Below are 72,089 nucleotides of genomic sequence, written 5' to 3'. Positions count from 1 at the left end.
ACGTTAAAATAAGAGCGATTCAATATCCGTCCGGTGTGTTTTCCGCGGGATCAAATAGCGTTTTTTAGTCGAAACTTTCCTTGAGATCGTATTAACTACAGATAGATCAACAACGCGTAATAGATCCGGTAGAAAGAGGAAGTAATATGAGTGGAGAAGCGTCAACATAGATATATTTTTGCAAGATTGTCTACTCGACTGCGATATATCGATTATATGTTTAGGTAATAGTGTAATGACTTCGCGAAGACCAAAATACAAAAATATCAGTTCAAATTGATAACATGTATCGTGACCTCGCATGCGCTTTATTTTTGCGGTGATACAGCAGAAAACAGAATAAGTTATTATCCCATAATGACTTACATGGCCGATATAGTGAATTCGGAGACGCGATATTTGTTAGTAATGAACCCGGTAGTCGAACTCAGCGCATCGTTTACCAAAACGAACCCTGCTGCAAACCCTACCCTTTTTCCAACCTCCCAGTGATTCCTCGTGGAAGTGCAGAGTTGTTCTCGGCTTCCAACTCGACTCAGTTTTCAAATCAGTCTCCTTCGAATAACTTGATGAATTCAAGAGTTTTTTGAGCGTTTGGAAACCAATTGAAAAAAATCAAATGTAAAAATTATCTTTATGTAACACAGCCTGTTCATCGGATTTTTAGTTCTATAGTTATAAGGGATAGAATAATGATTAACTTTACTTTTAGCAACTGGGAACGACAACTAGAACAACGCAAAAAAGATCCCAAACGGAAACCGTCACTGGTCAAAGCAATATTTCGCACTTTTCGCCTGGAGTGGATCTGGTTGTCTGTACTGACCGTGTTTGGCGAGATTGTACTGCGAATCGCACAACCTATCTTGCTCGGAAGATTACTGCTGTATTTCAGGTAAGCGCTTAGTTCAATCGAAAAAGACAACCCTTTTCATTTGAAGTAGAAATACCCAAAAACCACCAGGCGACAAGCGGACATCAGTTACGAACAAGCGTTATACTATGCGGTTGGGATGGTCCTAACGAAGGCTGCCAGTATTCTGGTGGAGAACCAATACTCGATCTGTACCTGTTTGAATGGAGTTAGGACCAGAATAGCTGTTTGCAGTTTGATTTATCGGAAATCTTTGCGGCTTTCGAGAAACGCTTTGGGAGACACTTCCCCAGGAAAGGTTGTCAATCTGTTGTCCAACGATGTTAATCGATTCGATATTGTTGCTTATCTGGTATGCTACATGTGGTCGGCACCGTTGTTGACGATTGTGGTCGTGATTCTACTGTGGTATGAAGTTGGCTGGGCTGGACCTCTTGGAATTTTGACAATTTTTGCCATTACACTGTTCCAATGTAAGATTGGCTGAACTGTAGTAAGTTTAGAACCATATTGATCAGGCTGTCTCCGTAGCTTTTTTCGGTAAGCTGACTTCACGGTATCGTCTACGGACGGCGATGCGAGCGGATGACCGTATTCGGTTGATGGATGAAATCGTGGCCGGAATTCATGTGATCAAAATGTACGCTTGGGAGAAACCGTTTGCCGCACTGATTTCACTAGCACGAAAGGCTGAGCTTAAATTTGTCTTGAGAAGTGGATTGATTCGTGGTTTGTACATGACGTTCCAGCTGTTCACTACCAGGGCAGCATTGTTTGCGACGATGATTACCCTGTTCCTGATGCAAGAAGACATAACTGCGGCCAAAGTGTTTGTGATTGCCAGTTATTTAAACATTGTGGCCTACACGATGGCGGGAATGTTTGTACGAGGTGTTGCAGAAATATCGGAAGGTTTAGTGGCAACTAGGAGACTGCAGCGATTTTTGGAGTATGAGGAAATACAACAAGCGGAAGAGCTGCGTAGAACTGTAAGTCTTGAGTTTTGTTGAAAGCGTGTTAACCTTATGGTTCTAATTTCAGATGGAAAAACAAAACGGTAATCAAAATGTGGAACTTTCAAACATCGCCATTTCTATGCGCTCCGTAACGGCTCGTTGGGAGACACCTGGGTCGCATGGCGAACAGTATCCTCTAGCATTCGCGGAACAGCATCCTGCTACACTAGATAGTTTGGACGTTGACTTCCCTAAGGGTAAATTGATTGGAATTGTAGGAGCAATTGGTTCCGGTAAATCGTCCATCTTACAAGCTATTCTGCAAGAGCTGCCACTCGAGAGTGGGAAAATAGTTTGCAATGAAACATTGTCCTATGTCAGCCAGGAGCCGTGGTTATTTGCAGGTAGCATCAAACAGAATATTTTGTTTGGTTCGGAAATGGATAAAAAACGTTATAAATCGGTGGTGAGAGTGTGCGCTTTAGATGCAGACTTGGAGCAATTTCCAAACGGTGATGATACGTTGGTTGGAGAGCGCGGAATTTCGCTTTCCGGTGGGCAGAAAGCGAGAGTTTGGTAAGTTGCTAATAAAGTTATGTAAAGTTCAGCAAGATAAATATTTATTCCATAGTTTGGCTCGAGCAGTCTACAGAAAGTCCGGCGTTTATTTGCTGGATGATCCGTTAAGCGCCGTTGATGCGCACGTTGCACGTCACTTGTTCGATTTATGTATTGGCTCGAAAGGTTTGCTGGGCAGACAAGGCGCTACCAGGATTCTTGTGACACACCAGGTTCACTTCCTGATTGAATCTGATTGGATCATAGTTATGAACGAGGTAAATGCAAACAATATGTACAATTAAATAGGAAAAACGATACATACAAACTTGCAGGGCAAAGTGGAAGCTCAAGGAACTCCGCACGATCTCATGAAACGAGGAATTGATATATTAGACCTTAGCTCTGATGATTCGGAAGACACCTCATTGAATCATTCCCACCTTGGTCGGCAAGTTTCTCAACTATCGGTAGCTTCGACTACATCCAGCAATAGTGCATTGAATGAAAAATTTGATGCGGATAAGGAAGAAGATCTTATTGAACAATCATTTGAAAAATCTTCCGAAGATACGACCAACAGTTCACTATTCATGCATTACGCCTCCGGAACTGGAAGTTGGGTGGTTCTGGTCGGTCTGCTCCTATTGTTTCTTGCCACTCAGCTTATTGTCAGTTTTACGGATTATTGGGTGTCGTACTGGGTATCCCAAGAGGAATTAAGAGCTTTCATTGCGGAGCAGAACGAAACGGTTGTGGCTGCGGGTTCACAGGAAGTTCCGCTAAGTTCCGAGATCTGTATGTACGTGCAATGTTCAGCAGTAGTTGGGATTTTTATAATAGGGCTAGGGAGGTGAGTAGTCTATAATAATAACTTTAAATCCGTAACCAAACCATCTCCTGCACCCCACAGAACAATTGGATTCTACTGCTCCTGTGCCCGAGCATCGCAAGCAATTCACGACTGGTCGTTCAAGGGTTTCATCTCAGCGACCAAGCGTTTCTACGATACTAACCCGTGTGGCAGGATTCTGAATCGCTTCTCCAAAGACCTGGGAGCTATGGACGAACTTCTTCCGAAAGCGATTCTCGATGCAACGCAAGCGGTATTGGCAATCGCTGGCGCTATGCTGGTAATTCTGGTCGTTCAACCCTTCTTCTCGATACCGGTTTTTCTGTTGCTGCTTGTCCTGCTGTACGCTAGAAAGATTTATTTGAAAACTTCCCAGAACACACGTAGGCTAGAAGGAATAAGTAAGCTTTTAATACTATTTTTTACCAGTTCAACAAACTAAAATTTAATTAAAACATTATCTTTCAGCCCGCTCTCCGGTATTTTCCCACATATCGACCACCCTCAATGGTTTGCCAACAATCCGGTCATATTGTGTGCAGAAATTCCTCATTAAAGAGTTCGATTTACACCAAAACATTAACACCGGCGCATATTTTATGTTTCACTGCGGCCAAATAGCCTTCGGGTTGGTGTTGGACTTGATCTTCTTCGTATTTCTCGTTATTGTAACATTCACGTTTCTGCTACTGGATACGGATGCGCTGGGAGACAAGGTAGGTCTTGTTGTTACCCAAATTACGTCCCTAGCTGGAATGCTGCAATTTGGCGTGCGCCAAAGTGTCCAGATGTTGAATCATCTGATTGCAGTGGAACGATTGTTAGAGTACAAAAATTTACCTGCCGAGAAGCAACCACCGGAGGACACCTTGCAAATTAAAACAAAACAATGGCCATCGATGGGAAGGATACGCTTCTCGAATGTTTGCTACAAATATTACAAAGATGCTCCTCTAGTGCTTCGTGATTTAACATTTGAAATTAAACCAAAAGAAAAGATTGGAATTGTTGGTCGAACCGGTGCGGGGAAGTCGTCGATTGTTGGGGCGCTCTTTCGGACAGCAATCGTTGAGGGTAACATCATAATCGATGATGTTGATACGTCTGATATTACATTGGAAACGTTGAGATCGAACATCTCGATCATTCCCCAAGATCCGATCCTGTTTAGCGGAACCTTACGGAAGAATCTTGATCCGTTCGATCGTTATACCGATTTGGAGTTGTGGAAGGCGTTAGAGCTAGTAGAACTAAAGGATTTAGCTAATGGTCCTCTGGGTCTTCAAGCGTACGTTGCATGTGCCGGAACAAACTTCAGCGTCGGTCAGCGACAGTTGTTGTGTCTGGCCAGGGCGATTCTTCGAAACAACAAAATACTTGTTCTTGACGAAGCAACCGCAAACGTAGATCCCGAGTAAGAATACATGTTAATTTTAAGGCTCAAGATAAGCGATTTACTCCGTTATTTTTTTTCTAGAACTGACCGTTTGATACAGTTGACGATCCGGGAACGATTTGTCGACTGTACTGTACTTACAATTGCTCACCGTTTGAACACTATCATGGATTACGACCGGGTGTTGGTAATGAGCGATGGCAAAGCCGTAGAGTTTGGAACTCCCTATGACTTACTACAATTACCCAGTGGAGTGTTCCATGCTATCGTGTTGGCAACCGGAGCAGTTGAGTCGGAGAATCTCATCAATATGGCTAATAAACACAATAATCAGAATGTAGAAAATGTAGACTGTTAAACTGTTGAAAGAAACATAAGTATGTACATATTGTTTTGTACTTAAACTGCCCAACTATGTTAGAATAGTATATATTGTATACGTTTAGATTATACAAATAAAATGTCTTTATAATACAATTCAGTAATGTTCAGATTCTCATGGCCGAAATATAACAAACAGCACAGGTAGCACTTCGGATTGGATGAGATCGTATTTTCGCACTATCTTGTACCAAATCATTTAAGTTTGTGTGATTTTGAAGCTAAGGTTCACATTCCGGAGAGCCTGCAAGGAATTAAGGAATGAACTAAGCATCATAATTAAAACGATTCAAAAATATGTATAAGGAATCGAAAAACATCTCTTTTGAAATTCAAATGGTGAGTTGAAAACCTGGAAGGAGCGTCAAACTTAGCTCCGGTCGTCACAAGTTTCTATCTCACACCTCCACTACTCATACGATCACGATAGATTGCCAACTGAAACATGGATACAACTGGTTGGTGTAGTCTGGGCAATGTTGTCATCCGACAATAGCTAAGTGAGAAGGTGCAACGCGATCGTTGGCGCGTAAACTCGGCGATAGAGAAAATCCTTCGCCAATCCGAGTGTCTGTTCACCAAAATGGTGCTGCTCCAAACAGCGTCTGATCTACATGTTAGGGGCGGCTGATCAGCGTGGTACTCTAAACAGTGCTGTCACGATGGTTCTCTGGCAAGACAGGAAGCGAAAAATGTTAATACGGACCGTAACAACCGGCATAGACCTAGACAGCGAAAACGGACTAACGATTAAAAACTCGGAACATGGAACTGCAAGTTACATTATTTTTTGGAGAGTACCAGCATTTTTTTAGACTTATTGAGGGTCCGCAAGTTCTACATCGCAGCGCTGCAGGAGGTATGCTGGAAGGGATGGTTACACCATTTGTCAAAGCTGCGGTAACCTCGGCGGTAACACACGAGCTGGGCACAGCTTAGATTATTATAGAGAAGTACGTGATTGGGTAGTCGCAAATCGACAACAGAATGTGCAAGTTAATGATCATAGACCGTACACCTAGAGATCACCACAACAGACTAATACACAAATCGACCACGTTTTGATTGACGGAAAGCGCTTCTCGGATGTTGTCGACATCCGAACCTATCGTTATGCAAACGTCGATTCTAACCATTGTCTCCTGATGATCAAAATGCGCCAAAAATTTTTGGTTGTCAACAACATCCGCTACCGTCGCGGCCACGGTATGATCTGGAACGACTTAAATCCCCTGAAATCGCTGCAGAGTACGCGCAAAATCTTGAGGCAGCGTTGTCGGATGAGGGAAAGCTTACCGACGACCATCTGGAGTACTATGAAAGCAGCTTTCAACAACGCAGCGGAAGGGCTGCTGGATTCGTCAAGAGGATTCGACGTAACGGCTGCTTTGACGAGGATTGTCAAACGTTTCTAGATAAGAAGAATGTAGCGCGGGTATTGATGCTGCAGCAAAGAACCCGTCATAACTATAGTCACTGTATACTTTACTAGTCTGGCGGACTGGATTTCGGGAACCAGTGTGAACTGTCAAAACGGAAACCAGTCGATAGTATAGTCACTGTATTTTACTAGTCTGGCGGAGTGGGGAACCATGCAACTGGCAACCCGCTTTTTCTCATTAAAATCCTGACACCACTGGATATAATTCATGTTGCATATGACTTCTTTGAAAGTAAACGTTTGATGTGAAAATGAAGTGCGTTTATAACAAATGTAACAGCAATTGGCGAAGGACAAAGAAACAAACAAGTTTACTCCGGTTTCCAAAGAATGCGGAGATTAGAGGAAAATGGTTAAAATTTTGCGAGTTACCTGATAATTCATTTATACGTTGAAAGAGAAAATTATAAAAAAAATCATTTTGTTTCGATTGAGCATTTCCCGTACAATAGTACAGCGTGAAAAGCGACAGGACAGCAAATCTATGGCAGTATAATGTTATCAATATACAATTAATTATAAAAAGAGCACGTTATTGATGCGACGAAAGAAAATATTCCTTGTGATTATCTCACATGTATAAATTTAACATTATTGTGATGTCATTAATTCATTACAATAACTATTCTCAAAAAAATAGCAATTGTCACAAACAGTCCAATTATTGAGTCTAATTTATTCTGTATCTTTTTACGGCACGATTACAATACTTCAAATGCGAAAATCGAAGCACTATCGACTGGGTCCCGTTTTGACAGTTCACACTGGTTCCCGAAATCCAGTCCGCCAGACAAGTAAAGTATACAGTGACTATAGTCGATAGTGCTTCGATTTTCGCATTTGAAGTATTGTAATCGTGCCGTAAAAAGATACAGAATAAATTAGACTCAATAATTGGACTTTTTGTGACAATTGCTATATTTTTGAGAATAGTTATTGTAATGAATTAATGACATCACAATAATGTTAAATTTATACATGTGAGAAAATCACAAGGAATATTTTCTTTCGTCGCATCAATAACGTGCTCTTTTTATAATTAATTGTTTATTGATAACATTATACTGCCATAGATTTGCTGTCCTGTCGCTTTTTACGCTGTACTATTGTACGGGAAATGCTCAACCGAAACAAAATGATTTCTTTTATAATTTTCTCTTTCAACGAATAAATGAATTATCAGGTAACTCGCAAAACTTTAACCATTTTCCTCTAATCTCCGCATTTATTGGAAACCGGAGTAAACTTGTTTGTTTCTTTGTCCTTCGCCAATTGCTGTTACATTTGTTATAAACGCACTTCATTTTCACATCAAATGTTTACTTTCAAAGAAGTCATATGCAACATGAATTATATCCATTCGTTGTTTTGCTTTCGTCTTGATTAGACGCAAATTGTTTATCTCCGTTTGATTCGCAAAATAACAATACACGAGTTATCGTACGGGCGTTTTTTTTTCGATTAGTTCTTGTGTTGTGCGATAACAATAGCCTGCAGTTTATCGGCAGAAACATCTTCTGCACACTGGTAGGGGCAGGCTACCCCGCCAGTGATCTGATACGCAGCTGATATATCAGCAAGAATAATTCTCCCGCACCGCTGTTACCCCGCTAGCAGCACGGACCTACATACGATCGAGCGAGTGGAAGTCAACTACAAGTGGCATCTACAAGGTCGAGTGTAAGATACAGCCACTGTGTTACAACACGAAGCTGGATCGTCATTGTTTGTTCTGCGGAGACACTCGATTAATTCAACTATCAGCCGTGAGGTCGTGACTTAGACGTTCGGTGAAGTATTCACTTTTGAATTTTTATCATTATTATTAATAGTATTATTATTATTGTTATTATTATAATTATTATTACTATTATTATTATTATTATTTTTTTTTCTTCATCTATAATTTTTTTGACACGGCACAAATACAATTTAATGTTTAACGGCGCCAATTATATCTGGTAGCTTACTTTCTAAAGTATCTTAATAACTAAAAGCAAATTTTTTATCCTCGCTGCCGACTACGAGCTGAAACTAAATCTAACTTAAAGCTAGAATATTTTGCATTAAAAGCACTGATTTGTTGTTTGATGGTTTTCCATCGCCATAGGTAAGCAGCATATTGAATATGTTCCGCTGCTGGGCCAAGATATTACGGACTGGCATATTGGGTTGTCTCCCTCGGGACCTGAGAGTATCGTGCGGGTCTAGTTGCTGTTTCCGGATCCGGGGTCTTAACGTGTTCTTGTCGTTTGGTTGGATGTAGGCGGAAGGGAATAGGATTAAACTGGGGCGTGGATGGATTTCAGGAAAACGTATATAAGGGACATGTAGGATAGGTCACGGCTCGCCAAGACATCACGAACAGGAACAGCCGGCTGCCTACTTTCGGCCTGCAGGGAAGCTATTAATTTAGACCTGGCGTCACGGTGTACAGGGCATGACCAAACCACATGCTCTATGTCGTGATAACCCTCACCACAGGCACAGATACCACTTTCCCCGAGCTCAACACGACGGAGATGCGCGTCAAATCTATAGTGATTGGACATAAGCCGGGACATCACGCAAATGAAATCCCGACCTACATCCAACCCCTTGAACCACGGGTTCGTCGATACTTTGGGGATTATGGAATGTAACCACCTTCCCAATTCCCCTCTGGTCCAAGCATTTTGCCAACTGATGATCGTATTCTGACGTACAAGTGCGAAAAATTCATTAAAAGCAATTGGTCTTTCATAAATATCACCGTTTGTTGCGCCCATCTTAGCCAAAGAGTCCGCTTTCTCATTGCCCGGTATCGAGCAGTGAGAAGGGACCCACGCTAAGGTAATCTGAAACGATTTTTCGGATAAAGCACTCAGATGTTCCCGTATTTTCCCCAGGAAAAACGGAGAGTGCTTAACATCTTTCATCGATCGGAGAGCCTCAATGGAACTGAGACTGTCCGTAAAGATGAAATAATGGTCCGTGGGCATTTTTTCGATAATCCCTAGGGTGTACTTAATTGCAGCCAATTCTGCGACGTAAACAGAAGCAGGATTATCGAGCTTATGGGAGACGGTTAAATTGTTATTGAAAATACCGAAGCCAGTGGACCCATCAATAAGGGATCCGTCAGTGTAGAACATATTGTTGCCGTTGATGTTTCGATATTTATTGGAAAAAATTTTGGGGATCTGCTGCACGCGTAAATGATCCGGGATTCCACGAGTTTCTTCTATCATAGATGTATCGAAAAACACAGTAGAATCAGAAGTATTTGATAAGTCGACACGATTTGGAATATTCGAAGAAGGGTTAATATTTTGGGACATGTGATGGAAATACAATGTCATAAAACGGGTTTGAGAATTAAGTTCGATTAACCTTTCAAAATTTTCAATCACGGGACGGTTCAAGACCTCACATTTGATAAGAATACGAGAAGACAGGCTCCAGAAGCGGTTTTTCAATGGTGGTACTCCAGCTAAGACCTCCAAACTCATCGTATGGGTCGACTGCATGCAACCTAAGGCGATACGCAAACAACGATATTGTATTCGCTCCAGTTTGATCAAATGTGTGTTTGCTGCGGAGCGGAGGCAGAAACACCCGTATTCAATAACAGACAATATCGTTGTTTGGTAAAGCCTTAAAAGGTCTCCTGGATGGGCTCCCCACCATTGTCCGGTTATTGTACGAAGAAAATTCACTCTTTGTTGACATTTTTTCATCAGATACCTCACGTGACAACCCCAGGTGCCTTTAGAGTCGAACCAGATACCAAGATATTTGTGTACCAAAACCTGAGAAATCGTTTTACCCATTAATTGTGTTTGAAGCTGAGCAGGTTCATGCTTCCTAGAAAAAACTACTATCTCAGTCTTCTCCGGAGAGAATTCGATACCTAGCTGTAAAGCCCAAGCAGACAAATTGTCCAAGGTATCTTGCAATGGTCCTTGCAAATCGGCAGCTTTGGCTCCTGTAACAGAGATTACACTGTCGTCTGCAAGTTGTCTTATCGTGCATGAATTTGCCAGACATTCGTCGATGTCATTTACATAAAAGTTGTAAAGAAGGGGGCTTAAACATGAGCCCTGGGGAAGACCCATGTAGCTAATTCGAAAAGTTGCCAAATCGCCGTGCGTAAAATGCATGTGCTTTTCGGACAACAAATGGTGCAAAAAATTGTTTAAAATTGGAGAAAATCCTTGTCGGTGAAGTTTGCCCGAAAGAATGTCAATAGAAACGGAATCAAAAGCCCCCTTAATGTCCAAGAACGCAGACGCCATTTGTTCTTTGCGAGCATATGCCAGCTGAATATCTGTTGAAAGCAACGCAAGACAATCATTCGTCCCTTTGGCACGGCGGAAGCCAAATTGAGTATCCGATAGTAGGTCATTTGATTCGACCCAATGGTCTAAACGACGGAGTATCATTTTTTCCATCAATTTCCGGATACAGGATAGCATTGCAATCGGCCTATAAGAGTTGTGATCAAAAGCTGGTTTCCCTGGTTTTTGGATGGTGATCACCTTCACTTGCCTCCAATCCTGCGGTGCAATGTTTTGCTCCAGGAACTTATTGAACAAGTTCAACAAGTGCCTCTTGGCATTGCCGGGTAGATTCTTCAACAAGTTGAATTTGATTCTATCTAACCCAGGCGCATTATTGTTACAGGACAGAAGGGCAACTGAAAATTCTGCCATCGTAAAAGGTGATTCTATCGCGTCGTGGCCCGGAGACGCATCGCGAACAAAGTTTTGCGCAGGAACAGAGTCCGGACATACTTTCCTGGCAAAATCAAATATCCACCGACTTGAAGACTCCTCGCTTTCGTTGACCGTTACGCGATTCCGCATTCTTCGGGCTGTGTTCCAAAGAGTGCTCATCGATGTCTCCCTCGACGTCTCGTTCACGAACCGACGCCAATATCCGCGTTTCTTTGCTTTAGCCAAGCTTTTAAGCTTGGTATCAAGCTCCGAATACCGTAAATAGTCGCCAGGTATACCTCCCTTCTGGTAGGCCAAAAACGCGTCGGATCTTTGCGTGTAGACATCGGAGCACTCTTGGACCCACCACGGAGTGGGAGGCCGTTCTTTAATCGTTACGCCGGGATATTTCGTCGTTTGGGCTTGCAACGCGGCGTCGAGAATCAAGCCCGGAATACAACCTCCCCACGAGGAGTTTGTATTCTTCAAGTGGTGGATGATGTTGAATCGACTCGACCGCTTTTGAAATCATTTCCTCGTATAACTTCCAATCGACATTCCGTGTGAGGTCATACGGAATGTCAACTGGTCGCATGCGAGTTGACCCGTTATTAATTGAAATAAGAATAGGCAAATGGTCGCCACCGTGAGGATCGAGGATTACCTTCCATGTGCAATCCAACCGTAGCGACGTCGAACATAAGGATAGATCCAAAGCGCTTGGGCGCGCTGGAGGTTTCGGGATACGTGTCATTTCGCCGTTGTTTAAAATAGTCATGTCGACGTCATCGCAAAGGTTATAGATAAAGGGGGGCGGTTATCATTGTAATGGGGAACCCCAAGCCACGCCATGAGAGTTGAAGTCTCCCAAAATCAAACGTGGCGAGGGAAGAAGTTCTATTAAATCAAAGAGCAGCCGTTGCCCAACCTGTGCTCTGGGAGGAATATATATTGAGGCAATACAAAGCTCTTTACCTTGTATTGTCTTTGACATGCGACAACTTCGATGCCTGGAATCGAGGGGAGGTTAATACGATAGAAAGAATAGCACTTTTTAATTCCTAAAAGTACTCCTCCATATGGGGTGTCTCGATCAAGGCGAATAATATTAAAATCATGGAAGTAGAGATTAATATTTGAAGTAAGCCAAGTTTCACAAAGGGAAAATGCATCGCATTTGTTTTTATTTATCAAAACTTTAAACGAACCAATTTTTGGTAAAATACTTCTACAATTCCACTGTAAGACAGAGATAGAATCCTTCATATATGCAGTTGAATTAGGCATCGAAGGATACAATCGCTGCAAGGAGGGGCCATTGGGCAGTCAACTGCTTCAAAAATGATCTAACTGTTGGGAGAAATGCTGTAAGAAAAATTTTAATTGGATCGGGTACATTGAAAGTTTCAAAAATCCAGTCCACAATGTCAGAAAATTTCACTAATCCAGAGTTTGTTTCATCAACTGGATGTGCAAAAGGAACAACTGGGGTTTTAGATGTTCCTGGCAGTGCTGAGAACTCCTTCTGGGACTTTAAATTTGCAAGCCCAGGAGGAGTTTGCTTCGGTTTTTCCGCAGCACTGTTTGGTTTGCTTGTATCTTTCATTTCACTTTGAGAAATCTTAGGACCTTTTCTGGGAAGTTTAGGAGAGGAAATATTTTTCCTCTTTCTAGACTCCCCAGGATTGGCGTAAGATTTTCCCGCTGGTGAATCGTCAGAATCGGTTTCATCAGAGGACAACAGATCATAAGGGTTTGATGTAATGGGAGAAGTGGTAACGGTCTTCTTCAGCATCTCAGCGTAAGAACGCTTCGAACGCTCTTTGAGAGACCTCTTTATTTTATCCCTGCGCTGCATGTACACCGCACATGTCGAGAGCTCATGCTGACTCTCCCCACAGTGAATGCATTTTTCAGCATTTTTACTGCAGGAATCATCCGCATGATTCTCCCCACACTTGCCACAACGTGCCTTATTGCAGCAATAGGCGGCGGTGTGGCCTAACTGCTTACAATTCAGGCAGTTCATGACGCGAGGCACATATAATCGCACAGGGAGACGAACCCGGTGGATCGAGACGTGGCTTGGTAGCGCTAACCCGGCGAACGTAACTCGAAACGAGTCTGACGGGGTGTATACTGTTTTGCCACCGATGATCGATGCTGACCGCAATTGCTTGCAGTCGAGCACCTTTACATCGGGACAGGTTTTGTTTTTTAAAGTACCCTTTGGCACTTTCCAGTATACACTCGACGGACAGACTCGAATCGGTTATGACACTCTTATATAATTTTTACGTCAATGACATCGATAAATGTCTTGCAAATTCATGCACGCTACGGCAACTTGCAGACGATAGCGTTGTATCCATTACTGGAAGCGAGGCTAACGATCTGCAAGGTCCATTGCAAGATACCTTAGACAATTTGTCTGAATGGGCACTTAAGCTGGGTATCGAATTCTCTCCGGAGAAAACTGAGCTGGTCGTTTTTTTTAGGAAGCATAACCCAGCTAAGCTGCAGCTCCTACTAACGGGTAAAACAATCACTCAGGTTTTAGTCGCTAAATATCTCGGGGTCTGGTTCGACTCCAAATGCACCTGGGCTTGCCATATTAGGTATCTGACACGAAAATGCCAACAGAGGATTAATTTTCTTCGTACGATTACCGGAACCTGGTGGGGAGCCCACCCAGGAGACCTTCTAAGGCTTTACCAAACCACGATATTGTCTGTAATTGAGTACGGGTGTTTCTGCTTCCGCTCCGCAGCAAACACACATTTGATCAAACTGGAACGAATACAATATCGTTGTTTGCGTATTGCCTTAGGTTGCATGCAGTCGACCCATACGATGAGTCTTGAAGTGCTAGCGGGTATTCTTCCGTTGAAACATCGTTTTTGGAATCTCTCATACCGGTTGCTAATTCGATGCACTGTTATGAACCCATTAGTAATTAAAAATTTCGAGAGGTTGGTCGACCTTCAATCTCAATCCAGATTTATGACTTTATATTTTGACTATATGGCTCAATATATTAATCCTTCTTCATACGATTCCTCCAATGTCGCACTTTTAGATACTTCTAATAATGCTATATTCTTCGACACCACCATGACACAAGATATTTCTGGTATCCCGGATCAATTGCGACCCCAAGAGATCCCTAAGATTTTTTTCCAATAAGTTTAAACATGTTAGTTATGATAAAAGGTTTTACACTGACGGATCTAATCTAGATGAGTCCACTGGCTTCGGTGTTTTCCACGAAAATTTTACCGCCTCCTACAAACTCGATGCTCCTGCTTCCGTGTACGTCGCAGAACTTGCTGCCATTCAGTACTCTCTTGGGATCATCGAAACCCTGCCCATAGACCACTACTTCATCTTCACAGACAGTCTCAGTGCCATTGAGGCTCTGCGATCGATGAAGACTGTGAAGCACACCCCGTATTTCTTGGGGAAAATACGGCGGTTTTTAAGTGCTTTAACAGATAAAAATTACCGGGTTACCTTAGCGTGGGTCCCTTCTCATTGTTCCATTCCGGGCAATGAAAAGGCTGACGCTTTAGCTAAGGTGGGTGCTATTGATGGCGATATTTATGTAAGACCAACTGCTTATGATGAATTTTATAGCATTTTGCGTCAGAGAACACTCAACAGTTGGCAATCATCATGGAACTCAGATGAAATGGGACGGTGGCTACATTCCATTTTTCCTAAGGTATCGACGAAAGCATGGTTCAAGGGGTTGGATGTAGGTCGGGACTTCATTCGCGTGATGTCCAGACTTATGTCCAATCACTATACGTTAAACACGCATCTCTTTCGTATAGGGCTTGTAGACAGTAATCACTGCGTTTGTGGCGATGGCTACCATGACATCGAGCATGTTGTTTGGTCGTGTACCGAATACTGTGGTGTTAGGTCTGAGCTTATAGATTCCCTTCGGGCCCGAGGAAAACAACCGAACGTACCCGTTAGAGACATTCTGGGCAGCGGTGATCTCCAGTACATGACACAGCTATACGGGTTTATAAAAAATGCTGGCATTAAAATTTGATTTCTTTTATCTATTTGCTAGAATACAATTTCTGTCACAAACTGAAAGAGAATGATACACCCGGCTGGAGACACTCAAACGAAGACTCGGCATCTTTATGTTTACGCAGACACCTCAGACCAAAATTGCTCAAATAGAACATCACTGGTTAGCCACGTCCAAATGAATACATTCTGTATAGTTAAAAACAAAATTGTAACACCCCTCCTCTCACCTTAAATCCCCACTAGCTCGTAGTCGGCCGCGAGAATAAAAAAAGGCCTACCTCTTTTCCCTGCTAGTTTAGAATTTAAAAAAAAATGTACTTGGCTCAGTTAAACATAAATTGTATCGTGCCGTGTCAAATAAACTATTTAAAAACTAAAAAAAAACAATATCGCATCATATAGTTGAAAGAATTTAATGTTATTTGCATGTATATGTGTTAATTTATATTCATATCGTCGGTTTCGTGCAACACTGTCACAACTCAAAAAACATAGTTTCGAGAACAACGCGTTTGAAAATTTGCGTCAAAAATTAATTTTTCGATTTTCAAGAAATCTTTGAAGTTTAAGATTACCAATCCTTATTTAACACCTTTGGGTCTATTACTCACATATTACGTGCCCACACTGTCCAAGTTAAAACCTTATTTTTACTAACTTTATGGAGAAATTTGGATTTGTGCAGCAAAGGCACTTCTACTCATAACTCTGGAATTTTTTGTGATTTTCGAAATGGGATTTCGTGTCATGAAACTCAACAGTATTTGGCATCGTTTGCCATCAAAAACTCAAAAATGCAAGATTTTGAGTTGTGCCAGTGTTGCACGAAGCCGATGATATGTTAAATTTTAAATGTTCGGTATAGTTGTGCTGTTGGCTACCAAAAATTTGTTGTTTAGAATGAATAACAAATCCAGCAGAAATAATCAAGGTGTATTTTTAAGTGTTGGAGTAAATCTATTTTAACAAATTATAAGTTCGAAGGAGAAAGGCTGGGTCTCACCGCTAGGTGGATAAATTTAGGTTTTTTTTATGAAATATCGGATAGATTTTGCTAAGTTAACTATACTCCATTGCTGGTCGATCCCATAAGAGCAGATAGGAATATGTATATTATTTTCCAATGATTTCGTGGAAATTTGGTTTTGATCCGTGCATTCTCCGCGTCTTAATAAGATGAATAATGGAAACTAATATCGTATCGAAAAGAAATCGCATATATTTTATTGTATTTCATATCGTGCACGATATATATAAAATATTTTTTGCTTCTGAGACATCAACTTGGTATAGATTCACTGAAAACAATTTTCGCTCATCTGTATGCTGAAAATATAAATTTTTAGAAATTATAAATCAATGTTAGTAATCATACCAAGAAGTTACTGATGGTTGCATTGCATTAAAAACCCGTATGTCAAGTAATCTTTTATAATATCAAACTATTTAATTAAACAAATGTAATATGCATTTTGATTTAATAAAATACATTTATTGTATTGCATTTGGTAAACTGTGTAAAAAAGAGAGACTAGAAACCAAAAAATAGGTCACAAAACTGTATTTATTTGGACTAGCATGGAACAGGTAACTCGTTATGAAACTATGAACATCAAAAAATATCAAAAAGCACTCTCATTAGAAAACTTCTAAAACGTGGGTTCTAATTTCCTTCATCTTCTTCCCAATACCAGTGCCTGACCTTGCTTTCAAAGTCAAGAGCCTCCTCACCTAAACGTGCACCATCCTCCGAGAACATGAATTTAGCACCTATGGTAGCATTTTGTATGATTTCAAGGACCTGTCCCATCATTCTGCGGTATATCCCCATCCTTCCACAGGAGGTTCTTGCTGAAAGGGTTCTTGAGTAGCTCAGCATCAAGTCAGTCAAATCTGCCCGAAAGATGTATTCCGCGTCTTCTGTAATCAGCCTTACTTGGTATAGCTCGAAAATGAAGCGATTCCAATCTTGAATCATTGCCACTGTCTGCCATACTTGGTAGATCCGGTCATTTACATCCCTCTTAGGCTTGCCGCTTGATGATCCTGAGGCCATTTTCTTCTATTTGGACAATATTAATAGAAAATAAAACAAAGAGCGTGTTGTTACTCTCTTGTGTTGACATCAAGAGCTAACACTGAAAACTTTGCAACATTGAGTTTTCGCTTTGTCATATTAATCGAAAGGGCACAAAACATTGCATGATGACGAAGCAAAAATGGGAACTAAGTGGAATGGACTAAAAACATATGCAGATTAAATTTACCAGTCTTGGAATGTCATGCAGAACAAGTGTAGCAGTGAAATGTGATTGTAACCCAACAACTCACAACTTCCGTGCAGCCAGGATCATGGCAAGCTAGGTGAAGCGATTGAGTCGTTCGAAATCTGTCAATTCAACCAGTAATGCATTTCCTGTTTGTGTCGCAATGTTCATGGTTTGAATCAGATCTGTTTGAAAATAAATTTAAAATTTTAAAAACACTCAAACGAAGACTCGGCATCTTTATGTTTACGCAGACACCTCAGACCAAAATTGCTCAAATAGAACATCACTGGTTAGCCACGTACAAATGAATACATTCTGTATAGTTAAAAACAAAATTGTAACACCCCTCCTCTCACCTTAAATCCCCACTAGCTCGTAGTCGGCCGCGAGAATAAAAAAAGGCCTACCTCTTTTCCCTGCTAGTTTAGAATTTAAAAAAAAATGTACTTGGATCAGTTAAACATAAATTGTATCGTGCCGTGTCAAATAAACTATTTAAAAACTAAAAAAAAAAACAATATCGCATCATATAGTTGAAAGAATTTAATGTTATTTGCATGTATATGTGTTAATTTATATTCATATCGTCGGTTTCGTGCAACACTGTCACAACTCAAAAAACATAGTTTCGAGAACAACGCGTTTGAAAATTTGCGTCAAAAATTTATTTTTCGATTTTCAAGAAATCTTTGAAGTTTAAGATTACCAATCCTTATTTAACACCTTTGGGTCTATTACTCACATATTACGTGCCCACACTGTCCAAGTTAAAACCTTATTTTTACTAACTTTATGGAGAAATTTGGATTTGTGCAGCAAAGGCACTTCTACTCATAACTCTGGAATTTTTTGTGATTTTCGAAATGGGATTTCGTGTCATGAAACTCAACAGTATTTGGCATCGTTTGCCATCAAAAACTCAAAAATGCAAGATTTTGAGTTGTGCCAGTGTTGCACGAAGCCGATGATATGTTAAATTTTAAATGTTCGGTATAGTTGTGCTGTTGGCTACCAAAAATTTGTTGTTTAGAATGAATAACAAATCCAGCAGAAATAATCAAGGTGTATTTTTAAGTGTTGGAGTAAATCTATTTTAACAAATTATAAGTTCGAAGGAGAAAGGCTGGGTCTCACCGCTAGGTGGATTAATTTAGGTTTTTTTTATGAAATATCGGATAGATTTTGCTAAGTTAACTATACTCCATTGCTGGTCGATCCCATAAGAGCAGATAGGAATATGTATATTATTTTCCAATGATTTCGTGGAAATTTGGTTTTGATCCGTGCATTCTCCGCGTCTTAATAAGATGAATAATGGAAACTAATATCGTATCGAAAAGAAATCGCATATATTTTATTGTATTTCATATCGTGCACGATATATATAAAATATTTTTTGCTTCTGAGACATCAACTTGGTATAGATTCACTGAAAACAATTTTCGCTCATCTGTATGCTGAAAATATAAATTTTTGGAAATTATAAATCAATGTTAGTAATCATACCAAGAAGTTACTGATGGTTGCATTGCATTAAAAACCCGTATGTCAAGTAATCTTTTATAATATCAAACTATTTAATTAAACAAATGTAATATGCATTTTGATTTAATAAAATACATTTATTGTATTGCATTTGGTAAACTGTGTAAAAAAGAGAGACTAGAAACCAAAAAATAGGTCACAAAACTGTATTTATTTGGACTAGCATGGAACAGGTAACTCGTTATGAAACTATGAACATCAAAAAATATCAAAAAGCACTCTCATTAGAAAACTTCTAAAACGTGGGTTCTAATTTCCTTCATCTTCTTCCCAATACCAGTGCCTGACCTTGCTTTCAAAGTCAAGAGCCTCCTCACCTAAACGTGCACCATCCTCCGAGAACATGAATTTAGCACCTATGGTAGCATTTTGTATGATTTCAAGGACCTGTCCCATCATTCTGCGGTATATCCCCATCCTTCCACAGGAGGTTCTTGCTGAAAGGGTTCTTGAGTAGCTCAGCATCAAGTCAGTCAAATCTGCCCGAAAGATGTATTCCGCGTCTTCTGTAATCAGCCTTACTTGGTATAGCTCGAAAATGAAGCGATTCCAATCTTGAATCATTGCCACTGTCTGCCATACTTGGTAGATCCGGTCATTTACATCCCTCTTAGGCTTGCCGCTTGATGATCCTGAGGCCATTTTCTTCTATTTGGACAATATTAATAGAAAATAAAACAAAGAGCGTGTTGTTACTCTCTTGTGTTGACATCAAGGGCTAACTCTGAAAACTTTGCAACATTGAGTTTTCGCTTTGTCATATTAATCGAAAGGGCACAAAACATTGCATGATGACGAAGCAAAAATGGGAACTAAGTGGAATGGACTAAAAACATATGCAGATTAAATTTACCAGTCTTGGAATGTCATGCAGAACAAGTGTAGCAGTGAAATGTGATTGTAACCCAACAACTCACAACTTCCGTGCAGCCAGGATCATGGCAAGCTAGGTGAAGCGATTGAGTCGTTCGAAATCTGTCAATTCAACCAGTAATGCATTTCCTGTTTGTGTCGCAATGTTCATGGTTTCAATCAGATCTGTTTGAAAATAAATTTAAAATTTTAAAAACACTCAAACGAAGACTCGGCATCTTTATGTTTACGCAGACACCTCAGACCAAAATTGCTCAAATAGAACATCACTGGTTAGCCACGTACAAATGAATACATTCTGTATAGTTAAAAACAAAATTGTAACACCCCTCCTCTCACCTTAAATCCCCACTAGCTCGTAGTCGGCCGCGAGAATAAAAAAAGGCCTACCTCTTTTCCCTGCTAGTTTAGAATTTAAAAAAAAATGTACTTGGCTCAGTTAAACATAAATTGTATCGTGCCGTGTCAAATAAACTATTTAAAAACTAAAAAAAAAAACAATATCGCATCATATAGTTGAAAGAATTTAATGTTATTTGCATGTATATGTGTTAATTTATATTCATATCGTCGGTTTCGTGCAACACTGTCACAACTCAAAAAACATAGTTTCGAGAACAACGCGTTTGAAAATTTGCGTCAAAAATTAATTTTTCGATTTTCAAGAAATCTTTGAAGTTTAAGATTACCAATCCTTATTTAACACCTTTGGGTCTATTACTCACATATTACGTGCCCACACTGTCCAAGTTAAAACCTTATTTTTACTAACTTTATGGAGAAATTTGGATTTGTGCAGCAAAGGCACTTCTACTCATAACTCTGGAATTTTTTGTGATTTTCGAAATGGGATTTCGTGTCATGAAACTCAACAGTATTTGGCATCGTTTGCCATCAAAAACTCAAAAATGCAAGATTTTGAGTTGTGCCAGTGTTGCACGAAGCCGATGATATGTTAAATTTTAAATGTTCGGTATAGTTGTGCTGTTGGCTACCAAAAATTTGTTGTTTAGAATGAATAACAAATCCAGCAGAAATAATCAAGGTGTATTTTTAAGTGTTGGAGTAAATCTATTTTAACAAATTATAAGTTCGAAGGAGAAAGGCTGGGTCTCACCGCTAGGTGGATTAATTTAGGTTTTTTTTTATGAAATATCGGATAGATTTTGCTAAGTTAACTATACTCCATTGCTGGTCGATCCCATAAGAGCAGATAGGAATATGTATATTATTTTCCAATGATTTCGTGGAAATTTGGTTTTGATCCGTGCATTCTCCGCGTCTTAATAAGATGAATAATGGAAACTAATATCGTATCGAAAAGAAATCGCATATATTTTATCGTATTTCATATCGTGCACGATATATATAAAATATTTTTTGCTTCTGAGACATCAACTTGGTATAGATTCACTGAAAACAATTTTCGCTCATCTGTATGCTGAAAATATAAATTTTTAGAAATTATAAATCAATGTTAGTAATCATACCAAGAAGTTACTGATGGTTGCATTGCATTAAAAACCCGTATGTCAAGTAATCTTTTATAATATCAAACTATTTAATTAAACAAATGTAATATGCATTTTGATTTAATAAAATACATTTATTGTATTGCATTTGGTAAACTGTGTAAAAAAGAGAGACTAGAAACCAAAAAATAGGTCACAAAACTGTATTTATTTGGACTAGCATGGAACAGGTAACTCGTTATGAAACTATGAACATCAAAAAATATCAAAAAGCACTCTCATTAGAAAACTTCTAAAACGTGGGTTCTAATTTCCTCCATCTTCTTCCCAATACCAGTGCCTGACCTTGCTTTCAAAGTCAAGAGCCTCCTCACCTAAACGTGCACCATCCTCCGAGAACATGAATTTAGCACCTATGGTAGCATTTTGTATGATTTCAAGGACCTGTCCCATCATTCTGCGGTATATCCCCATCCTTCCACAGGAGGTTCTTGCTGAAAGGGTTCTTGAGTAGCTCAGCATCAAGTCAGTCAAATCTGCCCGAAAGATGTATTCCGCGTCTTCTGTAATCAGCCTTACTTGGTATAGCTCGAAAATGAAGCGATTCCAATCTTGAATCATTGCCACTGTCTGCCATACTTGGTAGATCCGGTCATTTACATCCCTCTTAGGCTTGCCGCTTGATTATCCTGAGGCCATTTTCTTCTATTTGGACAATATTAATAGAAAATAAAACAAAGAGCGTGTTGTTACTCTCTTGTGTTGACATCAAGAGCTAACACTGAAAACTTTGCAACATTGAGTTTTCGCTTTGTCATATTAATCGAAAGGGCACAAAACATTGCATGATGACGAAGCAAAAATGGGAACTAAGTGGAATGGACTAAAAACATATGCAGATTAAATTTACCAGTCTTGGAATGTCATGCAGAACAAGTGTAGCAGTGAAATGTGATTGTAACCCAACAACTCACAACTTCCGTGCAGCCAGGATCATGGCAAGCTAGGTGAGGCGATTGAGTCGTTCGAAATCTGTCAATTCAACCAGTAATGCATTTCCTGTTTGTGTCGCAATGTTCATGGTTTCAATCAGATCTGTTTGAAAATAAATTTAAAATTTTAAAAACACTCAAACGAAGACTCGGCATCTTTATGTTTACGCAGACACCTCAGACCAAAATTGCTCAAATAGAACATCACTGGTTAGCCACGTACAAATGAATACATTCTGTATAGTTAAAAACAAAATTGTAACACCCCTCCTCTCACCTTAAATCCCCACTAGCTCGTAGTCGGCCGCGAGAATAAAAAAAGGCCTACCTCTTTTCCCTGCTAGTTTAGAATTTAAAAAAAAATGTACTTGGCTCAGTTAAACATAAATTGTATCGTGCCGTGTCAAATAAACTATTTAAAAACTAAAAAAAAAAACAATATCGCATCATATAGTTGAAAGAATTTAATGTTATTTGCATGTATATGTGTTAATTTATATTCATATCGTCGGTTTCGTGCAACACTGTCACAACTCAAAAAACATAGTTCCGAGAACAACGCGTGTGAAAATTTGCGTCAAAAATTTATTTTTCGATTTTCAAGAAATCTTTGAAGTTTAAGATTACCAATCCTTATTTAACACCTTTGGGTCTATTACTCACATATTACGTGCCCACACTGTCCAAGTTAAAACCTTATTTTTACTAACTTTATGGAGAAATTTGGATTTGTGCAGCAAAGGCACTTCTACTCATAACTCTGGAATTTTTTGTGATTTTCGAAATGGGATTTCGTGTCATGAAACTCAACAGTATTTGGCATCGTTTGCCATCAAAAACTCAAAAATGCAAGATTTTGAGTTGTGCCAGTGTTGCACGAAGCCGATGATATGTTAAATTTTAAATGTTCGGTATAGTTGTGCTGTTGGCTACCAAAAATTTGTTGTTTAGAATGAATAACAAATCCAGCAGAAATAATCAAGGTGTATTTTTAAGTGTTGGAGTAAATCTATTTTAACAAATTATAAGTTCGAAGGAGAAAGGCTGGGTCTCACCGCTAGGTGGATTAATTTAGGTTTTTTATATGAAATATCGGATAGATTTTGCTAAGTTAACTATACTCCATTGCTGGTCGATCCCATAAGAGCAGATAGGAATATGTATATTATTTTCCAATGATTTCGTGGAAATTTGGTTTTGATCCGTGCATTCTCCGCGTCTTAATAAGATGAATAATGGAAACTAATATCGTATCGAAAAGAAATCGCATATATTTTATCGTATTTCATATCGTGCACGATATATATAAAATATTTTTTGCTTCTGAGACATCAACTTGGTATAGATTCACTGAAAACAATTTTCGCTCATCTGTATGCTGAAAATATAAATTTTTAGAAATTATAAATCAATGTTAGTAATCATACCAAGAAGTTACTGATGGTTGCATTGCATTAAAAACCCGTATGTCAAGTAATCTTTTATAATATCAAACTATTTAATTAAACAAATGTAATATGCATTTTGATTTAATAAAATACATTTATTGTATTGCATTTGGTAAACTGTGTAAAAAAGAGAGACTAGAAACCAAAAAATAGGTCACAAAACTGTATTTATTTGGACTAGCATGGAACAGGTAACTCGTTATGAAACTATGAACATCAAAAAATATCAAAAAGCACCCTCATTAGAAAACTTCTAAAACGTGGGTTCTAATTTCCTCCATCTTCTTCCCAATACCAGTGCCTGACCTTGCTTTCAAAGTCAAGAGCCTCCTCACCTAAACGTGCACCATCCTCCGAGAACATGAATTTAGCACCTATGGTAGCATTTTGTATGATTTCAAGGACCTGTCCCATCATTCTGCGGTATATCCCCATCCTTCCACAGGAGGTTCTTGCTGAAAGGGTTCTTGAGTAGCTCAGCATCAAGTCAGTCAAATCTGCCCGAAAGATGTATTCCGCGTCTTCTGTAATCAGCCTTACTTGGTATAGCTCGAAAATGAAGCGATTCCAATCTTGAATCATTGCCACTGTCTGCCATACTTGGTAGATCCGGTCATTTACATCCCTCTTAGGCTTGCCGCTTGATGATCCTGAGGCCATTTTCTTCTATTTGGACAATATTAATTGAAAATAAAACAAAGAGCGTGTTGTTACTCTCTTGTGTTGACATCAAGAGCTAACACTGAAAACTTTGCAACATTGAGTTTTCGCTTTGTCATATTAATCGAAAGGGCACAAAACATTGCATGATGACTAAGCAAAAATGGGAACTAAGTGGAATGGACTAAAAACATATGCAGATTAAATTTACCAGTCTTGGAATGTCATGCAGAACAAGTGTAGCAGTGAAATGTGATTGTAACCCAACAACTCACAACTGCCGTGCAGCCAGGATCATGGCAAGCTAGGTGAAGCGATTGAGTCGTTCGAAATCTGTCAATTCAACCAGTAATGCATTTCCTGTTTGTGTCGCAATGTTCATGGTTTCAATCAGATCTGTTTGAAAATAAATTTAAAATTTTAAAAACACTCAAACGAAGACTCGGCATCTTTATGTTTACGCAGACACCTCAGACCAAAATTGCTCAAATAGAACATCACTGGTTAGCCACGTACAAATGAATACATTCTGTATAGTTAAAAACAAAATTGTAACACCCCTCCTCTCACCTTAAATCCCCACTAGCTCGTAGTCGGCCGCGAGAATAAAAAAAGGCCTTCCTCTTTTCCCTGCTAGTTTAGAATTTAAAAAAAAATGTACTTGGCTCAGTTAAACATAAATTGTATCGTGCCGTGTCAAATAAACTATTTAAAAACAAAAAAAAAAAACAATATCGCATCATATAGTTGAAAGAATTTAATGTTATTTGCATGTATATGTGTTAATTTATATTCATATCGTCGGTTTCGTGCAACACTGTCACAACTCAAAAAACATAGTTTCGAGAACAACGCGTTTGAAAATTTGCGTCAAAAATTTATTTTTCGATTTTCAAGAAATCTTTGAAGTTTAAGATTACCAATCCTTATTTAACACCTTTGGGTCTATTACTCACATATTACGTGCCCACACTGTCCAAGTTAAAACCTTATTTTTACTAACTTTATGGAGAAATTTGGATTTGTGCAGCAAAGGCACTTCTACTCATAACTCTGGAATTTTTTGTGATTTTCGAAATGGGATTTCGTGTCATGAAACTCAACAGTATTTGGCATCGTTTGCCATCAAAAACTCAAAAATGCAAGATTTTGAGTTGTGCCAGTGTTGCACGAAGCCGATGATATGTTAAATTTTAAATGTTCGGTATAGTTGTGCTGTTGGCTACCAAAAATTTGTTGTTTAGAATGAATAACAAATCCAGCAGAAATAATCAAGGTGTATTTTTAAGTGTTGGAGTAAATCTATTTTAACAAATTATAAGTTCGCAGGAGAAAGGCTGGGTCTCACCGCTAGGTGGATTAATTTAGGTTTTTTTTATGAAATATCGGATAGATTTTGCTAAGTTAACTATACTCCATTGCTGGTCGATCCCATAAGAGCAGATAGGAATATGTATATTATTTTCCAATGATTTCGTGGAAATTTGGTTTTGATCCGTGCATTCTCCGCGTCTTAATAAGATGAATAATGGAAACTAATGTCGTATCGAAAAGAAATCGCATATATTTTATTGTATTTCATATCGTGCACGATATATATAAAATATTTTTTGCTTCTGAGACATCAACTTGGTATAGATTCACTGAAAACAATTTTCGCTCATCTGTATGCTGAAAATATAAATTTTTAGAAATTATAAATCAATGTTAGTAATCATACCAAGAAGTTACTGATGGTTGCATTGCATTAAAAACCCGTATGTCAAGTAATCTTTTATAATATCAAACTATTTAATTAAACAAATGTAATATGCATTTTGATTTAATAAAATACATTTATTGTATTGCATTTGGTAAACTGTGTAAAAAAGAGAGACTAGAAACCAAAAAATAGGTCACAAAACTGTATTTATTTGGACTAGCATGGAACAGGTAACTCGTTATGAAACTATGAACATCAAAAAATATCAAAAAGCACTCTCATTAGAAAACTTCTAAAACGTGGGTTCTAATTTCCTTCATCTTCTTCCCAATACCAGTGCCTGACCTTGCTTTCAAAGTCAAGAGCCTCCTCACCTAAACGTGCACCATCCTCCGAGAACATGAATTTAGCACCTATGGTAGCATTTTGTATGATTTCAAGGACCTGTCCCATCATTCTGCGGTATATCCCCATCCTTCCACAGGAGGTTCTTGCTGAAAGGGTTCTTGAGTAGCTCAGCATCAAGTCAGTCAAATCTGCCCGAAAGATGTATTCCGCGTCTTCTGTAATCAGCCTTACTTGGTATAGCTCGAAAATGAAGCGATTCCAATCTTGAATCATTGCCACTGTCTGCCATACTTGGTAGATCCGGTCATTTACATCCCTCTTAGGCTTGCCGCTTGATGATCCTGAGGCCATTTTCTTCTATTTGGACAATATTAATTGAAAATAAAACAAAGAGCGTGTTGTTACTCTCTTGTGTTGACATCAAGAGCTAACACTGAAAACTTTGCAACATTGAGTTTTCGCTTTGTCATATTAATCGAAAGGGCACAAAACATTGCATGATGACGAAGCAAAAATGGGAACTAAGTGAAATGGACTAAAAACATATGCAGATTAAATTTACCAGTCTTGGAATGTCATGCAGAACAAGTGTAGCAGTGAAATGTGATTGTAACCCAACAACTCACAACTCCCGTGCAGCCAGGATCATGGCAAGCTAGGTGAAGCGATTGAGTCGTTCGAAATCTGTCAATTCAACCAGTAATGCATTTCCTGTTTGTGTCGCAATGTTCATGGTTTCAATCAGATCTGTTTGAAAATAAATTTAAAATTTTAAAAACACTCAAACGAAGACTCGGCATCTTTATGTTTACGCAGACACCTCAGACCAAAATTGCTCAAATAGAACATCACTGGTTAGCCACGTACAAATGAATACATTCTGTATAGTTAAAAACAAAATTGTAACACCCCTCCTCTCACCTTAAATCCCCACTAGCTCGTAGTCGGCCGCGAGAATAAAAAAAGGCCTACCTCTTTTCCCTGCTAGTTTAGAATTTAAAAAAAATGTACTTGGCTCAGTTAAACATAAATTGTATCGTGCCGTGTCAAATAAACTATTTAAAAACTAAAAAAAAAAAACAATATCGCATCATATAGTTGAAAGAATTTAATGTTATTTGCATGTATATGTGTTAATTTATATTCATATCGTCGGTTTCGTGCAACACTGTCACAACTCAAAAAACATAGTTTCGAGAACAACGCGTTTGAAAATTTGCGTCAAAAATTTATTTTTCGATTTTCAAGAAATCTTTGAAGTTTAAGATTACCAATCCTTATTTAACACCTTTGGGTCTATTACTCACATATTACGTGCCCACACTGTCCAAGTTAAATCCTTATTTTTACTAACTTTATGGAGAAATTTGGATTTGTGCAGCAAAGGCACTTCTACTCATAACTCTGGAATTTTTTGTGATTTTCGAAATGGGATTTCGTGTCATGAAACTCAACAGTATTTGGCATCGTTTGCCATCAAAAACTCAAAAATGCAAGATTTTGAGTTGTGCCAGTGTTGCACGAAGCCGATGATATGTTAAATTTTAAATGTTCGGTATAGTTGTGCTGTTGGCTACCAAAAATTTGTTGTTTAGAATGAATAACAAATCCAGCAGAAATAATCAAGGTGTATTTTTAAGTGTTGGAGTAAATCTATTTTAACAAATTATAAGTTCGAAGGAGAAAGGCTGGGTCTCACCGCTAGGTGGATTAATTTAGGTTTTTTTTTATGAAATATCGGATAGATTTTGCTAAGTTAACTATACTCCATTGCTGGTCGATCCCATAAGAGCAGATAGGAATATGTATATTATTTTCCAATGATTTCGTGGAAATTTGGTTTTGATCCGTGCATTCTCCGCGTCTTAATAAGATGAATAATGGAAACTAATATCGTATCGAAAAGAAATCGCATATATTTTATTGTATTTCATATCGTGCACGATATATATAAAATATTTTTTGCTTCTGAGACATCAACTTGGTATAGATTCACTGAAAACAATTTTCGCTCATCTGTATGCTGAAAATATAAATTTTTAGAAATTATAAATCAATGTTAGTAATCATACCAAGAAGTTACTGATGGTTGCATTGCATTAAAAACCCGTATGTCAAGTAATCTTTTATAATATCAAACTATTTAATTAAACAAATGTAATATGCATTTTGATTTAATAAAATACATTTATTGTATTGCATTTGGTAAACTGTGTAAAAAAGAGAGACTAGAAACCAAAAAATAGGTCACAAAACTGTATTTATTTGGACTAGCATGGAACAGGTAACTCGTTATGAAACTATGAACATCAAAAAATATCAAAAAGCACTCTCATTAGAAAACTTCTAAAACGTGGGTTCTAATTTCCTTCATCTTCTTCCCAATACCAGTGCCTGACCTTGCTTTCAAAGTCAAGAGCCTCCTCACCTAAACGTGCACCATCCTCCGAGAACATGAATTTAGCACCTATGGTAGCATTTTGTATGATTTCAAGGACCTGTCCCATCATTCTGCGGTATATCCCCATCCTTCCACAGGAGGTTCTTGCTGAAAGGGTTCTTGAGTAGCTCAGCATCAAGTCAGTCAAATCTGCCCGAAAGATGTATTCCGCGTCTTCTGTAATCAGCCTTACTTGGTATAGCTCGAAAATGAAGCGATTCCAATCTTGAATCATTGCCACTGTCTGCCATACTTGGTAGATCCGGTCATTTACATCCCTCTTAGGCTTGCCGCTTGATGATCCTGAGGCCATTTTCTTCTATTTGGACAATATTAATTGAAAATAAAACAAAGAGCGTGTTGTTACTCTCTTGTGTTGACATCAAGAGCTAACACTGAAAACTTTGCAACATTGAGTTTTCGCTTTGTCATATCAATCGAAAGGGCACAAAACATTGCATGATGACTAAGCAAAAATGGGAACTACGTGGAATGGACTAAAAACATATGCAGATTAAATTTACCAGTCTTGGAATGTCATGCAGAACAAGTGTAGCAGTGAAATGTGATTGTAACCCAACAACTCACAACTCCCGTGCAGCCAGGATCATGGCAAGCTAGGTGAAGCGATTGAGTCGTTCGAAATCTGTCAATTCAACCAGTAATGCATTTCCTGTTTGTGTCGCAATGTTCATGGTTTCAATCAGATCTGTTTGAAAATAAATTTAAAATTTTAAAAACACTCAAACGAAGACTCGGCATCTTTATGTTTACGCAGACACCTCAGACCAAAATTGCTCAAATAGAACATCACTGGTTAGCCACGTACAAATGAATACATTCTGTATAGTTAAAAACAAAATTGTAACACCCCTCCTCTCACCTTAAATCCCCACTAGCTCGTAGTCGGCCGCGAGAATAAAAAAAGGCCTTCCTCTTTTCCCTGCTAGTTTAGAATTTAAAAAAAAATGTACTTGGCTCAGTTAAACATAAATTGTATCGTGCCGTGTCAAATAAACTATTTAAAAACAAAAAAAAAAACAATATCGCATCATATAGTTGAAAGAATTTAATGTTATTTGCATGTATATGTGTTAATTTATATTCATATAGTCGGTTTCGTGCAACACTGTCACAACTCAAAAAACATAGTTTCGAGAACAACGCGTTTGAAAATTTGCGTCAAAAATTTATTTTTCGATTTTCAAGAAATCTTTGAAGTTTAAGATTACCAATCCTTATTTAACACCTTTGGGTCTATTACTCACATATTACGTGCCCACACTGTCCAAGTTAAAACCTTATTTTTACTAACTTTATGGAGAAATTTGGATTTGTGCAGCAAAGGCACTTCTACTCATAACTCTGGAATTTTTTGTGATTTTCGAAATGGGATTTCGTGTCATGAAACTCAACAGTATTTGGCATCGTTTGCCATCAAAAACTCAAAAATGCAAGATTTTGAGTTGTGCCAGTGTTGCACGAAGCCGATGATATGTTAAATTTTAAATGTTCGGTATAGTTGTGCTGTTGGCTACCAAAAATTTGTTGTTTAGAATGAATAACAAATCCAGCAGAAATAATCAAGGTGTATTTTTAAGTGTTGGAGTAAATCTATTTTAACAAATTATAAGTTCGCAGGAGAAAGGCTGGGTCTCACCGCTAGGTGGATTAATTTAGGTTTTTTTTATGAAATATCGGATAGATTTTGCTAAGTTAACTATACTCCATTGCTGGTCGATCCCATAAGAGCAGATAGGAATATGTATATTATTTTCCAATGATTTCGTGGAAATTTGGTTTTGATCCGTGCATTCTCCGCGTCTTAATAAGATGAATAATGGAAACTAATGTCGTATCGAAAAGAAATCGCATATATTTTATTGTATTTCATATCGTGCACGATATATATAAAATATTTTTTGCTTCTGAGACATCAACTTGGTATAGATTCACTGAAAACAATTTTCGCTCATCTGTATGCTGAAAATATAAATTTTTAGAAATTATAAATCAATGTTAGTAATCATACCAAGAAGTTACTGATGGTTGCATTGCATTAAAAACCCGTATGTCAAGTAATCTTTTAAAATATCAAACTATTTAATTAAACAAATGTAATATGCATTTTGATTTAATAAAATACATTTATTGTATTGCATTTGGTAAACTGTGTAAAAAAGAGAGACTAGAAACCAAAAAATAGGTCACAAAACTGTATTTATTTGGACTAGCATGGAACAGGTAACTCGTTATGAAACTATGAACATCAAAAAATATCAAAAAGCACTCTCATTAGAAAACTTCTAAAACGTGGGTTCTAATTTCCTTCATCTTCTTCCCAATACCAGTGCCTGACCTTGCTTTCAAAGTCAAGAGCCTCCTCACCTAAACGTGCACCATCCTCCGAGAACATGAATTTAGCACCTATGGTAGCATTTTGTATGATTTCAAGGACCTGTCCCATCATTCTGCGGTATATCCCCATCCTTCCACAGGAGGTTCTTGCTGAAAGGGTTCTTGAGTAGCTCAGCATCAAGTCAGTCAAATCTGCCCGAAAGATGTATTCCGCGTCTTCTGTAATCAGCCTTACTTGGTATAGCTCGAAAATGAAGCGATTCCAATCTTGAATCATTGCCACTGTCTGCCATACTTGGTAGATCCGGTCATTTACATCCCTCTTAGGCTTGCCGCTTGATGATCCTGAGGCCATTTTCTTCTATTTGGACAATATTAATTGAAAATAAAACAAAGAGCGTGTTGTTACTCTCTTGTGTTGACATCAAGAGCCAACACTGAAAACTTTGCAACATTGAGTTTTCGCTTTGTCATATTAATCGAAAGGGCACAAAACATTGCATGATGACTAAGCAAAAATGGGAACTAAGTGGAATGGACTAAAAACATATGCAGATTAAATTTACCAGTCTTGGAATGTCATGCAGAACAAGTGTAGCAGTGAAATGTGATTGTAACCCAACAACTCACAACTCCCGTGCAGCCAGGATCATGGCAAGCTAGGTGAAGCGATTGAGTCGTTCGAAATCTGTCAATTCAACCAGTAATGCATTTCCTGTTTGTGTCGCAATGTTCATGGTTTCAATCAGATCTGTTTGAAAATAAATTTAAAATTTTAAAAACACTCAAACGAAGACTCGGCATCTTTATGTTTACGCAGACACCTCAGACCAAAATTGCTCAAATAGAACATCACTGGTTAGCCACGTACAAATGAATACATTCTGTATAGTTAAAAACAAAATTGTAACACCCCTCCTCTCACCTTAAATCCCCACTAGCTCGTAGTCGGCCGCGAGAATAAAAAAAGGCCTACCTCTTTTCCCTGCTAGTTTAGAATTTAAAAAAAAATTTACTTGGCTCAGTTAAACATAAATTGTATCGTGCCGTGTCAAATAAACTATTTAAAAACTAAAAAAAAAAAAAACAATATCGCATCATATAGTTGAAAGAATTTAATGTTATTTGCATGTATATGTGTTAATTTATATTCATATCGTCGGTTTCGTGCAACACTGTCACAACTCAAAAAACATAGTTTCGAGAACAACGCGTTTGAAAATTTGCGTCAAAAATTTATTTTTCGATTTTCAAGAAATCTTTGAAGTTTAAGATTACCAATCCTTATTTAACACCTTTGGGTCTATTACTCACATATTACGTGCCCACACTGTCCAAGTTAAAACCTTATTTTTACTAACTTTATGGAGAAATTTGGATTTGTGCAGCAAAGGCACTTCTACTCATAACTCTGGAATTTTTTGTGATTTTCGAAATGGGATTTCGTGTCATGAAACTCAACAGTATTTGGCATCGTTTGCCATCAAAAACTCAAAAATGCAAGATTTTGAGTTGTGCCAGTGTTGCACGAAGCCGATGATATGTTAAATTTTAAATGTTCGGTATAGTTGTGCTGTTGGCTACCAAAAATTTGTTGTTTAGAATGAATAACAAATCCAGCAGAAATAATCAAGGTGTATTTTTAAGTGTTGGAGTAAATCTATTTTAACAAATTATAAGTTCGAAGGAGAAAGGCTGGGTCTCACCGCTAGGTGGATTAATTTAGGTTTTTTTTATGAAATATCGGATAGATTTTGCTAAGTTAACTATACTCCATTGCTGGTCGATCCCATAAGAGCAGATAGGAATATGTATATTATTTTCCAATGATTTCGTGGAAATTTGGTTTTGATCCGTGCATTCTCCGCGTCTTAATAAGATGAATAATGGAAACTAATATCGTATCGAAAAGAAATCGCATATATTTTATTGTATTTCATATCGTGCACGATATATATAAAATATTTTTTGCTTCTGAGACATCAACTTGGTATAGATTCACTGAAAACAATTTTCGCTCATCTGTATGCTGAAAATATAAATTTTTCGAAATTATAAATCAATGTTAGTAATCATACCAAGAAGTTACTGATGGTTGCATTGCATTAAAAACCCGTATGTCAAGTAATCTTTTATAATATCAAACTATTTAATTAAACAAATGTAATATGCATTTTGATTTAATAAAATACATTTATTGTATTGCATTTGGTAAACTGTGTAAAAAAGAGAGACTAGAAACCAAAAAATAGGTCACAAAACTGTATTTATTTGGACTAGCATGGAACAGGTAACTCGTTATGAAACTATGAACATCAAAAAATATCAAAAAGCACTCTCATTAGAAAACTTCTAAAACGTGGGTTCTAATTTCCTTCATCTTCTTCCCAATACCAGTGCCTGACCTTGCTTTCAAAGTCAAGAGCCTCCTCACCTAAACGTGCACCATCCTCCGAGAACATGAATTTAGCACCTATGGTAGCATTTTGTATGATTTCAAGGACCTGTCCCATCATTCTGCGGTATATCCCCATCCTTCCACAGGAGGTTCTTGCTGAAAGGGTTCTTGAGTAGCTCAGCATCAAGTCAGTCAAATCTGCCCGAAAGATGTATTCCGCGTCTTCTGTAATCAGCCTTACTTGGTATAGCTCGAAAATGAAGCGATTCCAATCTTGAATCATTGCCACTGTCTGCCATACTTGGTAGATCCGGTCATTTACATCCCTCTTAGGCTTGCCGCTTGATGATCCTGAGGCCATTTTCTTCTATTTGGACAATATTAATAGAAAATAAAACAAAGAGCGTGTTGTTACTCTCTTGTGTTGACATCAAGAGCTAACACTGAAAACTTTGCAACATTGAGTTTTCGCTTTGTCATATTAATCGAAAGGGCACAAAACATTGCATGATGACGAAGCAAAAATGGGAACTAAGTGGAATGGACTAAAAACATATGCAGATTAAATTTACCAGTCTTGGAATGTCATGCAGAACAAGTGTAGCAGTGAAATGTGATTGTAACCCAACAACTCACAACTCCCGTGCAGCCAGGATCATGGCAAGCTAGGTGAAGCGATTGAGTCGTTCGAAATCTGTCAATTCAACCAGTAATGCATTTCCTGTTTGTGTCGCAATGTTCATGGTTTCAATCAGATCTGTTTGAAAATAAATTTAAAATAACTTTCGTGATTTTTTCTGAACAACTGCACACCGAATTATAGTTCCGCTTTTGTCATATCGTCAATCGTCAGAAATTAGATTTATTATCAGAAATTATATTTTTCATTTTATTACAAAATTTACTTTACTTGAAAAAAGTAGGAGGGTGGTATTCAAGACACGACCGCATGACGTTGACTACCGTATTCTTATATTCCATTAAAACAAATAGTAGAGGGAATTGCAACTCCAGTATTTGTTGCAATTTTATCTAACAGTGCATTTCTGAATGCTGAATACTAGAAGAATGGATCTCTCTTATTTAATCGCTGTCATTTCATACATACCGCATGACGTAGGACTCTATATTTTTCATCTAACAGTGCTTTCTTATTTGCTGACATTAGAGCGCTTTGAACAATAATTAATAAATAATATAAATGACATATATGGATGAAACCTTATTTATATTGGCATCCCCGCTTCCCAGGTATTCAAATTAGAAAAGCATTTGTTCGTAGTTTAAAATAACAAGAAAAACATTAGAATTAACAAATTCGATGTATTCTTCCTATTTCAGTAGACAGTAATTACGAACATATTTGGTATTTGAGACCAGAACGATTTAAGTGGAAATTCACAGATGGAAAATAATTTGACAGTACATGAACTTCATGCATGATTAGCTTCGACTCAGCAGCACTAGACGAAACTGCTAGCAAATTACTATAGCTGTAAACCTTTATAACAAAAATCCGTATCGTCCGTATGTCACTGGTGCGGTTTTGGAATCAAAATGATGGGGTGAAATGTTCGAACGGTACGTTTTATACCAAGGCTTCGTCAGATAAATAAAAAGAAGGAGGGGCTACATAGGTGATGGAATGGTAAGGAAAAATTTTTCTTGAAAGCTGCGCTGGCCGCTGTCGTAATATTAACACCAACACAAACATGCATTTATGCAAGGTTTTTTCCGCTTGCAGCAGCATTTGGTAAAACAGAAAATTCAATTAGCCGCTTCTGTAACAAAATTTCGAGGCACCAAAAGGGGCCAGGTGCCGAATTTATTTTGTTTTTGGTTAGTCCGTCCAGAATTCCAGCCATTTTAGTATTTTGCAGTGCCATTTATTACTAACAGCCACCAGCATAACGAGTAAAACCGGCACGAGATGACCGGTACTCTTGTCTTTCCTCCTTTCAGCTGCTATCACCTAGCGTCCGCATGTCGCTGGTGCAGTTTTGGAATCAAAATGATGGGGCGCCGGCCGCTGTCGTAAAATTAACACCAACAAAAAGATGCATATTTGCAAGGTTTTATCCGCTAGCAGCAGCATTTTGTAATAAAACAGAAAATTCAATTAGCCGCTTCTGTAACAAAATTTCGAGGCACCAAAAGGGGCCATGTGCCGAATATATCCATGTTTTTGGTCAGTCCGTCCAGAATTCTCTCAAGATAGCGTCCGTATGTAGCCGGTACGGTTTAGTAATGAAACTGATGGGGTGAAATGTTCGAACGGTACGTTTTATACCAAGGCTTCGTCAGATAAATAAAAAGAAGGTGGGGCTACATAGGTGATGGAATGGTAAGGAAAAATTTTTCTTGAAAGCTGCGCCGGCCGCTGTCGTAATATTAACACCAACACAAACATGCATTTTTGCATGATTTTTTCCGCTATCAGCAGCATTTGGTAAAACAGAAAATTCAATTAGCCGCTTCTGTAACAAAATTTCGAGGCACCAAAAGGGGCCAGGTGCCGAATATATTTTTGTTTTTGGTTAGTCCGTCCAGAATTCCAGCCATTTTAGTATTTTGCAGTGCCATTTATTACTAACAGCCATCAGCATAACGAGTAAAACCGGCACGAGATGACCGGTACTCTTGTCTTTCCTCCTTTCAGCTGCTATCACCTAGCGTCCGCATGTCGCTGGTGCAGTTTTGGAATCAAAATGATGGGGCGCCGGCCGCTGTCGTAAAATTAACACCAACAAAAAGATGCATATTTGCAAGGTTTTATCCGCTAGCAGCAGCATTTTGTAATAAAACAGAAAATTCAATTAGCCGCTTCTGTAACAAAATTTCGAGGCACCAAAAGGGGCCAGGTGCCGAATATATCCATGTTTTTGGTCAGTCCGTCCAGAATTCTTTCAAGATAGCGTCCGTATGTAGCCGGTACGGCTTAGTAATGAAACTGATGGGGTGAAATGTTCGAACGGTACGTTTTATACCAAGGCTTCGCCAGATAAATAAAAAGAAGGTGGGGCTACATAGGTGATGGAATGGTAAGGAAAAATTTTTCTTGAAAGCTGCGCCGGCCGCTGTCGTAATATTAACACCAACACAAACATGCATTTATGCAAGGTTTTTTCCGCTTGCAGCAGCATTTGGTAAAACAGAAAATTCAATTAGCCGCTTCTGTAACAAAATTTCAAGGCACCAAAAGGTGCCAGTTGCCGATTATAGTTTCCTGGTTAGTCCGTCCAGAATTCCAGCCATTTAAGTGTTTTGCAGTAGCCATTTACTACTAAAGCCACCAGCATAACGGGTGAAACCGGCACGAGATGACCGGTACTATTTTGTCTTTCCTCCTTTCAGCTGCTAACACCTAGCGCTGTCGTGAAATTAACATCAACATAAACATGCATTTTAGCAAGGTTTTTTTCCGCTAACAGCAGCAATTGTAAAACATAAAATTCAACTAACCGCTTCTATTATAAAACTGCGAGGCACCAAAAGGTGCCAGTTGCCGATTTCTTGTTTACTGGTTTCCGTCCAGAATTCCAGCCATTTTAGTATTTTGCAGTAGCCACCAGCATCACGGGTCAAACCGGCACGAGATGACCTTTACTATTTTGTTTTTCCTCCTTTTAGCTGCTAACACCGAGCGTCCGTATGTATCCGGTACGGTTTAGTAGTGAAACTGATGGGGTGAAATGTTCGAACGATACGTTTTATACCAAGGCTTCGTCAGATAATTAGAAAGAAGGCGGGGCTACATAGATGATGGAATGGTAGAGACAAATGTTTCTTGAAAGCTGCGCCGGCCGCTGTCGTAATATTAACACCAACACAAACATGCATTTTTGCAAGGTTTTTTCCGCTAGCAGCAGCATTTGGTAAAACAGAAAATTCAAAAAATTTCGAGGCAACAAAAGGTGCCAGTTGCCGATTATAGTTTCCTGTTTAGTCCGTCCAGAATTCCAGCCATTTAAGTGTTTTGCAGTAGCCATTTACTACTAAAGCCACCAGCATAACGGGTGAAACCGGCACGAGATGACCGGTACTATTTTGTATTTCCTCCTTTCAGCTGCTATCACCTAGCGTCCGCATGTCACTGGTGCGGTTTTGGAATCAGAATTATTGGGCGCCGGCCGCTGTCGTAATATTAACACCAACAAAAAAATGCATATTTGCAAGGTTTTTTCCGCTAGCAGCAGCATAAACATCGGAAACAGAAAGTGACAACAACAATTACAACAAAGTCAGATCGATTGTATCCGTTAGTGTCGACTGTGCTTGGGAAGAGAGGTAGTGATTGGCTGCGCGGTATGATTTAGACAATCGATATTAATTACCAATTTTTCAATAGTGTATCTCAAACAAAAGTTTGTTTTTGTTACATAAATTTAACCGTTAAAGAATTTCTGATCGATTGATGCCAAAACCTCGAAAACCTGATTATAGATGACTGCAAAATAAGCGCTCAAAACCTGACCACTTTTCTCTGGTTTTCTCTGATTGAATTACTAGATTTTCAAATTCAGGGGCCTAACTTCAATATAGACGTTAGTCAACGTCAAAAAAAAAAATCGAGAGACAAAAATTCTTGGTTCTAGTAACATGACTAAATTTCTTAGTTTAAAACCATTCGTGGGTAGGCAAAACGAGACATGCCTGTACCACAATTACAGTACACAGAAAGAACTTCTGCACACAATCACACTCTAACTAACATTCACAAGTCACACCACCTCATAGCTCGCATGAAAAGGACCTCCAGCGGACACAACCACGAAAGTGTAACCTTATTCCGTTACGCAACGCGCAAAATCGGGAAACTCATACTCATACTTTTGAACAACTGATACTCCGATACAGTATACCTAGACTGTTCTCATCAACACAGAATAGTTTTGCGTCAGCCAGCAGCAGCTGTAGATGTGTTTTCGAAATTCTGGTTCACGGCCAGTAAACCGCCGGTGACAATGAATGAAATATCATCTAACAGCTGATTTGTATTGATTATTTCACCAAAAACCAAAAAAGTTTTTGCAATTTCGTTTGCTAATTGTTTGCTTTATCTGCTTTATGCGCAATCAAAATTCGACGTGTTTCGCATACTTCTTAAAGTGCTCAATTTATCTTACTGAGCGAGTAAAGTTGTAGCTTATCTATTACGGTGCTCTTGAGTTAGCTAACAAAAACAGATCGTCTCGTTAAATATCACCGACGGAATCTAATTCCGACATTACCTGGTTAGCTGGCCGAGTACGAGCAAACAGTGCAATTGTTCCAGAGTGTGAAGTTATGGAAGCTCCCAAAGTGAAGTTATGTGAAAATCCGCGCCAGGATGCTGGTCTCTTCTCGGTGCTGACCTTCTGGTGGACCACCGATATGTTCAGGAAAGGATCATCGAGAACGCTAGGTCTGTCTGACCTTTACAAACCACTGAATGAAGACCATGCCGACAGGCTCGGAGATCGATTACAAGTGTGAGTCACCTCTAGTGTTAGTTAGTGTAGGTACTATGTTGATGTTATTAGTCAGTTTACTACAATCAGCTGTTTACAGGGCGGTAAACGGCTGACTCAGATTTCAGTTGCGCGTTTGGCCCCTATCAGATAATTAGCTACTTTAATGCATGCAATATTGTTCCGGAGTAATCTGTATTTTTAGCACCGAGATTTCGTGATAAGATTTTTGAAAATCATTATTTTTTATTTTAAACTTGAATGTGTTTTCTACGCAAAGAGGAATTGACTTGTGACTGATTGTTTCCAAAGTTATACGTACATATGTTTTTTAGATTAGCGATTTGAGATAGGCTCGCGTAATTGGTTACTATTATATACGTTATCTGTTGCATTTTTCGGAGCGCGCAATTTTTCATGACGCTTTCAAGCCGAAGAAAAAATTAACATCGTGTGCTATCGTTTGGTAAGCTCGATTACTCTTGCGCGCGTTTTCCATTTTCATGGTTTTTGCTCAACGGAGGTATTTTGCCCTGTAACTATTCTCTTACTAATAATGAATTTTTTTTATTCCCAGTGCTAACCCTAGTTGCAACCTAAGCTCTTCTTTATTCGTTTAATTTGACCCAGTATTGACCTGGTACCACCTCGAATGTGCATCATAATTTTTTGTAAGTTTTAACACACTATGGACTTAGTTCGTAAACAACTATCCGGCATCTTTTTCTTACAAGCATCGTAAATCGCAATATCGTTTCTTTATTCCTGGGTAGGATGACCCAGTGGAATAAAGAAATTTGCTATAAGGTGGTTCTGTCGATTGTGTTGATAAACAATGGTCGAACTCAAATCTTGAGCGTGATATCACTAGATGTTCGGCTTCCATGAGACAAACTGGAATGTTATATTTGACGACGGACTACATCTAAGAAGGTGGAATTGTGCTAAAATTGAAATTTAAAAATCTCGAAATTTTGGCCATTTATTTGGACGCTACAGAAGATGTTTACATTGTATTGGAAGCGAAGGTTAACAGTTTCACTATCGCCTGACGGTTTTTAATTCAAAACGTCTTTGGGGGCTGAGGCGACCTACTTCAATAATTCCGTGCTAAACTGAATCACATGACATAAAATTATATCAAAAGTAATGTTAACTGAACACAGAAAAGTACATAACCTGATCTTAGAGTTTAGTTTAGTATCCAAGGTTTAAATGTAAAAACTGGCTCAACGTGCTCTGTGTAAGTCGTGCGGTCGTGTGTCAGACACAACCTCTGTTATTTTTTTCTTGCACTTTCAAAACAATTTTGAATACTTTCTAGCCCTTAAATACGTAATTTTTTTTTAAAACAACTGCGAAAAATATTTCAAAATAAATGTATCTAAGTGTTTTAGAAATATAATTCATTGGAACAATTATCTAGACATCAATATTTCTGTGATAATTTTATTTCTAAAAAAAACTAAAACACATTTGATTTGAAACGTTGTTCGCAATGTTGTTTTAAAACAACATTGCGCATTTAACATAAGGGTTATATGCATAGCCACGACCGCAAGGTTGACGTAGAACTGCAATTCATCTGACAAGATATTTGTCTTAATGAATTACTTTATACTAACACAAAGTCAATAAACGGTCCCATAAACCAAAGTCAAAGTCAATAAACGGGTTAAAACCCTCTTGCAAGCATAGTAGACGTGACTCTTAAATGTGAGCTTATCGTCAACCATAAACCCCCAAGAGATCGCTTTGAGGTGACGGTGCAGTTTCCGACTCTGACCACCGCCTGTTGCTCTGATTTGCGGTTATTCACAACCGTTACCCCCGGCTCATGGTGCGCTAACTCCAATTTTCGGGAATGCATCTAGTCTTCGACCTTGCATATACAGTGCGCGGCCGTCAACTCGACCTCCTCGATAGACTCGTCGTAGACCTCTGGGGTTATGTCGTCTGCATAGCCGACGATAACAACTCCTACAGGAAATTTGTACCGGATCACTCAACAATAGCGGTCATTGTATTTTGCAAGAGGGCACGTATAGCAATTGACTGGGATATATTACAAAAGTTCACATCATTGGACAACGTAATTCTAATTCCCTAACAAAAAAAATAAATCTTGTTCTAGTCATCATTGCTGCTTCATAACAGCTCAGTATTGTTCGATGGGCCTTACTTTCGGTGCGTTGGGGGGCTTGGGGGGCTTCGTACCACTCCAGGACAGAATTTGAATAGTGGCACGATACTAGATCTGGTCAGAGGATCGTAAGTTCCTCTTGTTACTTCAACAGAAGAAGATGCTTCAGTAGAAATTACTTGCGGTAGATTTTCCCGTTTACAGTCCCGGTAGTCACGAACGGTGCACTCCGTTTGCCACATGAGCATATCGCTTGCCAAATCTTACATTTTCCGGAACATCAAACTTGTGCTGGGCAGTGATAACAGTAGCCCCGAGAGCTGCCGGTAGTTAACGCTGGCGTAATTCTCATCATCCATAATGAGACAATTTCCCACTGTATTTTGCCGTTCTATACAATTTGGAACTTTCTGCACTTTGTACGTATGCAGTACCTGCCGGTACTTGGCTCTCTGAACGAAAGACTTGCTCAGACTCAACTTTTAGCCACATCCCTGATCGAAGCATTGGGATTCCGCGTAAACGCTTTAACAACACGCTTGTGGTCCGAATCACTGACCCGGTTCGATGCTCAGAATTTCGTAGTAACGTTTAATCAAACGAATTACCGTTGACTGCACGATGCCGAGTTGTTTTCCGATGTCCCGATGAGAGCGTTGACGATTTTCCAGGTGCTTTAACATAATCCATTCGCGACGTTGCTTTTTGGATAACAACATTTTTTTCCAATTTCCGAAAAAAACTGCCAGCGATAAATATACAGTGTGAACAATACACTTCAAACTACTTCTACCCAAATTTCCAAGACAAAATACCCAACGAGTAATTTTATACAGCGTTTCTCCTGTGATCAGCGTTGCCAGGTCATTTTTTTAAAAATCTGGAAAAGGCAAAAAAATAATCTGGAAACAATCTGGAAGTCATTTCGTGGGGTGAAAGGTAAATTCTTCGAATAAAAGTCTTGGGGTACGTAAAATTTGAGGTGACAAAATTGCAAAATTTCCCGCCAAATTTGAAGTGATGACCTTTTTGCGGAACAGAGAAAATAAAATCTGGATAAAATCTGGATCATTCATGAAAAATCTGGATAATTGGGCATCAAATCTGTCTATCTGGATACATGTTCAAAAATCTGGATAATCCAGCTAAATCTGGATACCTGGCAACGCTGCCTGTGATACAATTAGATTTTGGGCATTCCCGGAGACTCATGTGGTTTGAAAGAGTCTATTGCCCATTCAACCTTCGAATTACCCAATATGGAGCAGATGAGTTCTTGAGATTCAGTCCAAATCCAGTTTGATCCTGGACCTCCTCAGTATTAAAATATGATCCTGGGGGATCTTCCATCATAATATTAAGTGTTTTCTAAGAATCCCGTCTAAGATGTTGGATGGGATTAGACCATTTTGGATAGTTTTTCAGATGATGTCATCATCTTAAATCCTAAAATAGCGTCCGGTTTCTGGGTATCATTCCTTTTCCCAACGTATTCTTATAAGATAGTATTTGATCAATTAAGGCTGTTTACCAGAGATCATAAGACGCCATCTTGGAATTCAAAATGAGATTTGGAGTTGATTTTTGGTTTCTGAGCATCATTCCGGTTCCGGGAATTCTCTTTAGGAAGCCATTTTATCATTTTAGGTTATTTTTTTAGCAAACGGAAGTCGCCATCTTGGATTCCAAACAGTCGTCTGAGGCTTTCAGGGTTATGGGCATAATCTTGGTTGCGAAAACACTCATAATCAGTGGTGTTTGGATATTCTATAGTCGAGCACATCTCAGAAATGATGAAAGCAACATCATTAACATCAACGTCGTTACGGAATTTTGCTGATTTTATGAGTTCAGCTAAAAAATTGGCAGAAGTAGAAAAGAAGAAGATAGTTCTTTTACAATACACTCACGCAGTGTTTCTCATGGGAGGAGGCTGGCAGCACGGTCAACAACCAGTACGCGATTTCTGTTTGCTGTAGTTTTATTTTAAATTATCAGTGTTATTCACAAGAAGAAAAAGCAAAAATAGTGGAATACAGTAGAACTGTGTGTGCCGTGTACGAATGTGATAAAGGAACCTCATCTGAGTGAATGAAATGATTGAATGTTCTTGAAAACAAATATGCAAAAACGTCTAGTGTCTAGTTATGTGTGTGGTTTCAAGCTATAGGTGTAAACAAGATAGCGCAAGTACGTCTTACGAGAAGACGGGTGAAAAACGCTATAGCAAACATCGGTACGAACAACATGATCAAGCGAGTGATGAAGGAGGGAGAGCGAGACAGAAAAAAACAGCTAAGTATCCTATGCCGATTCTTCTGCATCTTCTGCATTTTTACAAATTGCTGCGACGTTGATTACTAAGATGGTGTTTTGGTAGGTAGTGGTGTTCATATTCGCTACGCCGCAAACTAATACTGCGCTGCGACTTGCGTGTGGGATGATGAATAGTTCTATAAGTTCATTTCAATGAATCATTGAACCCATTGTCACTGCATTGGGAATGGGTAAAATTTCATTGGGTTAATGCAACAATTTTCGTGTTTCATGATTTCTCTAGCTTTTGATAAATTTATTGTTTTGCTCTTAGGTAAATTTTTGATAATCATGCTGAATAAAATAAAATAATGATTACTTTGGCATTTTGCGAATAGATTACGAAAATTGAATTGTTATTGATGCTTATACGCTTTTCAACAAATTTCCGGGCTTTGGATGCATGAATGTTGCCTAATTTTCAATTTAATGGATAGGAATGATTTTCTTGCGTCAGACAGAGATAACGATTTTACTTTCGAGCTAACCGAATTTCCAGAAACTAGCGTTACCCGTGTAAACGACGCGCATAGTACTTACGAGATAATACTATGAATTCGTGAAGCTTCCATACCGGTATTTATAGGCTGACCAGACGTATTGTTTTGAACCAAACAGTACCGTTTTTTCGACTGTTTTTAACCGTCCCGTCTTTTTGTCATTTTGTACCGTTTTCGAATAACCCTTGAAAAAATCTTAAATAGAGCTTTGCATTGAAATAAGTTTTCAAGTAGCCAGGATTTTCTAATATTACTGAGTACGTTTTGTGCCTTCCTAAAGTACCGCACCATTGAAAGGACATCCCCTATCGTGAATTGATGAAAAAGTCGCGACTGAAAGTTGAGACCATGATAATTGTTAGTTAAAACCTCGATCATCCAAATTTGTCACATAATTTCAGGAACTCATTGCAAAAAAATCACTCTCCAAAATCGGGCAAGTTTATCGACGCACTGAATAATTGTTTGTATGTATGTAATGAGTTTTATCATGTGTCCCGTTTTTTGAACCCATTTGTCCCGTTTTTATCCCAAGAAAATCTGGTCAACATAGGTTTTTAATGTACGGAAAATTTGTTAGATCGTTTATAACTAGCTAGAATCTATAAAGCAAACTAGCTGATTCTATCCCGGCCATTTATTTTTCCTTAATATAGTAACAAATTAAACTGACTGAATTTATACGTTAAAATAAGAGCGATTCAATATCCGTCCGGTGTGTTTTCCACGGGCGCAAATAGCGTTTTTTAGTCGACACTTTCCTTGAGATCGTATTAACTACAGATAGATCAACAACGCGTAATAGATCCGGTAGAAAGAGGAAGTAATATGCGTGGCGAAGCGTCAACGTAGATATATTTTTTGCAAGATTGTCTACTCGACTGCGATATATCGATTATATGTTTAGGTAGAAGTGTAATGACTTCGCGAAGACCAAAATACAAAAATATCAGTTCAAATTGATAACATGTATCGTGACCAAGCATGGAAAATATCACTCACTAAAATAAATCTAGGTAACCGTGATCTTTGATTTGAAGTTTTGCTGTCAATCATTCACACTCGCATACAAGTTTTTCCAATGAACCAAAAAGATTGTTTTTCATTCATTCTCCGCATATCATCAACAAGAGTTTGAAACGATGGAAACTAATTAACAACTTCTCGTATCCAAGTTTATATCGGATCGCTTAGATCAAGCTATTGTTTTCGAAAGAATCACTCGCGAGTCAAATATTGTATCAACATGATTTGCTAGATTGCTTTCAGCTGCGAACTGTGTGAGATACAGTATTGATTCATGGTGGGGCTTATGGTCAGATAGTACTGTTCATAATTTGTCAAGGCGTCTCTAAAGGTTACAAATTCTGCTTTTGTAACAAATTTCGCTGATACACACAGTAACATAGAGTTAATTTTTTTTTAAATAACTCCCAATTGAGAGCGGTCTGTGAGGAAGCATTTTCAGCTAAAGGTGGTAAAGACAGCGAAGCTGTGTTTGAATCTTCGTCCAGCGTAACTCAAAACTCGAATGATAAAATGACTCGAAGGAAAAATTAAATCACAGTGATCAAAAGAAATTTCAATTATTCTAAAACATTTGGTATAATAAATATTTCTGGAAGACTCTTACGAACATGAAAAAATTTTAAATATGTGTTACAGATTAAAAAAAAGGCCGAGATTGTATCCGCTGCTCGAGTTGACAGTGTTTTATTTCTTCAAACAGATTTTTTTCATATTTGAACTATACTTCATATGAACGCAACAAAATATTTCTTTGTGCGGCTTTTTTAACCTTAAACAAAATGAGGAAAACCACCGTTTTTTGAAGCCACTGATAATGGCTCATAGTTGTAAATATGTAAAGGGCTATTGTATGAGAAACCATTGTGCAACATATTTAAGTACCTTTGAGTAAATTAATTACATATTAGATTGGGTTGGTCTAACTGTAATCAAATTTGATGTAGGATATTTTGTTATTTTAATAGAAGTAAAATTTTGGATAAATAGGTTCGAAAGTTAGGAATGGTGTTTATTACTTCATACTAGTATAATTGAAGCGTATTTTTATCCATCTTCCTCGCTCATAGCTTGTGTTATTTGAGGCAGAAGATCCGGGTTAAGCTTCAGCAAAAGCGAATTGGCAACTGATTCGGCTGACAAATTCATCCTTCTATCCGAAAGCATCAGTTTCAGAGCACTGAAACCGCGTTCTACGGATACTTGTGTAGCTGAGCTTGATAAAACGATCATCGCAATTTTGTAGAGATCTGAGTTGGTATATTTTTGAACTTCCCAGTATTTAAGTAGATCGAAGTGGTTTTGTTTGTCCTTACTTTGAGATGGTCCTGAATTTATAGTATCGATAATTGATGTCTTATCTCTCATTTCTAATTTTTTAAGTTTATGAATAAAGGACATATTGTTTGTCACGTTCGTGTTAATTGACGGATCTTCGTTGAAAAAATCCGATAGAATTTTTTCTAGTTCATCTTCAGTGTCATTCAGTGTGGTGAACTCATCGACTACTCCATCAACACGTCGATGTATTTTTATAAGAAATTCCTGAAAAGAAACAAAGTAAATATATAAAAAGTATCGAATTAAAGCGTGTTTGAATCATCATTTGGAATATTTCAGAGACTGATAGAGGGCTTTATTTCATGAAAATACTCTTCTACGCATTTGTTCTTATGTGAATGTACTCAGAGTTATTCGACTCACAAGTTTCTTGAATACTTTTCCCTCAAGTGGCTCTCACACATCATATGTTTACCACTTAGAACAACTCTATTGACTCTATTTGGAAACTGAAATAAACTGTACTATAACCATCCTCTCCAAGTCCAACTAAATGTGAGAAACCAAATTTTGAAGGAAAAATGTTCGAAAGAAGCACTATTTTGAACGCATTTTAATGTTCTCTCACAACATAGCGTTGTTAATATAACAATTTCAATACCATATGTTATATATGAAGAAAAAAAAATACAGTATGTTTTTTTTGGGAAGAGCCTGCACCAATACATTACTGGTAATCAAACCATCAGTTATCCTACTTTAATATTGTATTCACTCGCAAACTGTTGGTGTCAAAGAACAAAGGGTAGAGCAGCATAAAACACGCTCAATTTGAGCGAAAAAACAGTAACACACTTTATTTTGTGAGATAACATTTACATCCTACATTTAGTGTATTACGTTTCTAGGTAAAGCCGCTTCAAAGAAGAGTATTCAAGAAATTCGAAAGATGAATAACTGTGAGTATATAATTGGAACATATGCGTAGAATAGTTTTTCAACAAATGTGGCCCTATATACATCATATTCACTTGAATGAGTTCTTTATCCAATGAAGAAATTCTTTTTGATCCTAGAAAATTGAAACGAGGATCCAAATATAAACTCGCTTTAAACTGCATGCTTGCGGTTATCTTTTCCAAACGTCGTCGAAATGCTTTTAAAAGTTTTTGGGCCAGTAAGTTATTAACCAATTTTGTTAATTTAGCCTGGCATAAGAGCCAACAAGCATAAAATTCACTCAGAGCTACGTGATGTTTTTGCAATTGGAGTGTGAGCACAAATGGTGCATCAAATGCTTCACAAAATTTCTCTATAAACTTCCAGTGCGTAGTGAAATCTGAAATTAAAAGTGTAACAAAAACAAAACATATTAAACTTTGGTATGTTGATATCAAAACGCAGCCCAATTGAACTTCATATCTCTTACCAATTTCTGGATAAGTTTTTTTTTGATCAAACCGAAAAATGGTTTCTGCGTCAATAGCGACTTCAGCATTGCGAAGGTGCTATTCCAACGTGTTTTGTTGCTAAGTGGAGGTAAATGAGCTTCGTGCAGTTTAATAAATTTGTAGTACTTTTGTTGGCGCAATTTCACTACTAGTTTCTGAATATTGAAAATGCGTTTCCCGTATGGTTTTACAACGTCCCAAACAGCAAGTTGCGCTGTGTGAGCAGCGCATCGTATACTGTCTAAAATCTTCACCATTGTTACGTCAAAATTGTCGTCAGGCATAGTAGTTGCCTCTGGTGTTGTCGTTTCACCATCCCTGCCATTTGAAAAATCATCATACACATCATCATCATCTTCTAAATTTTCTTCCTCGTCGAAAATCGAACTTTCAAATATGTTTTCATCGTCTGGTTGTTCTTCATAATGAAAGGTGTTTTCTTCTACTTGATCGACTTCATTGAAACATGAATCATACGTTTTAATCTCAGCTGCCTCGAAGATCTTCTTTATTTCGTTTACTGAAGCCACCATATTGGCCCCATTATCATGAGTGATTGAATAGACTTTGAAATTACATAAGATGAAACATATTTTAAGTAAATATATACATACATACATATATACATACAAACATATTTCTATATATATATATATATATATATATATATATATATATATATATATATATATATATATATATATATATATATATATATAAATATATAAAATATATATATATATATATATATATATATATATATATATATATATATATATATATATATATATATATATATATATATATATATATATATATATATATATATACATATATATATATATATATATATATATATATATATATATATATATATATATATATATATTTTATATATTTATATATATATATATATATATATATATATATATATATATATATATATATATATATATATATATATATATATTCTCCAGCCCAGGACTGATCGTGAACTGGAGGGTAGACGATGGCTACACCTATAGTGACCACCAGTCGGTCTGTTATAGCGTAGTCCAGAACGTGAGGCGGCAGGCGACGGGTAGAGCCAATACTCCGACCGTCCGCGGGTGGAAGACATCGCATTTCGATGCCGAGGTATTTGCAGAAGCAATGAGAAGAGAGCGCGAGGAGGGCAGTTGGCTCCGCCCGAGTGCTGACCAATTAGTTGCCACATTATCGCGGGCGTGCGACGCCACCATGCCTAGGACCCGCCAACCTAGGAATGGTAAGTCACCGGTATACTGGTGGACCGACGCGATAGCGGACCTCCGTAGCGCGTGCCTCCGTGCAAGACGGATGTTGCAACGTGCACGTACCGATGCACAGAGGGTAGAGCGCCGTGTAGTATTCGGATCTGCAAGATCGGCGCTTAAAAGTGCGATAAAGGCGAGCAAAAGGGCCTGCTTCGATAGGCTATGCGCGAGTGCCAATACGAATCCGTGGGGCAACGCCTACAGAGTCGTAATGGCGAAGACCAAAGGCGTGTTGGCGCCTGCAGAGCGATCACCAGCGATGCTGGAGCGTATCATCGAGGGACTCTTTCCACGACACGAGCCAAATCCTTGGCCTCCGGTTGCTGAGTCTCACGTCCGACGTTCCAGTATCTCAGACACAGACCAGGGATGGTCGGCCAACCTGCCGGGCATCCAATCCGTGAGAGACGGCAGCCGTGCAGAGGTTGTGGATGAGGTAAGGGTTACGAATGAGGAACTCTTCGTGATCGCCAACTCCCTAAAGGTGAGCAAGGCACCGGGACCGGATGGAATCCCGAACTTGGCCATCAGGACGGCCATGAAAGTGGCCCCCGATCTATTTCGAGCAGTCATGCAGAAGTGCCTGGATGACTGCCTCTTTCCGGACAGGTGGAAGCGACAGAGATTGGTGCTGTTGCCGAAGGCTGGGAAACCGCCAGGGGACCCATCGGCATACAGACCTATCTGTCTGCTGGACACTACGGGCAAGGTGCTTGAGAGGATTATCCTCAACAGACTGGTGAAGTACACAGAGGGTGTAAACGGTCTGGCAAGTAACCAGTTCGGCTTCCGGAAAGGTAGATCCACGCTGGATGCTATTCTCTCTGTCACTAAGACGGCAGAGGTAGCACTCCAGCGTAAGAGTTGGGGCATTCGCTATTGCGCAATCGTCACGCTTGACGTGAAAAATGCATTCAATAGCGCCAGTTGGGACTCCATAGCGCTCGCGCTTAGGAGCATCCACGTACCGGTGTCGTTGTACAAGATTTTGGAAAATTATTTCCAGAATCGGGTACTAGTTTACAACACGAAGGAGGGTCAGAAGTGGTCAGAAGTGCGTCCCAATCACCGCAGGGGTACCGCAAGGTTCCATCCTGGGCCCGGTGTTGTGGAATGTCATGTATGACGGGGTGTTGAAACTAAAGTTCCCTGTAGGGGTTGTGATCGTCGGTTTCGCAGACGACATCACGCTAGAGGTCTACGGCGAGTCGATCGAAGAGGTCGAGTTGACGGCCGCGCACTGCATACGCAAGGTCGAAGACTGGATGCACTCTAGGAAACTGGAGTTAGCGCACCATAAAACGGAGGTTACGGTTGTGAACAACCGCAAATTAGAGCAACAGGCGGTGGTCAGAGTCGGTGACTGCACCATTACCTCAAGGCGTTCCTTGAAGCTCTTGGGGGTTATGGTTGACGATAAGCTCACATTTAAGAGTCACGTCGACTATGCCTGTAAGAGGGCTTCAACGGCCGCTGCAGGACTATCTCGAATGATGTCCAATAGCTCAGCGGTATATGGCAGCAAGCGTAAACTTCTTGCCAGCGTGGTTTCGTCCATACTTAGGTATGGTGGGCCAGCGTGGTCCAAAGCGTTAGGTACCAACAGTCATCGTCGAAAACTGGAAAGTACCTACAGGCTCATGTGCCTGAGGGTTGTGAGCGCATACCGTACAGTGTCATACGACGCAATCTGCGTCCTGTCCGGCATGATGCCTATCAGCATAGCCATTAAGGAGGACGTAGAATGCTTCGATCAACGTGACACAAGGGGTATACGAGGCACCAGAAGGTCATTCTCGATGATCAGATGGCAGCAGGAATGGTCCAATTCCGCAAAGGGTAGATGGACGCATCGACTTATTCCGGACGTATCCGGATGGGTCGGGAGGCGCCATGGAGAAGTTAACTTCCACTTGACACAGATTCTGTCAGGTCATGGTTGCTTCAGGCAGTATCTACACAGATTCGGGCATGCGGGGTCCCCCATGTGTCCCGAGTGCGCGGATGCGGAAGAAACTGCTGAGCATGTCTTCTTCGTGTGCCCTCGTTTTGTGCATGCGCGGAGCGACATGATGGTAGTGAGCGGGCCAGACACCACTCCGGACAACCTAGTTCGGAGGATGTGTAAAGACCCAAACATTTGGAGGGCGGTTTGTACAGCCGCCTCTCAAATAGTTTTAGAATTGCAAAACAGGCGACAGGTTGACCACCGACATGCCAGTGTTAGCTAACGGCCAGTCTCCAGGTTAGTTAGCTAAGTTAGCAAAGAGATCTATAGAACCAAGAGGGTGCACAGAGCACAAAAGCCGCTCCCCGAAGCAATACCTAGCGGTGGTTCCGGGGAGTATTATGGGCTGGAGACTGGAGGGGTTTTAGTGGGTCCGGTCACTGATTCAAACTAACCCCACACTCCCTGAGGTTGGTCACCTCAGGGGTTTGGATGCAAATTTCCCCTCCACCTGAAAAAAAAAAAAAAAAAAAAAAAAAAAAAAAAAAAAATATATATATATATATATATATATATATATATATATATATATATATATATATATATATATATATATATATATATATATATATATATATATATATATATATATATATATATATTTTATATATATATATATATATATATATATATATATATATATATATATATATATATATATATATATATATATATATATATATATATATATATAATATCTATATTTGCATGTGTGTGTCAATCATTACCTAGATTACGGACAACGACTTTGTCATCGACGATGGTTCTTGCATTGATTCCAACAAAGTGACGGTTTCCTCTTGTTCCCCCATCGATCTCTAACGTTATAAGCTCCTGCATCCGTAATTCTGCAACTATCAGCTGTCTAGCTTTCCCTGCACATTTATTTTTTCTTTGCTTATTTCCACTTGTAATTTTTTCATCTTCTTTCTGGGTGGTTCAAATGAATTTTTAATGGGTAAGGGTATATCCAATGCCCCAAAAATTTTAGAGTGTTGTGAAAGAATATGTCGTTTGAAGTTTCCGGAAACAAATTTTCCTTGAACATATCTGCAATGTTCTTCAGCCTTGCAAACAAATTTTCCCTCGTCATCCACCTTTATAACTTGCATTAATCTGTCTTTCTGTGTTTGCCTTCTTTTCATTCTACAATAAAAATATTATCAGTTAAGTCTTTCTTCTACGTTTTACTTGTATTAATACTTACTTGATCGAATAAATAATCGAAATCCAAATGAAAAAAACAAATGAAAATTACCGGAATAAAATGAAAAAAATTTGAAACCACGGGTAACATTCGGCGAACAGCGCTCGACACTATCGTTTGCGAACCAATGATAACACTCATGAACGAAAATTTTATCAAAAGGTATCATGCAATGAACATCTTGCATGAAAGAAATTATTTGTGAGCAGAACTATTCATGAATTTTGACATATGGATTTTCCATATTTGTTTATTGACCTTTTCATTGAATACAATTTCTTATCATGAAGATAGTTTACTATGATGGAAAGCAGGCGAAACCCAGGTTCGTAAAGGATAGTAAAGTGAATCGTTTGGGAAGCGATTTTTTCCATGCTTGATCGTGACCTCGCATGCGCTTTATTTTTGCGGTGATACAGCAGAAAACAGAATAAGTTATTATCCCATAATGACTTACACGGCCGATATAGTGAATTCGGAGGCGCGATATTTGTTAGTAATGAACCCGGTAGTCGAACTCAGCGCATCGTTTACCAAAACGAACCCTGCTGCAAACCCTACCCTTTTTCCAACCTCCCAGTGATTCCTCGTGGAAGTGCAGAGTTGTTCTCGGCTTCCAATAAAGCGAGTATCACGTCAACATATTCCTATACACACTCCTTCTTTGACCTGCATTCGGATGCGGCCGGCGCTGGTATTACCTAATATAAAGATTAAGATCACCAGTTTTTACCCATTGAGAATGAATGTTAGTCCCAAGCATCATTCGTTGGTTCTCTGTGTAATTACAGCTGATCTGGCAATAACGGAGTAGCAACCGCGGGCGGTCAATCATGCTCATGCTCATGCTCAATACACTCACGCAGTGTTTCTCATGGATTTTTTTTATAAATTTATTCTATTTATAAAACAATCGACTCAGTTTTCAAATCAGTCTCCTTCGAATAACTTGATGAATTCAAGAGTTCTTTGAGCGTTTGGAAACCAAATGAAAAAAATCAAATGTAAAAATTATCTTTATGTAACACAGCCTGTTCATCGGATTTTTAGTTCTATAGTTATAAGGGATAGAATAATGATTAACTTTACTTTTAGCAACTGGGAACGACAACTAGAACAACGCAAAAAAGATCCCAAACGGAAACCGTCACTGGTCAAAGCAATATTTCGCACTTTTCGCCTGGAGTGGATCTGGTTGTCTGTACTGACCGTGTTTGGCGAGATTGTACTGCGAATCGCACAACCTATCTTGCTCGGAAGATTACTGCTGTATTTCAGGTAAGCGCTTAGTTCAATCGAAAAAGACAACCCTTTTCATTTGAAGTAGAAATACCCAAAAACCACCAGGCGACAAGCGGACATCAGTTACGAACAAGCGTTATACTATGCGGTTGGGATGGTCCTAACGAAGGCTGCCAGTATTCTGGTGGAGAACCAATACTCGATCTGTACCTGTTTGAATGGAGTTAGGACCCGAATAGCTGTTTGCAGTTTGATTTATCGGAAATCTTTGCGGCTTTCGAGAAACGCTTTGGGAGACACTTCCCCAGGAAAGGTTGTCAATCTGTTGTCCAACGATGTTAATCGATTCGATATTGTTGCCTATCTGGTATGCTACATGTGGTCGGCACCGTTGTTGACGATTGTGGTCGTGATTCTACTGTGGTATGAAGTTGGCTGGGCTGGACCTCTTGGAATTTTGACAATTTTTGCCATTACACTGTTCCAATGTAAGATTGGCTGAACTGTAGTAAGTTTAGAACCATATTGATCAGGCTGTCTCCGTAGCTTTTTTCGGTAAGCTGACTTCACGGTATCGTCTACGGACGGCGATGCGAGCGGATGACCGTATTCGGTTGATGGATGAAATCGTGGCCGGAATTCATGTGATCAAAATGTACGCTTGGGAGAAACCGTTTGCCGCACTGATTTCACTAGCACGAAAGGCTGAGCTTAAATTTGTCTTGAGAAGTGGATTGATTCGTGGTTTGTACATGACGTTCCAGCTGTTCACTACCAGGGCAGCATTGTTTGCGACGATGATTACCCTGTTCCTGATGCAAGAAGACATAACTGCGGCCAAAGTGTTTGTGATTGCCAGTTATTTAAACATTGTGGCCTACACGATGGCGGGAATGTTTGTACGAGGTGTTGCAGAAATATCGGAAGGTTTAGTGGCAACTAGGAGACTGCAGCGATTTTTGGAGTATGAGGAAATACAACAAGCGGAAGAGCTGCGTAGAACTGTAAGTCTTGAGTTTTGTTGAAAGCGTGTTAACCTTATGGTTCTAATTTCAGATGGAAAAACAAAACGGTAATCAAAATGTGGAACTTTCAAACATCGCCATTTCTATGCGCTCCGTAACGGCTCGTTGGGAGACACCTGGGTCGCATGGCGAACAGTATCCTCTAGCATTCGCGGAACAGCATCCTGCTACACTAGATAGTTTGGACGTTGACTTCCCTAAGGGTAAATTGATTGGAATTGTAGGAGCAATTGGTTCCGGTAAATCGTCCATCTTACAAGCTATTCTGCAAGAGCTGCCACTCGAGAGTGGGAAAATAGTTTGCAATGAAACATTGTCCTATGTCAGCCAGGAGCCGTGGTTATTTGCAGGTAGCATCAAACAGAATATTTTGTTTGGTTCGGAAATGGATAAAAAACGTTATAAATCGGTGGTGAGAGTGTGCGCTTTAGATGCAGACTTGGAGCAATTTCCAAACGGTGATGATACGTTGGTTGGAGAGCGCGGAATTTCGCTTTCCGGTGGGCAGAAAGCGAGAGTTTGGTAAGTTGCTAATAAAGTTATGTAAAGCTCAGCAAGATAAATATTTATTTCATAGTTTGGCTCGAGCAGTCTACAGAAAGTCTGGCGTTTATTTGCTGGATGATCCGTTAAGCGCCGTGGATGCACACGTTGCACGTCACTTGTTCGATTTATGTATTGGCTCGAAAGGTTTGCTGGGCAGACAAGGCGCTACCAGGATTCTTGTGACACACCAGGTTCACTTCCTGATTGAATCTGATTGGATCATAGTTATGAACGAGGTAAATGCAAACAATATGAACAATTAAATAGGAGAAACGATACATACAAACTTGCAGGGCAAAGTGGAAGCTCAAGGAACTCCGCACGATCTCATGAAACGAGGAATTGATATATTAGACCTTAGCTCTGATGATTCGGAAGACACCTCATTGAATCATTCCCACCTTGGTCGGCAAGTTTCTCAACTATCGGTAGCTTCGACTACATCCAGCAATAGTGCATTGAATGAAAAATTTGATGCGGATAAGGAAGAAGATCTTATTGAACAATCATTTGAAAAATCTTCCGAAGATACGACCAACAGTTCACTATTCATGCATTACGCCTCCGGAACTGGAAGTTGGGTGGTTCTGGTCGGTCTGCTCCTATTGTTTCTTGCCACTCAGCTTATTGTCAGTTTTACGGATTATTGGGTGTCGTACTGGGTATCCCAAGAGGAATTAAGAGCTTTCATTGCGGAGCAGAACGAAACGGTTGTGGCTGCGGGTTCACAGGAAGTTCCGCTCAGTTCCGAGATCTGTATGTACGTGCAATGTTCAGCAGTAGTTGGGATTTTTATAATAGGGCTAGGGAGGTGAGTAGTCTATAATAATAACTTTAAATCCGTAACTAAACCATCTCCTGCACCCCACAGAACAATTGGATTCTACTGCTCCTGTGCCCGAGCATCGCAAGCAATTCACGACTGGTCGTTCAAGGGTTTCATCTCAGCGACCAAGCGTTTCTACGATACTAACCCGTGTGGCAGGATTCTGAATCGCTTCTCCAAAGACCTGGGAGCTATGGACGAACTTCTTCCGAAAGCGATTCTCGATGCAACGCAAGCGGTATTGGCAATCGCTGGCGCTATGCTGGTAATTCTGGTCGTTCAACCCTTCTTCTCGATACCGGTTTTTCTGTTGCTGCTTGTCCTGCTGTACGCTAGAAAGATTTATTTGAAAACTTCCCAGAACACACGTAGGCTAGAAGGAATAAGTAAGCTTTTAATACTATTTTTTACCAGTTCAACAAACTAAAATTTAATTAAAACATTATCTTTCAGCCCGCTCTCCGGTATTTTCCCACATATCGACCACCCTCAATGGTTTGCCAACAATCCGGTCATATTGTGTGCAGAAATTCCTCATTAAAGAGTTCGATTTACACCAAAACATTAACACCGGCGCATATTTTATGTTTCACTGCGGCCGAATAGCCTTCGGGTTGGTGTTGGACTTGATCTTCTTCGTATTTCTCGTTATTGTAACATTCACGTTTCTGCTACTGGATACGGATGCGCTGGGAGACAAGGTAGGTCTTGTTGTTACCCAAATTACATCCCTAGCTGGAATGCTGCAATTTGGCGTGCGCCAAAGTGCCCAGATGTTTAATCATCTGATTGCAGTGGAACGATTGTTAGAGTACAAAAATTTACCTGCCGAGAAGCAACCACCGGAGGACACCTTGCAAATTAAAACAAAACAATGGCCATCGATGGGAAGGATACGCTTCTCGAATGTTTGCTACAAATATTACGAAGATGCTCCTCTAGTGCTTCGTGATTTAACATTTGAAATTAAACCAAAAGAAAAGATTGGAATTGTTGGTCGAACCGGTGCGGGGAAGTCGTCGATTGTTGGGGCGATCTTTCGGACAGCAATCGTTGAGGGTAACATCATAATCGATGATGTTGATACGTCTGATATTACATTGGAAACGTTGAGATCGAACATCTCGATCATTCCCCAAGATCCGATCCTGTTTAGCGGAACCTTACGGAAGAATCTTGATCCGTTCGATCGTTATACCGATTTGGAGCTGTGGAAGGCGTTGGAGCTAGTAGAACTAAAGGATTTAGCTAATGGTCCTCTGGGTCTTCAAGCGTACGTTGCATGTGCCGGAACAAACTTCAGCGTCGGTCAGCGACAGTTGTTGTGTCTGGCCAGGGCGATTCTTCGAAACAACAAAATACTTGTTCTTGACGAAGCAACCGCAAACGTAGATCCCGAGTAAGAATACATGTTAATTTTAAGGCTCAAGATAAGCGATTTACTCTGTTATTTTTTTCTAGAACTGACCGTTTGATACAGTTGACGATCCGGGAACGATTTGTCGACTGTACTGTACTTACAATTGCTCACCGTTTGAACACTATCATGGATTACGACCGGGTGTTGGTAATGAGCGATGGCAAAGCCGTAGAGTTTGGAACTCCCTATGACTTACTACAATTACCCAGTGGAGTGTTCCGTGCTATCGTGTTGGCAACCGGAGCAGTTGAGTCGGAGAATCTCATCAATATGGCTAATAAACACAATAATCAGAATGTAGAAAATGTAGACTGTTAAACTGTTGAAAGAAACATAAGTATGTACATATTGTTTTGTACTTAAACTGCCCAACTATGTTAGAATAGTATATATTGTATACGTTTAGATTATACAAATAAAATGTCTTTATAATACAATTCAGTAATGTTCAGATTCTCATGGCCGAAATATAACAAACAGCACAGGTAGCACTTCGGATTGGATGAGATCGTATTTTCGCACTATCTTGTACCAAATCATTTAAGTTTGTTTGATTTTGAAGCTAAGGTTCACATTCCGGAGAGCCTGCAAGGAATTAAGGAATGAACTAAGCACCATAATTAAAACGGTTCGAAAATATGTATAAGGAATCGAAAAACATCTCTTTTGAAATTCAAATGGTGAGTTGAAAACCTGGAAGGAGCGTCAAACTTAGCTCCGGTCGTCACAAGTTTCTATCTCACACCTCCACTACTCATACGATCACGATAGATTGCCAACTGAAACATGGATACAACTGGTTGGTGTAGTCTGGGCAATGTTGTCATCCGACAATAGCTAAGTGAGAAGGTGCAACGCGATCGTTGGCGCGTAAACCATCTTTCGGCGATAGAGAAAATCCTTCGCCAATCCGAGCGTCTGTTCACCAAAATGGTGCGGCTCCAAACAGCGTCTGATCTACATGTTAGGGGCGGCTGATCAGCGTGGGACTCTAAACAGTGCTGTCACGATGGTTCTCTGGCAAGACAGGAAGCGAAAAATGTTAATACGGACCGTAGCAACCGGCATAGACCTAGACAGCGAAAACGGACTAACGATTAAAAACTCGGAACATGGAACTGCAAGTTACATTATTTTTTGGAGAGTACCAGCATTTTTTTCGACTTATTGAGGGCCCGCAAGTTCTACATCGCAGCGTTGCAGGAGGTATGCTGGAAGGGATGGTTACACCATTTGTCAAAGCTGCGGTAACCTCGGCGGTAACACACGAGCTGGGCACAGCTTAGATTATTATAAAGAAGTACGTGATTGGGTAGTCGCAAATCGACAACAGAATGTGCAAGTTAATGATCATAGACCGTACACCTAGAGATCACCACAACAGACTAATACATAAAAGACCGTACACCTAGAGATCACCACAACAGACTAATACACAAATTGACCACGTTTTGATTGACGGAAAGCGCTTCTCGGATGTTGTCGACGTCCGAACCTATTGTTATGCAAACGTCGATTCTAACCATTGTCTCCTGATGATCAAAATGCGCCAAAAACTTTTGGTTGTCAACAACATCCGCTACCGTCGCGGCCACGGTATGATCTGGAACGACTTAAATCCCCTGAAATCGCTGCAGAGTACGCGCAAAATCTTGAGGCAGCGTTGTCGGATGAGGGAAAGCTTACCGACGACCATCTGGAGTACTATGAAAGCAGCTTTTAACAACGCAGCGGAAGGGCTGCTGGATTCGTCAAGAGGATTCGACGTAACGGCTGCTTTGACGAGGATTGTCAAACGATTCTAGATAAGAAGAAGCACTATCGACTGGTTCCTGTTTTGACAGTTCACACTGGTTCCCGAAATCCAGTCCGCCAGACTAGTAAAGTATACAGTGACTATAGTCGATAGTGCTTCGATTTTCGCATTTGAAGTATTGTAATCGTGCCGTAAAAAGATACAGAATAAATTAGACTCAATAATTGGACTGTTTGTGACAATTGCTATATTTTTGAGAATAGTTATTGTAATGAATTAATGACATCACAAGAATGTTAAATTTATACATGTGAGAAAATCACAAGGAATATTTTCTTTCGTCAATAACGTGCTCTTTTTATAATTAATTGTTTATTGATAACATTATACTGCCATAGATTTGCTGTCCTGTCGCTTTTCACGCTGTACTATTGTACGGGAAATGCTCAATCGAAACAAAATGATTTTTTTTTATAATTTTCGCTTTCAACGAATAAATGAATTATCAGGTAACTCGCAAAATTTTAACCATTTTCCTTTAATCTCCGCATTCTTTGGAAACCGGAGTAAACTTGTTTGTTTCTTTGTCCTTCGCCAATTGCTGTTACATTTGTTATAAACGCACTTCATTTTCACATCAAATGTTTACTTCCAAAGAAGTCAGATGCAACATGAATTATATCCAGTGGTGTCAGGATTTTAATGTGAAAAAGCGGGTTGCCAGTTGCATGGTTCCCCACTCCGCCAGACTAGTAAAATGCAGTGACTATAGTCATAACGTGAGTCGATACAAACAGAAACTAAAACAGCAGACCCATTTTTTCCGGGACAAAAAGCACCAGCTGGAAGAGCTGAAGTGTGAGGAAATAAAGCAGCGGTATCTTTTTCAAGAAAAAGTTAGATTCTACAAGAAACTGAACGCTTTGTGCTGCGAGCTGAAATGTGTCGGGATAAAGATGGAGGAATCATGACGGATGAACGTGAGATTATCGTCAGGTAGAAGCAGTTCTACAATGGACACATTTATGGCGCAGAGGCAGAGGACCAAGACGAAAACATGACAAAAATTATAATACTTTGTATTTTGTAAATAAAAGCATACAGATTTTCTTTTGTGTTATCTCCTAAAACTTTAATTATCTTTATAATCTTTAATCCAAAAAGATCAAAAATTTATCAACTGGTTTAATTTTGAAAAATAAAATACATCGAACAGAGCCGTTTTTAGGGTCACCCTATTTCAGAACTGGTCACGCAAAATGCTTCAATTGTTCAATTTTGAGAAGGGATGGAATTTAATTTCAAAAATTCATAACTTTTGAATCAGTTGATCGATTTTATACCGTTTTGAATCAATGTTGAGATAATTATTTTCTGTACCAATGAAAAATACAAAAAAATGGAAACACTATACTCTTACATGCAAAATATATAAAATTATTATAACTTTTGTCATATTTTCAAATTAAATATTTTCGAATTGAATGTGCTCTCAAAATTGAGACCAACATACTTAATCAAAAAAAAAAGTCGTTCGGTAATTATTTTTACAATAATCCATCGGTAAAGTGTAATAATACCGGTATTCCTGCAAAAAAGCATCAAATTAACGACTGTTCTGTAAGATCTGTGAGTTTTACCATAATTTTGTTCATTTTTACCGAAATATTTGCTTAATTTTACATTCACCGAAATGTGTATAACTTTTTACCGAACAACCTGTAAAAATGCCAAGTTGTGAATGTGGTGGCCATTTTTCTCATATATACTCGTATACGTATACGTGCAACCGTGCGAGACGCGAATATTTTCTATTGGTGCTGCTCATTTGTTTTAATTGTTGTTTTGTGTGAACATAGGATATTTATTATTTGGAATGTGTTAATGGTGAAATACTGAAACAGGATGTCCGAGTCGCTAATATTTTTCGTAAGTAATCTGGTTAATTTAGTTTGATTTTAGACGGTACCGGCAGGCATGCTTGTCATTCTCCTCAGTATGTGAAAGGACAGGAGAAAAAAAATCACAAGAAGGTTGTATGCAAAGCCACGACCGCAAGGTTGAAGTAGAATACTTTTACAAGAAAGATAACCTGGCTGCTTGCGTGTCAGTCATTTTTTCTAGTAAATAAACGTTGACCGTTCATTGGCAGTATTGTAATTTCTTTTTGTCTGATATTTTGAATGAAGTTCATTGGATATTTTTAAATTTTGTGCAAATGAGAATTTGAAGTGCTGCCGAATTGTAATAAGCACATTTAATACGACATCATTAAACGGGAACGGAACAAAGGCTACGGTTATGCAGAACGCGAATGCCGGCGCGATGCGATTCGCCTTACCGTGGTGAAATGTACAGCCCATTTTAAGGCGCAGTAGAGCTATACATTTCAACAGATTTCGTCTTGCCGAATCGCATCGCGCCGTTATTTGCGTTCTGCATGACCGTAGCCAAACACTAAGCGACGCAAACACGTAATAATAGTCAGAGTATGCATGTAGATGTAGATAATTAACTTTGGATTATAGCGCAAAACGAGAAAATATTAACTCTTCAAATAATCATTTGTGTTCTTCAAATTTCAGTTGTTCAATTAAATATCCGATGAAATGTTTGTTTATTATCTGATGAAGCTCTTATATAGGCCAAATGATGCATTCCCAATTAACTAGGTCCATAACTCTGCCGACCGTGCTTGGGAAAGCGCGGTATAACGACCAATCAGAGGTCGAATTTTGTGTTTTGACAAGGCTTAAGAGTTTCCAATAGTACAATAGTTCGAATGATTAAATTGCAATTTCATGCATTTGGTAGGAATATTAGAAGATTTTCTAATCGATTGCTGCAAAAACGAAGGAAATCCATCGAGAACTAACCGATTTATTAGCATTTGAAATTTTTCTCACTTTTTTCAGTTTTAGATTTTCATTTTACATCCCTATGTAGCCGAACTTCCTGAGAGAAGTATTCTAATTCATAATTAAATCTTCATTAATTCACTTGTTGTCCTAATAAGGACAATTGTTCAATTTATCATAGGATGTAGTGTTTATCTTACATCTCTGTGTTACCTTGATAGTGAGGACTAAGTCGCACGGTCAACACAATGAGAAAGGTGTTTTCACATTGAAAACTAGACACGGCTTTACTGGAGGAAGTGTTGGCAAATGCATCTACCGCTAATACCACCGCTATCATACGAAAGCGCGTCGTTTCATGTGGGGAATATCAACAACGAAACATGACGCGCGTCTAAGCATAACCCGAACTGTTTCGCCGTGCTGCTCCCATTCACCTTTACATCGGCCTTAGGGAAGTATCGGCTGCATCTGCATCTACCGCTGAGGCTGTCACTATACTGCTATTGGTACCAAATACTATTAACTCTTCAAATAAGTGTGTTATTTGTTCTCAAAAGAACAATTGTTCAATTCAAATCGGATTTACGCAATCGCATCTCTGTAATATTACCGACAATAATATTCTGCTGAACAAACTGATACAACTTTCCCATTAGGCCTCTGCCATAATAGACGCGAACCGATTCGCTCAGCTGTAGGTTAATGTACAGCCATCAGTAGAGCTGTACATCAACCTACGGCCGAGCGAATCGGTTCGCGCCGCTTTTCGCGTCTACTATGGTAGAGACCTTAGAGAAAGTTGCTGGCTGATGTATTCACTTCATGCAAGCCTGCTGCTGATGCTTCCCGCTACCACACTGAAACAGCATTTTAGTGAAGGGAGTGTCGTTGCATCAGCTGACCCTGCTACTATCGATGCTGATATACCCGCTGCAACAGCTACGCTATGCATAGCCATGCCACAGTTGTGGCCGCTATACGCTGGCCCAACTGCTGAGCAACTGCAACGCTATCCGTAGCCATGCCACAGTTGTGGCCGCTATACGCTGGCCCAACTGCTGAGCAACTGCAACGCTATCCGTAGCCATGCCACAGTTGTGGCCGCCATTGGTATCCGCTGCACTTGCATCTGCTGGCCCTGCTGCTATCGATGGTGAGATCCGCTGAAACTGCTACGCTTATTCGCAGCCATGCCACAGTTGTGGCCGCTATTCGCTATCGATGGTACCCACTGCTCGCTCCCGCTGCTGCTAAGGGAGGACTGCTGTCGTCGCTGTTCAGAACTATTATGAGCGGCTTCGACTAAAACAGGCTCTTATATAGGGATGAAAATAGGAATGAATTATTTTACGTACGTGGTGGAATGATATAACTTGAAAAATATGTGTGACTTCATTCTGGTTCAGAGCGATCATTTGATAAGCTCCACCTCTTTTTTCAGTTTCTAAAGTTTTTCCTCGGTTTCGTAGCACGGATGCACAAAAATGATTTCTTGTGAACATTCTGTCGAGCCGGACCGATAGCACTCTCATTGAAGCAACAAAATAACATGTTTTGTGTCGTGTTGTGCAGCTTGGTTGAAGAAAATGTTCCTGTCCCCATGTCGCATGTAAGCAGATTATTGCGTTCAGTAGACAGTAGAGTGTATCCAGCGAATAAACACCGATGGTGCTCTCACACACGCAACGGTTTTAACCCGTATCTTATTGCGGTTTGTAACATCAAGCGATTTCGCTGTTGCGTGTAGCATCATGTTGCAACTTGGCAGCTGGGAGACGACGAAATTCTGTTTATGCTGATTGATTGAATCGACTACATAGTAGCTCTGCATAGTCGAACTAACTGCTTTTGTGAATGCGTACTAACAGGGCAGTTTATTATTCAATGTCGGTTATGCTGATCGCAGCCTTTGCGCTGCCCCTACAGTGGGGGGTTTACTAAATAAAGTGAAAATTAGACAACTACAACAGAATTTGATTGCATTCCGCACAGAATGTCTGCTTGTGTTGATGCCAGGAAATTATTAACCTTCAATTATTTTTTTATTTGCCTTGAAAAAAGCATGTTGCGGTTCAAAATCGGTTGCTAATTACAACCTTTGAGCTGCCCTAACATTGGGGGAACACGGACAACATGCACTGTGGAAGCTATTTCACATTCAGTAAATTAGACGGGTGCGACAAATTTAAATTGCTAGGATGCAACACAGAATACTTGCTTGCGTTGACAAAAATTATTAACTTTCAATGACTTGTTTATTTGCCTTCAAAAAGGCATTTTGATTTCCAAAATTGGATTTCCTGATGGCAATCTTCATGCTGCCCCAACACGGGGGGAATAATGGCTGTCTGGCGACACACGCTGAGAAAAACCGCGCTGCTCCTGAGACGTGGTGACCAACCACAGGGTTAGTGCTGCTGCTAAGGAAGGACGACTGCTGTTGTCGCTGTACACACGCTGAGAAAAACCGCGCTGCTCCTGAGACGTGGTGACCAACCACAGAGCTAGTGCTGCTGCTAAGGAAGGACAACTGCTGTTGTCGCTGTCTAGAACTATTATGAGCGGCTCCGGCTGAAACAGGCTCTTATATAGGCCAAATAGCATGTTTTCAATTGCAAGGTATATGATCCTGTCGACCGTGCTTGGGAAGCAATCATATAACGACCAATCAGAGGTCGAATTTTTCGTTTTGACAAGGCTTGACTATTTTCAATAGTACAATAGTGTGAATAATAAAATTACAATTATCTTATTTTGGGAAGAATCTTAGAAGATTTTCCAATCTATTGCTGCAAGAACGAAGGAAATCCATCGAATACTAACCGATTTATTAGCATTTGAAATTGGACATATTTTTCACTTTTTTCGGTTTTAGATTTTCATTTCACATCCCTATGTAGCCGAACTTCCTGAGAGAAGTATTCTACTTCAAAAATTCTCCACGCACACGGTGGGTGCCTGCGTCTAGCAAATGCTTTCATCACACTGCTTCTCTCTCCACTCCGAAGTGTCTCAACCAACTTACAGAGAGACAAACACACTTCCAGCTCATCCCACATCTGATAGAAACAAGAGGGGTGAATCACTCTACAGAGAAAACGCAGAAGGACACAACAGTGTCCACTGGCACGTTGTCCTGCACTCTAGAGGTTTTCTGATGAGAAAAGACAAGCATGCCGGCAGGCTCATTTATAACCGACAGTTTCTGCCACCGGTATTTATTACAGGTGCGTTCGGTATGTTTGTTCATGCTCGGTTCGGAACATTACTAAAAAGCTGCGAAAATTACCGACCACTCGGTTGGTGGTTTCACAAACTGTTCGGTAATTTTCGGAAACACCGAAGATTTCACCGAACGTTCAGCTGTTGAGATTCCGGTAAAATTTTACCGAATTCGGTGTTTTATTTTAAGTGTGAAGAGATATCTTTTTAAATTTGAAAAGAAAAACAAACAAATGAAAAAGGCATAATTTTTGATGAAAAACATTTATAACTTTGAAAGAATTGAGATATTTGCGATGTCGGTATTGCAAATTGTTTCTCTTAAGAAGCCCTAACAGTCGTTCACAGATAGTTTTTCATGTGAAAACTGAAATAAATGCTACAGAATCAATCATAGTAACCCATGATTATGCAGAAAAAGTGGAAGAGGTTGTTTATAAGAAACGACCGCAAGGTTAACGTAGAATTACGACAGCCTGTCTTATATCAGTAATTTTTTGCAACAGCTTTGGAAATACACTCGATTGGGGTTAATCATTTTAATGGTGTGAAGCGATATATTTTTCCGTAATTGTTTCGTATATTATTTTTGCTTTAAAAATAAACGGAATCCGTTGGAAACTAGGTGAGTTCAGAACTTTTGAAAGTGGGCAATATTCGTGACGCTCTCGATGCTTTCGGTTTTACAATTTGTACCCCTATATATGTTGCCGTAAGACATAATTCTACGTCGAAAACGCACTAATCGATGTGCTCAAGTCGACTCTGTTGAAAGAAACATAAAAAAATATCGTATAATCAATTCATAAATGTTTGATATTAGTTGTATTTACCAGACAATTGAACTGTGCAGTAACAGTTTATAATTTCAGCCTTGTTAAATGTTTAAAATAAACAAAGTAGTAAAAAAATTTATCTTTCCGAAGGTATCGTCGGAATCCTTGGTCAAGTATATGAATATGAAGATTGTTTGTATTTCATGATGCTGTAAGAAGACGGAGTTTATCCGGAGAAAGGCCGGAATCCTCAGACCGCCGTACGTTTGCTGCTCCAAGTAAATTGTTGCATTCCTCTTGTCAACCTATTGTTGCCTTATAAAGGCAACAATATAACATGTATCGTGTGTTGCACGGCTTGTTGGAAGAAGGTGTTCCCGTTCTCGTATCGGATATAAGGGTCGCAATTATGCTGTGATGTCAAGCAACAACCGTCTTCTTCAAGCCGTTACATATTTGTTAATGAAGTGTTATGAATTTTCTATGACGGACTCAGCGCCGTGAGCAGAACTTGCTGAGCTTTTCTGTTTGTAATCGGATTTGTTTCGCATATACCGCTTGTGATGCACAGTGTTAATGAATCGTAATATACATCACACTGCTGCGCAATTGCAGCAGCATCAAACTGCAATCAAAGTTGCAATTTAGTAATAACCATTCATTATGCTCTTCCAAATATATTTAGTAGCCTTGTAAAAGACTGGTTGCTGCAGTTGCAAATTTCATTCAATTATTGCGTAATGCTTCATGGTTCAGATAGTGCGCGATATCCGCTCTGACAAAGATTTTTTTTCGCACGTTGTGGAATGGGATAACTGAAAAAGTAGGTATGACTAAAGTCGCATGGAAGCAGATCGTGCGTGTTTGATACTGCCGACGGTAGACATGAGTATGAAGGTGAAAATTCTGCTGTGATGGCGAACTATAACCGTTTTGTTTTAAGACACAATAGCGTAAGTGCTGCATTTCTGTTATCTGCTGCCATTCAGCACTAGAACAAGTATATATTACAACCGGCCACCAACACATTCTTGAGGCAATGTTGAATTTTTCTTGTCTTGCGAATGCTGAAATTTGCGGTTTTCCGTCTATTACACATGATGAAAAATCTTAACTACTTCAATCACATAATTGTGGAGTGCTATTATATTTTACAACAGTAACAAACTGGCAAGTTTGTTCAATTAACATCATTTCGGATAACCATTCGCCGATGATTCTAGTTCTCCCGTTTTCTTTAGTAGAATTGCCTGCCATTTCCAATAATTCTGCAGCTACCGAAAACTCCATTACAGCCGCCAGATAGTCAAGTGCTTAAGTATCAACGCGCCCAGCGCGATCAGCCAGAAATTGAAACCCGTCTGTTCTTTCTTCTTCACGATCAGCAACCAGCGTGCGTGTAGTGTCGGCACAATCATGGAATGAATTATACATAAAACACAAAGCGCGTATTCTTAGTCAACTAGGTATATTATGTCGACCTTGTTAGGGAAAGAAGCATTGTGCGACCAATCAGAGGTCGACATTTGCGTTTCGACAAGGCTTGACAATTTTCAATAGTATTTCAATCGTTCGAACAATCAGATTACAACTTTCAACTTTCAAAAATGACGAAAATCGGTTGGAAACTGACTGAGCTTAAAACGGTTGAAAATGGACAATTTTTGTGACGCTCTCGATGTTTTTGGTTTTTGAAATTGGATCCCTGTAATGAAACTGGTCCCCTGTATATGTAGCCGTAAGACGTAATTCTACGTCAAAAATTTTACAGCTCTATCAGTGGGACTCTAACCGTGATGGCGAAAACAGTGAAGCTATTCCGTTCAGAAGTGTGCGCATTCAAAGAACGGTATCCCGTCGCGTCGAAAACGGACATCGTGAGGCAGTTCGTGGACACCGGATACGCCCGTTCCGGCATCTACAACATATTGGCACTATTGGACAACAATCAGAGCATCGCGATCCTGAGCGACAAGAAGCTCCAAAGCATGCTAAAGAGGAGAACCGAGGAACAAGTGGCTACATCGCTGCATGCGTTCGGTCGAGAGGTCGGTGCGACCTGCCAAACAGTGTAAAAGTGACTGGCGAACATGGACATGGGACATGTCAGGAAGCCCCAGTCCCGTCCCCTGGTCTCGGAGTTGCAACGACGCAGCGGCAACGCCTGAATAAGGTGATGACGGAAAAAGAGATTTGTCTCATCCTGGATGGCAACGACTGACAGGGCACTTCGTATTTTACTCCCCCCACGAAGGAAGTGAGCACCGAGGTAAAGTTCATTTCAAACACCAAGTTCCACTAGAAGGTGCTGGCTGTCAATCAGCCTGACAATTAGCGAGAAGGGGATGTCCAAGCTGCCCTTCTTAACGATCCGAGCTGGCCGTAAACGAGAATATTCATAGTACGAAATAGTACGAAGTGCCTGCCGGAAGTTGCGTCGTTAATCAAGAATTACCATAAGGCCGAAGACGTGGTTTTTTGGCCGGATCTGGCGTCGACCAATTCCTAGAAGCGATTGTTGAAGGAGATGGAGCGACTGAATATTGGTGTGGTACCCAAGTTGGTTTTTATGGTAACATGAGATAAACTTTCAATCACAATCAGCAGCAGCATTGCAGTTTGTTTATATGAAAAAATTGAAAATCGTGTGTAAAAATTTGAATCAAAATACGTTAAAACACTAACTACATCTGTCTTGTGGTGCCCCAGTTGCACTTCATAAATATTACCGTATCCATATTTTATCGATATCAGTGCTTGGTTATCTCCCAGATGGTCTCGAGGTACTGCTAGCCTAACAAACCAGTCGTCGTAGGTTCGAGTCTCGGCTCGGGAGAGACTGTTAGTGTCAGTAGGACCGTAGCGATAGCCCGCAATTGTCCTGTATACTAAACAGTTGGCTGCGAAGTCTGTGTATAAATAAACAGAAGGTTGATTTCCGAATCGGAATGTAGCACTTAGGGCTTACGGTCAAATGACGGTTTCAAGTTGTAGTATAAATAAGTACGATCAGTCAATAGCGTAACGGTAAAACCGATTGACAACAACAAACGGAATTCCCTACGGACCACACCTTCTGTATGGCCCTCTGATTTGCCTACCTACCAACTCAGCATATAGCGCGACCCATGCGCATAGCAATAATGTTTATTTATTATCGAAAATACCCATCGCCAAAAAAAAAACGACGCAAAACAATACGTTCTCACTCGCCACCTCAGTAAATGTAATTGCTTACCTATGTTTAGCTATATGAATCTTGAATTAAAAAATTAATAAGAAAGTCGGCTACTCCAACAGTAAAGTATTCTAGCAGCAAGTTATCTTTGTATTCTTGCTAGCAACCCAAATGGTTAAGGACGGATGGTAATTGCAAGAAAAGAACATCCTTTATCTAGTCCGCCGTGAATCCACCATCGAAGCCTAACAATCAACATTCGAAGTTTTTACCAGGGCTCTACATTTTCGAAACAAAACAATGGAACTGATATACTCGCGCTGTCATTTCGATTCGAACAGTTTCATTTTCCGTTGATTCCTTTCGGCTAATATCAACGAATCACCTTTTTCTCTGTTTCCCTCTTTCTTCTTTCGGATCATTTCAAATGAAACTAATGACTATTTCAATCGACGGAAAGAGTGCCGGAGGGAGAGACTCTTTCCTTTCCTTCAGCGTCTCAATTGAAATTAGCACCGCATCGCGTCGTTTGATGGAAGTTTTCTAATACCCAGGCCGTAGTTAGAACGGCAATGGCATCCAATAAATACGTTACGCAAGTTCCGATCAATTCGCGTTGACGGTGTTGCTGATACTTGTTTGGTTTTTACATGCGAAAAAGAAAGAAGGAAATATTTTCGCTTTTGTCATCACGCACATTTTGACAATTACATATGAGTCTTCACGTAGGTGCGAACATCCTTAAAAATCTCTTTCAACGCGAATAACCCGAATATTTCCATCCTCTTTCATATATATATATATATATACTGTATGGAAGCTATCTCCCAGATGGTCTCGAGGTGCGATGCTGGCCTAACAAGCCAGTCGTCGTAGGTTCGAGTCTCGTCTTGGGAGAGACTGTTAGTGTCAGTAGGATCGTAGCGCTAGCCCCGCAATTTTCCTGTACACTAAATAGTCGGCTGCGAAGTCTGTGTATAAATAAACAGAAGGTCAAGTTTCGAATCGGAATGTAGCACCAAGGCTTTGCTTTTTTTTATGGAAGCCTTCTGTCTCCGTTAGCGCTCATTGCCATTTTCAATTGAGATTCGTCATGCGAGAGTGATAGTGATAATCTCCGCTTCAATTGAAAAGCGTTTGTATCAATTCCAAGCCCTTCAGTTGTCAGTATCACAGCAAGAGCTTTCGACTGTGTGTCATGTGACTCACGAAGTGCTCGAAAATGATACAAAAGCTTTTCAATTGAAAGCGACGGGTCGAAGCGTCACTATAACCTGATAATTGTCAATTGAAAATGAATTTGTCAGGCTCTGGTTTTTACACATCCTTTGAAAATAACTTGAAATCTGTTCTCTGTGGTTTTTCCTTGATTGCCCGCGAACGAAAGTCGTGTACCGCGGCAATGATACACAACGAGAAACCAGGGGCGCTTTGCTCCACATATACTGTACGGCACTGTTGCTTCTACCAGCATGTTTTCTTTCAAGACATCTGTTTTTACACTCTAACAGCAAGTTTAAAAATTGTTCAAGAAAAAGGGTTACTTCATACTTTTCGAAAAACCTTTCCCTTTGAGTCATTAAATTATTCTAAATTTATGGAAGCAGCTGTTATTTGAACTATTGGCACGGGGAGACTGTGCCTTTTTGTTTTCGATAATAATACAGAGAATATCATAAGGAATGATGTCGTCTGTGCTAGGAATACTCGCATGTGATTGGTTCATTGCTCGCGTAAATTTATCCTTGAAACTTTTATTACAAAATTGTCCAACATTTTATCTATCCAACAACATATTGGTTATTGTTATCAATCATGTTATGTTATGCTGTTATTATCGTTTGAAATCTAACGGAACATTTGCCAGTTTCATTTCTAATTTTACAGAATGCAGTATAGCAAACGAAGACGTAGTCCTTCGGCAAAATGAGTTCGACGTCGCTGGTCCTTTTTGCGATTTCTTTTTCAATAAATTTTAAAACGCAGCTCTCGATTCCATTTCCACCACGTTCAACTTATCCTTCGTGCCACGCAAATCAAACTACATCTTTCGATTTTGAGGTTCTAGAAGGTCAAGTTGTAAACATTTAATTTTAATTTATAATGAAACGGATACATTTCCTTTGGGACATTGAAAAACAGTTTGTATGTCATAGCAAACAGGAGAGACGTTATTAGGAGAGCATTTCTTATCCTTCTGCTTTTCTTGTCTAGCGATATTTTACTAGATTGTAACTTTCAATAAGTCATTTTTACCAGAATCAGTGGCATTGTCGTAGGTGAAGCATTGATGGCACTGATCTTTTTTTGGAGAAAAAAAGGACAGATTGAACTCGTTATGGAAAACATGATAGAACAATCGGTAACTTCTAAAATCATCTTTGATATTATTGCATTCAGTCACGGGACATAGTTTCTATGGAGAGAGGCAACCGTTTTTCTACCTTCTATATACTTCTTTCTTGTATCCGAGTGGCAGTAATGGCTGAGTACGGGTTACTTGACAAGAATTTACGAATTCCAACTTTCAACGACCCCTTATTTATGTGGTGATTATACCTTCCACAATAACTTCAACCATAACAGTTTGAACCATTTCCGAGGTAAAACTCAGAGTATTTATAAAAAAGGTTAAATGGTAAATGACTCTGTTACTAATTACACGGGTATATCAGTGAAGAGGTTGGTTTAAAGAATATAATCACAGGGGAGAAATATATCACATTGAAATTATTCAAACACTATATCATTGAATATATTACCTCTTGAATATTTCATACACAGCTTGATCAGTTTTTCAACAACCAATTATGCTCAAAACTAACAAAGAGTTACAATTCCAAACATC

The 72,089-nt window shown here is 39.1% G+C and overlaps 2 protein-coding genes across 4 annotated transcripts in view; both read left to right on the top strand.

Annotated features, from left to right (window-relative positions):
* The window catches only part of LOC129729725 (ATP-binding cassette sub-family C member 4-like), a 12,395-nt gene extending 7,281 nt beyond the window's left edge, over positions 1 to 5,114 (top strand). For both annotated transcript variants that reach the window (XM_055688512.1, XM_055688513.1), the window contains exons 2-10: positions 713 to 895; positions 965 to 1,347; positions 1,406 to 1,863; positions 1,916 to 2,406; positions 2,462 to 2,666; positions 2,724 to 3,241; positions 3,302 to 3,642; positions 3,710 to 4,655; positions 4,719 to 5,114. In XM_055688512.1, the coding sequence (XP_055544487.1) occupies positions 713 to 895; positions 965 to 1,347; positions 1,406 to 1,863; positions 1,916 to 2,406; positions 2,462 to 2,666; positions 2,724 to 3,241; positions 3,302 to 3,642; positions 3,710 to 4,655; positions 4,719 to 4,995 (3,802 nt within the window). In that variant the 3' untranslated portion in view covers positions 4,996 to 5,114. The remainder of the gene's footprint in view (positions 1 to 712; positions 896 to 964; positions 1,348 to 1,405; positions 1,864 to 1,915; positions 2,407 to 2,461; positions 2,667 to 2,723; positions 3,242 to 3,301; positions 3,643 to 3,709; positions 4,656 to 4,718) is intronic.
* Positions 5,115 to 38,618: 33,504 nt separating this feature from the next.
* On the top strand, positions 38,619 to 57,885 carry LOC129730039 (ATP-binding cassette sub-family C member 4-like). 2 transcript variants are annotated; one of them, XM_055689016.1, is made up of 10 exons: positions 38,619 to 39,183; positions 53,485 to 53,667; positions 53,737 to 54,119; positions 54,178 to 54,635; positions 54,688 to 55,178; positions 55,234 to 55,438; positions 55,496 to 56,013; positions 56,074 to 56,414; positions 56,482 to 57,427; positions 57,490 to 57,885. In XM_055689016.1, the coding sequence occupies exons 1-10, from the start codon at positions 38,999 to 39,001 to the stop codon at positions 57,764 to 57,766; spliced, it is 3,987 nt and encodes a 1,328-aa protein (XP_055544991.1). In that variant the 5' UTR covers positions 38,619 to 38,998; the 3' UTR covers positions 57,767 to 57,885. The 2 variants fall into 2 exon arrangements, with proteins under 2 accessions (XP_055544991.1, XP_055544992.1); XM_055689017.1 differs by having other exon boundaries at positions 39,138 to 39,209; positions 53,717 to 54,119.
* Positions 57,886 to 72,089: the final 14,204 nt, after the last annotated feature.

This window comes from Wyeomyia smithii, chromosome 3, assembly GCF_029784165.1.
Source record: "Wyeomyia smithii strain HCP4-BCI-WySm-NY-G18 chromosome 3, ASM2978416v1, whole genome shotgun sequence".
Classification (NCBI taxonomy): Eukaryota; Metazoa; Arthropoda; class Insecta; order Diptera; family Culicidae; genus Wyeomyia; species Wyeomyia smithii.
This window is presented reverse-complemented; position numbering and strand designations above follow the sequence as displayed.

Coding starts and splice junctions, on each gene's coding strand:
- LOC129730039 (XM_055689016.1), top strand. CDS start 38,999: ATGGAAGCTCCCAAAGTGAAGTTATGTGAAAATCCGCGCCAGGATGCT. Junction 53,668..53,736: donor AGATTACTGCTGTATTTCAG/GTAAGCGCTTAG, acceptor AAAAACCACCAG/GCGACAAGCGGACATCAGTT. Junction 55,439..55,495: donor GGATCATAGTTATGAACGAG/GTAAATGCAAAC, acceptor ACAAACTTGCAG/GGCAAAGTGGAAGCTCAAGG.